Here is a 72089-nt window from a genome sequence, read left to right on the forward strand (position 1 = left end):
TAATTATTATTATCTTATGAGACTGAAGTATAATACAGTTGGTATTAGAACTGAGACTGAGCCCCCTCCCTCCTCTCCCCGCCTCCCCCTCCCTCCAGCCTTACCTCCTTCCCCTCCCCACTGCACCTGTAATGATAATAATAATAATAATAATAATAATAGCATTTATTAAGCGCTTACTGTGTGCCAAGCACTGTTCTAAGCGCTAGAGAGGTTACAAGGCGATCAGGTTGTCCCACAGGGGGCTCACAGTCTTAATCCCCATTTTACAGATGAGGGAACTGAGGCCCAGAGAAGTTAAGTGACTTGCCTAAAGTCACACAGCTGGCAATTGGCAGAGCCAGGATTTGAACCCATGACCTCTGACTCCAAAGTCTGTGCTCTGTCAACTGAGCCACGCTGCTTCTGTATATATGCTGTGCATATTTATATGTATATATATATACATATGTATACATGTATATACGTATACACATATATACGCTGTATATATGTTTGTACAGATTTATTACTCTATTTATTTTACCTGTACATCTTTACTATTCTATTTATTTTATTTTGTTAGTATATTTTGTTTTGTTGTCTGTCTCCCCCTTCTAGACTGTGAGCCCGCTGTTGGGTAGGGACCGTGTCTATATGTTGCCAACTTGTTCTTCCCAAGCGTTTAGTACAGTGCTTTGCACACAGTAAGCACTCAATAAATATGAATGAATGAATGAATGAATGAATGAAAGAACACAGTCCCGTGTTCTTTCCACTAAGCAACACTGCTTCTCTTGGAGGAGATGGGCCTCCAATATGGCTTCGAATGTGGGGAGAGTGATCACTAGTTGATTGATTCATTGATTGGACCCCCTCTCAGCCCCAGGGCATCTCATGGGGACATTTCTACTTCATTTTTATGTCTCATTTCCCTCTCTAATCTGTAAGCTCCGTGTGGGCAGGGATGTTCGCTCTGTTACGGCATGCTCTCCCAGTCATTTGGGAGCGAGCTCTCCACACACTAAGTACTCAATAATAATAATTATCATTGATTATTATTATTACACAAAACAGCGTGGCTCAATGGAAAGAACCCGGGCTTGGGAGTCAAAGGTCATGGGTTCAAATCCCGGCTCCGCCACTTGTCAGCTGTGTGACCTTGGGCAAGTCACTTAACTTCTCTGTGCCTCCATTACCTCATCTGGAAAATGGGGAATAATAATAATAATAATAATAATAATGGTATTTATTAAGCACTTACTATGTGCAAAACACTGTTCTAAGCTCTGGGGAGGTTACAAGGTGATCAGGTTGTCCCCCCTGGGGGGCTCACAGTCTTAATCCCCATTTTACAGAGGAGGGAACTGGGGCCCAGAGAAGTTAAGTGACTTGCCCAAAGTCACACAGCTGACAATTGGAGGAGCTGGGATTTGAACGCATGACCTCTGACTCCAAAGCCCGGGCTCTTTCCACTGAGTCAAGCTGCTTCTCCAAGACTAATCTTCTCAAGATTAAGACTGTGAGCCCCCCGAGGGACAACCTGATCACCTTGTATCCTCTCTAGCACTTAGAACAGTGCTTGGCACATAGTAAGCGCTCAACAAATGCCATCATTATTCTAATAATGATGGTATTTTTTAAGCACTTATCTATGTGCCAGGCACTGTACTAAGCGCAGGGGTGTATACGAACTGATCAGGTTATGATTGATTTATTGATTGATGCCATTGAAACAATGAAGTGAGCTAAACAAATTGGGAAGGACATCTTGCCAGAAAAAATAGATGGCTTCCTGAAAGTCTGAGGTCTGTTAGATGGAATTTGGAACTGTTTCCTAATGTGTTCTTAGATGAACACTCCAAGCAATTCTTACAATTGCTTAAATCATCATTAATATTTACAGCGCTGTGTGATCAAGCCAATATTGTTCATTCTCCCCCTCTAGACTATAAGCTCCTTGTGGGCAGGAAACATGACTGTTTATTGTTCTATTGTCCTCTCCCAAGCACTTAGTACAGTGCTCTGCACACAGGAAGCGCTCAGTCAATACAATTAAACGAAGGCATAGTGTTAGATTCATTCACTTTTCTCCCCCTTTTAGACTTTTAGACTGTGAGCCCACTGTTGGGTAGGGACTGTCTCTATATGTTGCCAACTTGTACTTCCCAAGCGCTTAGTACAGTGCTCTGCACACAGTAAGCGCTCAATAAATATGATTGATTGATTGATTCACTGTATTATTTGTCTCTTTTTCGAACAAATGACCCATCTCCTTCATCTGGGGAATGCATTTATGCACTTTATTTTCAGGGGAAAAGTAGACTTCAGTCAATCATCCTTATTGAGCACTTACTGTGTGCAGAGCACTGTGCTATGCAATTGAAAGAGTGCAAAGTGACAATATAACAGACACATTCCCTGCTAGACTGTGAGCCCGTTGTTGGGTAGGCCCTGGAGACCTCCCCAGAATTTTTATCTGCAAACAAACACGATGTTTTCAAACTCGCTCAGGTAAAATTTTTGCAATTTTTGCAGATCGTGTCAATGTCACGCTTCACCCTTTCCTGTTTTTAGAGGACTGTTGTCAATATTGGGCAGAATGAAAATTCCCTCCTCCCTGTAGTCCGATTCTAGATGCTCAGGGAAGGTTTTCTGACCATTGTTTGCATCCCTCTGCCTTGTGGAGGAGATGAGCAATGGGAAAGACGAGCCCGACAACAACTTCAATTAATTTAGACCCCCGTATCCAGTGGTGATTTTGTATTTGGGTTCAATTGAATGCCAAACAAAATCTTACCACGATAATTCATGGAAATTAATTAGCTATACATTAGCTGACTTTACTCTAGTTCTTCCTATTTGGAAAATTATCTGCCCTAAGGAAAAAATGTCATGAAAACAATCCAGCCTTTAATACCTATAAAGCTGTGTTCCCCCCCACTGCCAAAACCTACTCTCCAGATTATCTTAAACACTAAATAACGTCTTCAGTGTCAATTAATCTGCAGAAATTACAGTAGGAAAATCTTTCTTGGATAAAAAGTTATTGTTGCCTTTGTATTTTCATGTTCATTCTAGCCTGCAATTTTTTCTAGTATCCTATCATAACGGGAATAATGATAATGATAATTTTGGTATTTGAAAATACTAATAATCAAGCAGAGAAGCAGCATGGCTCAGTGGAAAGAGCATGGGCTTTGGAGTCAGAGGTCATGGGTTCAAATCCTGGCTCCTGCATATGTCTGCTGTGTGACTTTGGGCAAGCCACTTAACTTCTCTGGGCCTCAGGTGCCTCATCAAAAAAATGGAAATTAAGACTGCGAGCCCCCCATGGGAACAACCTGATCACCTTGTAACCTCCCCAGCCCTTAGAACAGTGCTTTGTACATAGTAAATGCTTAACAAGTGCAATCATTATCATTATTACTAATGATAATGATATTATTTCTGTTTCAAGCACTGTACTAAGTAGAGAGAATATTCAAGATAATTAGGTCCCTCATGTGGCTCACAGTCCATATAGGAGGGAAGATACAGAGTGAGCGCTCAATAAATATGATTAATTAATTGAGATCAAATTGCGGGAGAGTGGCATAGATGGGATTAGAACTCAGGTCCTCTGCGACTCTTTCCACTAGGTCCCATTGCTTTATAAGATACAATTTGTACCGGGCATTCTGACCTACATCCTTAATCACAGACCCTAACTGGTGGATAAGCCTTTCAATGTTGTTTCTACATGGCAAATTCACATTTATGTGGTTTCAGAGGGAAGGAGACGGACAGAGCGAGAGCAGAATTAATGATAAGAAAGCCCTCTAATTCCACTGGTGAAGACATGACAAAATTGACATTCTCCAAGTTGAGATGAGGTAAAGATGTATCAGGAGAAGTGCAGAGCATCACTAACCATGTTTACCTCAGAAATAATGATGTTTTGTGTTTTCTTTCAGCCAGTGGACAAAAATCTATTATTTAAGGGCTAACTGCAATGATTCCATTTCGGCTCAGATGTGGAAGGTTACTAAAGAGCTGTTTATTGATTCACAAAGCTTTCATAGCAGCTTTTAAGTTTATCAACCCGTAGGAAATCTACAAGATGATTGCAGGGGCCAGAACAGCAAGGCACATTGCCACCCAGATAGAAGAAGATGGATAGATAGGTAGATAGATAGATAGATAGATAGATAGATGATAGATAGATAGATAGATAGATTATAGATAGATAGATAGATAGATAGATTATAGATAGATAGATAGATAGATAGATAGATAGATAGATAGACAGATAGAAGTGACTCTCAGCAAAAGCTTTGCATGCAGAGAGGAAAGGAGGCACAAAAGTGTGGCTTAATAATAATAATAATAATAATAATAATGGTATTTGTTAAGCGCTTACTATGTGCCAAGCACTGTTCTAAGACTGACCTCCCTCTTTCCTCTCCCACTCCCTCCCCTCCATCCCCCCCCGCCTTACCTCCTTCCCCTCCCCACAGCACCTGTATATATGTATATATGTTTGTGTGTATTTATTACTCGATTGATTTTATTTGTACATATTTATTCTATTTATTTTATTTTGTTATTATGTTTTGTTTTGATCTCTGTCTCCCCCTTCTAGACTGTGAGCCCACTGTTGGGTAGGAACCATCTCTATATGTTGCCAACTTGTACTTCCCAAGCACTTAGTACAGTGTTCTGCACACAGTAAACACTTAATAAATACGATTGAATGAATGAATGAATGAAAGTGCTAGTAGATACAAGGTTATCAAGTTGTCCCACGTGGGGCTTGCAGTCTTAATCCCCATTTTACAGATGGGGTAACTAAGGCACAGAGAAGTGAAGTGAGAAACGGTGTGGCTTAGTGGAAACAGCCCTGGCATGGGCATCAGAATCAGTCAATCAATCAATCGTATTTATTGAGTGCTTACTGTGTGCAGAGCACTGTACTAAGCGCTTGGGAAGTACAAGTTGGCAATATATAGAGACTGTCCCTACCCAACAGTGGGCTCACAGTCTAAAAGGGGGAGACAGAGAACAAAACCAAACATACTAACAAAATAAAATAAATAGAATAGATATGTATAAGTAAAATAAATAAATAAGTAAAATAAATAAATAAATAAGTCATGGGTTAGACACGTCAGAAGTGGTGGGTTCTGATCCTGACTCCTCCCCTTGTCAGCTCTGTGATTTTGGGCAAGTCACTTAACTTCTATGTGCCTCAGTTCCCTCATCTGTAAAATGGGGATTAAGACTGTGAGCCCCACATGGGATAGCCTGATTACCTTGTATCTACCCCAGTGCTTAGAACAGTGCTTGGCACAGAGTAAGTGTTTAACAAATACTCTCATTATCATTATTATTATTAATAACTGCCAACTTGTACTTCCCAAGCGCTTAGTACAGTGCTCTGCACACAGTAAGCGCTCAATAAATACGATTGACTGATTAATAAAAGAAAATAGCACCAGGAGTTGGGAAGCAGCATGGCCCAGTGGAAAGAGCTCGGGCCCGAGAGTCAGAAGGACCTGAGTTCTAATCCCGGCTCTGCCATTTTTCTTGTGTGTGCCCTTGGGAGAGTTAATTCACTTCTCTGTGCCTCAGTTACCTCATCTGTAAAATGGGGATGAAAGCTGTGAGCCCCAGATGAGAGAGCCTGATTAGCTTATATCTCTCCCAGTACTGTATGGATACCCGTACCAGAATGACCTCACGGAAGATGGGGCGTTGTGGAGAAAATGTGTCCATAAAGTACATATTTATTACTCTATTTATTTATTTATTTATTTATTTTAATTGTACATTTCTATCCTATTTATTTTATTTTGTTGGTATGTTTGGTTCTGTTCTCTGTCTCCTCCCCCTTTTAGACTGTGAGCCCACTGTTGGGTAGGGACTGTCTCTATGTGTTGCCAATTTGTACTTCCCAAGCGCTTAGTACAGTGCTCTGCACATAGTAAGCGCTCAATAAATACGATTGATTGATTGATTGATTGATAAAGTCGCTACGAATCGGAAACAACTTGACGGCATTCAACGATGACCCCCATGGAATAGTGGGAAGTGGCATGGCCTAGTGGATAGAGCTTGGACCTGGGAATCAGAAGGTTAAGGGTTCTAATCCTGGCTCCACCGCTTGCTTGCTGTGTGACCCTGGGCAAGTCACTTTACTCCTCTGGGGCTCAGTCTCCTCATCTGTAAAATGGGGATTGAGAACATGTGCCCCACGTCAGGCAGGGGCTGTGTCCAACCCGATTTGCTTGTATCCACCCCAGCGCCTAGCACATAGTAAGCACTTAACAAATACCACAATTATTGCTATTAACATTAGTAAGCGCTAAAAAATATCATTTTTAAAAAAGTAACTGCACAATTGAACACAACAACACAACAAACGACAACCCATTTGTGTGCTCAGTGTGGCCTGGACTGTGAATCCTACATCAGCAACAGTGTGGCTCAGTGGAAAGAGCACGGGCTTTGGAGTCAGAGGTCATGGGTTCAAATCCTGGCTCCGCCAACTGTAAGTTGCGTGACTTTGGGAAAGTTGCTTAACTTCTCTGTGCCTCAGTTACCTCATCTGGAAAATGGGGATTAAGACTGTGAGCCCCCCGTGGGACAACCTGATCACCTTGTAACCTCCCCAGCACTTAGAAAAGTGCTTTGCACATAGTTAGTGCTTAATAAATGTCGTCATTATTATTATTATTATTATCAAACTTTTCGGCCATATACATGCTCATAAATGAACCTGTTCAGTCATTCATTCATTCAATCGTATTTATTGAGTGCTTACTGTTTGCAGAGCACTGTACTAAGCGCTTGGGAAGTACAATTTGGCAACATATAGAGACGGTCCCTACCCAACAGCGGGCTCACAGTCTAGAAGAACCTGTCTAGAAGAACCTGTCAGTAGCATCTCCTTCGAATCCGAAGGAGAAAGTGTTTTTCATCATATATCCATATATAATAAATATGTATGACTGCATTTGATGTTTTAAGCAACACATCTTGGTGCCATTTGTGTTCATACTGTCCCAATGCATTTTTTTTAATTTGTTTCTTCTATTTTGTGCCTCAGTTTCCTCATCTGTGATATGAGGATTCGAAACCTGTTCTCCCACCTTCTTAGACTGCGGTCCCCACGTGGGAGAGTGTATCTCTTCCACTGAGTTTAGTGCTTGGTAAGTAATATCTGCTTAACAAACATCACAATTATCATGTATTTGCCCACGTTCAGCAGCGTGGCTCAATGGAAAGAGCCCCGGCTTTGGAGTCAGAGGTCATGGGTTCAAATCCCGTCTCCTCCCATTGTCAGCTGTGTGACTTTGGGCAAGTCACTTAACTTCTCTGGGCCTCAGTTCCCTCATCTGTAAAAGGGGATTTAGACTGTGAGCCACCCGTGGGACAATCTGATCACCTTGTAACCTCCCCAGCACTTAGAACAGTGCTTTGCACATAGTAAGTGCTTAATAAATGCCACTATCATTATTATTATTATTATTATTATTATTATTATTACTAGAGTGAAGAACAATCACCATTATGACGATGGCATTTCTTAAGCCCTTACTATGTGCTAAGAACTGCGAAGGATATCAGATCGGACATCAGTCATCGTGCAGTATATGTAGAGAAGCAGCTTGGCTTAGTGGAAAGAGCATGGGCTTCGGAGTCAGAGGACGTGGGTTCAAATCCTTCCTTCCCCACTTGTCTGCTGTGTGACCTTGGGCAAGTGACTTAATTTCTCTGTGCCTCAGTTACCTCATCTGTAAAATGGTAATTAAAAGTGTGAGCCCCACGTGGGACAACCTGATTACCCTGTATCTCCCCAAGAGCTTAGAACAGTGCTTGGCACATAGTAAGCACTTAACAAATACCACAATGATTATATTAGGGAAAACAGTTGTTCAGTTCCCTTTTACAGATGAGGAAATGGAGGCACAGAGAAGTGAAGTGCCTGATCCTAGTACACACAGCAGGCAAGTGACAGGGCTGGGATTAGAACCCAAATCCTCTTATTCCCAGGCCCCGATCTTCCTACGAGATTTCCCATAGTGGTTTCTACCTGGAATAACCTACTTACAAATTTAAATATATTGGGTATTTTTTTGTGTTCATAGAAGTTCTAGGGCATCATCAATATGAACCTCCAAATATTGAATTTGTTTGAGAGTAGCAGGCTATAAAGCCGGTGTTTTCCTCCAGGCCAGTTGAAAATTTGACAGGATGTTTCTGTTTTAGATGATGTTTTGATCATTCAATTATTCTTACACTTCCTTCATTCTCCTGATTTGTTTAGCACTTGACACCAGATATCGTTGTTAAGTGCAGAATCCTATGTTAACTTTATTTGTTTTTTATGGTATTTATTAAACACTCACTATGTTTCAGGCACTGTTTCAAGAGCTGGGCTAGATACAAGCTGATCACACTGGACAAGGTCCCCGTCCCATGTGGGGCTCACCTCATTTAATCCCCATTTTACAGATGATGAAACTGAGGTCCGGGGAAGTGAAGTGACTTATTCAAGGTCACATAGCAGACAGCTGGCAGAGTGAGGATTAGAAACCAGGTCCTTCTGACTCCCAGGTATATACACATAAGCGATGTGGGGCTGGGAGGGAGGAGGAATAAAGGGAGCATGTCGGGGAGACGCAGAAGGGAGTGGGAGAGAAGGAAAAGAGGTCTTAGGGAAAGAAAGAAGTTTCTTGGAGGAGATGGGCCTTCAAAGTAGAAGAGAGTATTTGAAGGATTTGAGGAGGGAGGACATTCCATGTGAGAGGCAGTACGTGGGCATAGGTTGGTGGCAAGAGAGATGAGATGGAGGTACAGTGATTAGGTTGGCATTAGAGGCACGAAGTTTGAGCACTGGGTTAGAGGAGACATGTCCAAGACTGAACTCCTTTGTCTTCCCTCCCAAACCCTGCCCTTTCCCTGACTTTCCCATCTCTGTTGACGGCACTACCATCCTTCCCGTCTCACAAGCCTGCAACCTTTGTGTCATCCTCGACTCCGCTCTCTCATTCACCCCTCACATCCAAGCCGTCACCAAAACCTGCCGGTCTCAGCTCCGCAACATTGCCAAGATCCGCCCTTTCCTCTCCATCCATACCGCTACCCTGCACGTTCAAGCTGTCATCCTATCCTGTCTGGACTACTGCATCAGCCTTCTCTCTGATCTCCCATTCTCATGTCTCTCCCCTCTTCAATCCATACTTCATGCTGCTGCCCAGATTGTCTTTGTCCAGAAATGCTCTGGGCATGTTGCTCCCCTCCTCAAAAATCTCCGGTGGCTACCAATCAATCTGTGCATCAGGCAGAAACTCCTCACCCTGAGCTTCAAGGCTGTCCATCCATCCCCTCGCCCCCTCCTACCTCAGCTCCCTTCTGTCCTTCTCCAGCCCAGCCCGCACCCTCCGCTCTTCCGCCGCTAATCTCCTCACCGTACCTCGTTCTCGTCTGTTCCACCATCGACCCCCGGCCCACGTCCTCCCCCGGGCCCGGAATGACCCCAATCCCTCCGCCCATCCGCCAAGCTCGCTCTCTTCCTCCCTTCAAGGCCCTACTGACAGCTCACCTCCTCCAGGAGGCCTTCCCAGACTGAGCCCCTTCCTTCCTCTCCCCCTCGTCCCTTTCATCCCTCCATCTTGCCTCCTTCCCTTCCCCACAGTACCTGTATATATGTATATATGTTTGTACATATTTATTACTCTATTTATTTATTTATTTTACTTGTACATATCTATTCAATTTATTTTATTTTGTTAGTATGTTTGGTTTTGTTCTCTGTCTCCCCCTTTTAGACTGTGAGCCCACTGTTGGGTAGGGACTGTCTCTATATGTTGCCAACTTGTACTTCCCAAGCGCTTAGTACAGTGCTCTGCACACAGTAAGTGCTCAATAAATATGAATGATTGATTGATTGAGAAGAGTAGTGAGGTGAGGTAGGAGGGGGCAAGGCATTTGAGGGCTCCAAAGCCATTTACTCTTTGGGAAATAGCATTTCTATGGCATGGAACCTGCAGAAAGAAAAACGCATTTATGAAAATAATAATAATAATAATAATAATAATAATAATAATAATGGCATTTATTCAGCACTTACTATGTGCAAAGCACTGTTCTAAGCACTGGGGGGGGTAGAAGGTGATCAGGTCCCACGGGGGGCTCACAGGGTTCATCCCCATTTTACAGATGAGGGAACTGAGGCCCGGAGAAGTGAAGTGACTTGCCCAAAGTCACATAGCTGACAATTGGCAGAGCTGGGGTTTGAACCCATGACCTATGACTCCAAAGCCCATGCCCTTTCCACTGAACCACACTGCTTCTCTATAACTGGATAGTTATAGAGAAGCAGTATAGTATCTGTATGCAACTATAGATATATCTTTATAGATAATGTAATACTCTACTATTACTATAATATATATGTATAGCAAATATACTATATAGTATATTTATTGTACAATATGTAGAGTAATGATGGTATTTGTTAAGTGCTTACTATGCGCCAAACACTGTTGTAAACGCTGAAGTATATTTTATAGGGTAATATAATGTGATACAATGCAATATATTCATTCATTCATTCATTCATATTTATTGAGTGCTTACAGTGTGCAGATCACTATACAAAGTACTTGGGAAGTACAAATAGGCAACATATAGAGACGGTCCCTACCCAACAACGGGCTCCCACTCTAGAAGGGGGAGACAGACAACAAAACAAAACATGTAGACAGGTGTCAAAACCATCAGAATAAATAGAATTATAGCTATATACACAACCCCCTCTTTCCTCTCTCCCTCTTCCCCCTCCCCATCCCCCCGCCTTACCTTCTTCCCCTCCCCACAGCACCTGTATATATATTTGTATAGATTTATTACTCTATTTTACTTGTACATATTTACTATTCTATTTATTTTATTTTGTTAATATGTTTTGTTTTGTTGTCTGTCTCCCCCTTCTAGACTGTAAGCTCGCTGTTGGGTAAGGACCGTCTCTATATGTTGCCAACGTGGACTTCCCAAGCGCTTAGTACAGTGCTCTGCACACAGTAAGCGCTCAATAAATATGATTGAATGAATGAATGAATATTATATCTTTATTATCCTTGAGTAGCAGCATGGCCTAGTGAATATACCTGGGAGTCAGAAGGACCTGGTTTCTAATCCTGACTCGGCCAGTTGTCTGCTATGTGGCCTTGGGTAATTCACTTCACTTTTCCAGACCTCAGTTTCATCATCTGTAAAATGGGGATGAAGACTGGGAGCCCCACATGGGACAGGGACCATGTCCAGTCTGATCACCTTGTATCTAGCGCAGCGCTTAAAACAGTGCCTGGAACATAATGAGTGTATAACAAATACCAACAAAAAAAAAGAAAAAAAAAATGCCCGTGAGAACCAATTCTCTTGTATTGTTCCTATTTATTCTCATGCGCTTAGTATAGTTCACACAGTAGGCACTCAATAAATAGCATGGATTGGTTGATTGGTAGACTGTTGTCTGTCTCCCCCTTCTAGACTGTGAGCCCACTGTTGGGTAGGGACTGTCTCTATATCAATCAATCAATCAATCATATTTATTGAGCGCTTACTGTGTGCAGAGCACTGTACTAAGTGCTTGGGAAGTACAAGTTGGCAACATATAGAGACAGTCCCTACCCAACAGTGGGCTCACAGTCTAAAAGGGGGAGACAGAGAACAAGACCAAACATACTAACAAAATAAAATAAATAGAATAGATGTGTACAAGTAAAATAAATAAATAAATAGAGTAATAAATCTGTACAAACATCTATCCATATATACAGGTGCTGTGGGGAAGGGAAGGAGGTAAGACGGGGGGATGGAGACGGGGATGAGGGGGAGAGGAAGGAGGGGGCTCAGTCTGGGAAGGCCTTCTGGAGGCCTCTATATGTTGCCAATTTGTACTTCCCAAGCGCTTAGTACAGTACTCTGCAGACAGAAAGCGCTCAATAAATACGATTGAATGAATGAATGAATGAATGAATGGCAGACTAGACAGATTGGTTGACTAGAATCCTCTCTCTTGAGTCCCTTCCCACTAAAAAACTCTCCAGTTAATATAGGATTCTGCACTTAACAACAATATTTGGTGTCAGGTGCCAAACAAATCAGGAGAATGTTGGAAGTGCAAGTGTTACTGCTTACTCAGTTACACAAATAGCATCGCAACCCCCTTCCAACCTTTTCCACTGCTGAAAACTGTTCTATTGAGAGTTTTAAAAAGTATGTCAGTACATTTTTATCTGTTCATTTCTTGGAAAAAGCTCCTTAAAGGAGGGGAATGTGACTCCTAATTCTACTGTATTGTACTTGCCCAAGCACTTGGTAATAATAATGATGGCATTTGTTAAGTGCTTACTATATGCGAAGCACTGTTCTAAGCGCTGCAGTTCTGCACACACAGTATTCTATAACTTTCTTGACAGCAGGGTTCACACTTACTAATTCTATGCTATTCTGCCAAGAACTCAGCACAGTGCTCTGCACACAGTATGCACTCAATAAATACCAAGGAGGCATCATGGCCTAGTGGAAATAGCCCAGACTTGGGAGTGAGACATGAGAGGTGACGTGACTTGCCCAAGGTCACACAGCTGACAGTTGGTGGGGGCGGGCTTTGAACCCATGACCTCTGACTCCAAAGCCCGGGCTCTTTCCACTGAGCCATGCTGCTTCTCTTAATCCCAGCTCTGCCACTGTATATATGTACATATGCTTGTACATATTTATTACTCTATTTATTTTACTTGTACATATCTATTCTATTTATTTTATTTTGTTAATATGTTTGGTTTTGTTCTCTGTCTCCCCCTTCTAGACTGTGAGCCCACTGTTGGGTAGGGACCGTCTCTATATGTTGCCGACTTGTACTTCCCAAGCACTTAGAACAGTGCTCTGCACACAGTAAGCGCTCAATAAATATGATTGATTAATTGATTGATTGATTGAGTCAGAGGAGCCGGGTTCAAATTCTACTCCTCCACTTGCCTGTTCTGTGACCTATCTCTTAATAATGAGAATCATGGTATTTGGTATTTGATAGATACAAGGTCATCAGGTTGTCCCACGTGGGGCTCACAGTCTTAGCTCCCCCAACTGTCAGCTGTGTGACTTTGGGCAAGTCACTTAACTTCTCTGTGCCTCAGTTACCTCATCTGTAAAATGGGGATTAAAACTGTGAGCCCCCATGGGACAACCTGATCACCCTGTAACCTCTGCAGCGCTTAGAACACTGCTTTGCACATAGTAAGTGCTTAATACCATCATTATTATTATTATTATTATTATTATTATTATTATTATTATTATTATTATTAAACTGAGAAGCAGCATGACTTAGTGGAAAGAGCATGGGCTTTGGAGCCAGAGGTCATGGGTTCAAATTCCAGCTCTGCCACTTGTCAGCTGTGTGACTTTGGGCAAGTCACTCAACTTCCCTGTGCCTCAGTTACCTCATCTCTAAAATGGGAATTATGAGCCCCACGTGGGACAACCTGATAACCTTGTATCTACCCCAGCGCTTAGAACAGTGCTTTGCACATAGTAAGCACTTAACAAATATCATCATTATTATTATTATAAAACCCCATTTTGCAGATGAGGGAACTGAGGCCCAGAGAAAGGAAGTGACTTGCCCAAACTCACACAACCAGCAAGTGGCCAAGCTGGGATTCTAACCCAGGTTAACTTCTCTGTGCCTCAGTTTCCTCAACTGTAAAATGGGGATTTGGTGCCTGTTTTCCTTCCCACTTAAACTGTGAGCCCCATGTGAGACGGACTGTGGCAAACCTGATTAACTTTACTTCTACCACAGCACGTAGTTCAGGGCTTGAAACAGAATAAGTGCTCAGAAATATTGAAAAAATACTATGGATTGATTGATTGATTGACTGACTAAATGACCGGATAGAAGTAGCTTGGCCTTCTGAACACGAAACACAGGCCTGGGAGTACGAAGTACCTGGGTTCTAATCCCAGCTCTGCCACTTGTCTTCTGTGCAACCTTGGGCACGGCACTTAACTTCTCTGGGTCACAGCTACTTCAGCTGCCAAATGGGGATTAAGGCTGTGAGTCCCATGTGGAACAGGGGCTGTGTCCAACCTGATTAACTTGTATCCACCCCTCGACACATAATAAGCATTTAAGATGGAAGCATTCGGGGAGGGTTGATCATTTAAAAAAAAGAGATGGAAGTGCCCACTGTTGGGTAGGGACTGTCTCTATATGTTGCCAATTTGTACTTCCCAAGCGCTTAGTACAGTGCTCTGCACACAGTAAGCGCTCAATACATACGATTGATGATGATGGAAGTCAGAATCAGTGTGGGGTAGGGGTTTCAATACTGGAGAGGAGCTGCTTTGTCCTTTGAATACTCAGGGACCCCCAGGGAAGAAAGATGAGTGAGAGCTGTCTTCCCACAAGATTATCCAAAGCACAGGGCCTGGGTGACTTGAGGGAGGTTCAAAAGGTCTTGTTCATATGTGAAGCATCATTACGATAAATAAATGGCTATGAAAATCAATAGAATATTCTCCCCTGTCAGCCGGCTATCAGTCAAGCAGTCCGATCGATACTTCTCGGCCTGTCCCTCAAGGCCCACTTTCAAGAACGATAATTTCAGAAATGATTGAATTCAGGATGGCGCTAACCATCCGGTCTAAGGTGGCCCGGGTGGTGAACATACAAAACTCGGACAGTTAAAGGTTTCTGCAAACTTCAATCGTGAAAGAGGGTTGAACTTTTCCTATCAAATTCAGCCCTCCCTTAGCAGCAAACTGCATGCAACTGGTCACAGAACTTGGCTTTCACAAAGTGGATTGCTCCCAAGGAATGACATGGAGAATTATGCACTGAAATTCACATTTGTCCCAATTCTTCATCAGAGTTTTTGGAAATAAAGCCAAAGGATTAGCTAGATCTATGGATGTGTGATCCTAAAACAATTTAATTTTCTTTTTTTTTTTTTTTAGGAAGTCAGAGGCCCCGGGAATGGAGAGAAATGCCTTCTGTTGCTTCCATAAATATATCTTTGCAGCCACCCACTTCATCAGAAATCTTTCTTTGGGTTCACTGACGGTTTGGGACCTCATTGGACAATTCAGTGGTGGCCCTCCTTTGGGGAGATTAGCATACCTAGCCCTCTCATCTGATAATAATAATAATAATTATAATCATTGTGGTACTTCTTAGGCGCTTACTATGTACCAGGCACTGTACTAAGCTCTGGGGTAGATGCAAACAAATTGGGATGGACATGGTCCCCATCCCACATGGGACTCAGAGTCTTAATTAATAATAATAATAATAATAATAATAATAATAATAATAATAATGGTATTTGCTAAGCCCTTACTATGTGCAAAGCACTGTTCTAACCACTGGGGCGGATACAAAATGATCAGGTTGTCCCACGTGGGGCTCACAGTCTTCGTCCCCATTTTACAGATGAGGGAACTGAGGCACAGAGAAGTGAACTGACTTGCCCAAAGTCACACAGCTGATAAGAGAAGCAGCGTGGCTCAGTGGAAAGAGCACGGACTTTGGAGTCAGAGGTCATGGGTTCGGATCCCAGCTCCTCCAACTGCCAGCTGTGTGACTTTGGGCAAGTCACTTAACTTCTCTGGGCCTCGGTTACTTCATCTGTAAAATGGGGATAAAGACTGTGAGCCCCCCGTGGGGCAACCTGATCACCTTGTGACCTCCCCAGCGCTTAGAACAGTGCTATGCACATAGTAAGTGCTTAACAGATGCCATCATTATTATTATTATTATTAAGTGGTGGAGTCAGAATTGGAACCCATGACCCCTACCTCCCAAGCCCGGGGTCTTTCCACTGAGCCACGCTTAATTCTCATTTTACAGATGAGACAATGGAGGCACAGATAAGTGAAGTGACTTGCCCATGGTCACAAAACAGACAAGTGCTCCTTCCTGTAATTCATTTTACTGCCGGCCTCCCATGCTCTGTTATACACTCTGTGAGGGCAAGAATCATATAGACCATCTCTACTGTATTGTCCTCTCCCAAGCGCTTAGTACATTGCTTTGCACACTGTGAGTGCTCAATAAATACGACCGGTTAATTGACTGATTGTACTATGTCATTGAGCGATGCAGAAATGTATCCTAGGTTCTTGGGGAGAGCACAGAAAAAGTCAAATTATCACCGCTTTAGGGGAGCACAGATTTGCAAGGCTAATTTTGGTTTCAAAGAAAAAATACTTTAACACAAGCCAACTCTCTGAGTGCTGAAATATGTTCCCTTTCCTAACCTTATTGGAGGATCAAATACCACTTCTAGCATCCAGGGTGTCTAAGAAGGGACAACGCTAACATTTCAGAACAAGAAGTGGCCACCAAATCCTCTTAGAAGCATAAACACCGACCTGAGAAATGATCCCAAAAGCAATTTGATCTCAAAACGTGTAATTTTAAAATCTCTGGAAGCCTCAAAATCCTCCCGCTAATGACAGTGAACTGAGAGTGCTATGAGAAGATTTTACTGAGGGAAGCGGACGGTTGTTATTTGAGGAATTTATCGAGTCTCCACGATGGCACCATTTTCTGGAGAAGGAGGGGAAATAATTTTCCGGTTTCAGGAATCCAGCCCTCCACAGAGAAATCAGACCATTTACAGTGTGTCCCAAAAGCGCACTGATACCAGGTGACCGTCACAGCAACCTTACCAATCCACTACACTTCGAGCATGCTGACTTTCCTGCTCCCACGAACACAGAAGAAACAGAGTGGCCTAGTGGACAGAGCCCGGGCCCGAGAGTCAGAAGCGCTTAGTACAGTGCTAAATGCTTAATACAGTGCTCTGCAACAGTAAGCCAAGCTAGCTCTCTTCCTCCCTTCAAAGCCCTACTGAGAGCTCACCTCCTCCAGGAGGCCTTCCCGAACTGAGCCCCCTCCTTCCTCTCCCCCTTGCCCCCCTCCCCATCCCCGCTGCCTGACCTCTTTCCCCTCCCCACAGCACCTGGATATATGTTTGAACGTATTTATTACTCTATTTTATTTGTACATATTTATTCTATTTATTATATTGCGTTAATATGTTTGGTTTTGTTCTCTGTCTCCCCCTTCTAGACTGTGAGCCCACTGTTGGGTAGGGACCGTCTCTATACGTTGCCAACTTGTACTTCTCAAGCGTTTAGTACAGTGCTCTGCACACAGTAAGCGCTAAATAAATACGATTGAATGAATGAAAGAATGAAAGTAAGCGCTCAGTAAATATGATTGAATGAATCTCGGGGTCTAATCCCGGCTCTGCTACTTATCCTGGGGAAGCAGCATGGCTCAGTGGAAAGAGCACGTGCTTCTGATGTGCATTGAGCTTCAATTCTATTTCTTCTGATGATTTTGACACCTGCTTCCATGTTTTGTTTTGTTGTCTGTCTCCCCCTTCTAGACTGTGAGCCCGTTGTTGGGCAGGGACCGTCTCTATATGTCGCCGACTTGTACTTCCCAAGCGCTTAGTACAGTGCTCTGCACACAGTAAGCGCTCAATAAATACGATTGAATGAATGAACGAATGAACATGGTGCCTCCTCTCCTATGGTTGACAATTGTCAGTCGTCTGATGCACATCTTCCGTGGATCACGTCCCCTCTTCCTCTTAGCCCGGGACCAGGGCAGACATGATGGGGGATTGGGCCACTGTGGACTTTGGGTGGATGCTAGGGTGTGGGACCCCATTTATTCAATTCATTCAATTGTATTTATTCAGTGCTTTCTGTGTGCTGATTCATTCATTCATTCATATTTATTGAGCGCTTACTGTGTGCAGAGCACTGTACTAAGCGCTTGGGAAGTCCAAGTCGGCAACATATAGAGACGGTCCCTACCCAACAGCGGGCTCACAGTCTAGAAGGGGGAGACAGACAACAAAACAAAACATATTAACAAAATAAAATCAATAGAATGAATATGTACAAACAAAATGAATAAATAAATAGAGTAATAAATACATACAAACATATATACAGGTGCTGTGGGGAGGGGAAGGAGGTGAGGCGGGGGGAGGGGGAGGAGGGGATGGCTGTACTAAGCGCTTGGGAGAAGATAATATAACAACAAACAGAAACATTCCTTGCCCACAAGGAATACGGAGTACGGAGAGGCAGCGTGGCTCAGCGGAAAGAGCCTGGGCTTGGGAGTCAGAGGTCATGGGTTCTAATCCTGGTTCTGCTACTTGTCAGCTGTGTGACTTTGGGCAAGTACACTTCACTTCTCTGAGCCTCAGTTCCCTCATCTGTAAAATGGGGATTAAGACTGTGAGCCCCCCGTGGGACATTCTGATCACCTTGTAACCTCCCCAGCGCTTAGAACAGTGCTTTGCACATAATCAGTGCTTAATAAATGCCATCACTATTATTATTATTACTAAGCACGTGGGAGAAGATAAAATAACAACAGACACATTCCTTGCCCACAAAGAGCTTACTTTCTATAGGGTAAGGAGAAGCAGTGTGGCTCAGTGGAAAGAGACTGGGCTTGGAAGTCAGAGGTCATGGGTTCAAATCCCAGCTCTGCCAATTGTCAGCTGTGTGACTTTGGGCAAGTCACTTCACTTCTCTGAGCCTCAGTTACCTCACCTGTAAAATGGGGATTAAGACTGTGAGCCCCACGTGAGACAACCTGATCACCTCGTATACCCCCAGCACTAAGAACAGTGCTTTGCACATAGTAAGTGCTTAAAAAATGCCATTATTATTATTATTATTATTAGAACCCATGTCCTCTGACGCCCAGGCCCGAGCTCCTTTGACTAGGCCACACTGTTTCCCTTTAAAATTTGCTATCGCTCTCAAAAATAAGATAAACCCTTTTAAAAGCATTTCAAGTGGTGAACACCTGTGACTGTCAGTTTTAAAGTTATTTTGGGGCTTCTAGCTGTTCCTCGTCTAAATGCAGCCCCTTCTTTCATTCACTAGCCCCCGATCTATAAATGATTCATTTAACTCTCAGAATATAAAAAATTCCTTCTCAAATAAATTCTCCCAACGATACAGATTTTCACTAAAAATGGGTTGTTGAAAATTCACACATTAACTTGGCCTAATTCTCCCTTTTCATCCAATTTCTTGTTGCTTGCTACTGGAATTTTCTCACTTTTAAGGGAATAGTGTGTTAATAGTAATTATGACTGTGGTATTTGTTAACCGCTTACTATGTGCCAAGCATTATACTAAGCTTTATGGTAGGTACAAGATAATCAGATAATAATAATAATTGTTATTATTATTATGGGCGACTGTTCTAAGCTGGGGGGGATACAAGGTGATCAGGTTGTCCCACGTGGGGCTCACAGTCTTCATCCCCATTTTTCAGATGAGGGAACTGAGGCCCAGAGAAGTGAAGCGACTTGCCCAAAGTCACACAGCTGACAAGGGGCAGAGTCGGGATTAGAACCCACGACCTCTGACTCCCAAACCTGGGCTCTTTCCACTGAGCCATGCTGGTTCTCAGATCAGACAGAGTCCCTTACTTACATGGTTTCCCAGTATAGGGAAGCAGCGTGGCTCAGTGGAAAGAGCTGGGGCTCGGGAGTCAGAGGTTGTGGGTTCTAATCCCGGCTCTGCCACTTGTCTGCTGTGTGACCTTGGGCAAGTCACTTAACTTCCCTGTGCCTCAGTTCCCTCATCTGTAAAATGGGGATTAAGACTGTGAGTCCCACATGGGACAACCTGATTACTTTGCATCTACCCCAGCACTTAGAACAGTGCTTGGCACATAGTAAGTGCTTAACAAATGCCATTATTATTATAGGGGGAAGGAAGAGCAGATGACATGATCCCCATTTAACAGAGGAGGAAATTAAGGCACAGAGAAGTTATATAACTTTCCTGCCTCTGGCCAGGAATACCCTCCCGTGGAAAGAGCACGGGCTTTGGAGTCAGAGGTCATGGGTTCAAATCCCAGCTCCGCCAATTGTCAGCTGTGTGACTTTGGGCAAGTCACTTAACTTCTCTGGACCTCAGTTCCCTCATCTGTAAAATGGGGATTAAGACTGTGAGCCCTCCGTGGGACAATCTGATCACCTTGTAACCTCCCTTGCGCTTAGAACAGTGCTTTGCACATAGTAGGTGCTTAATAAATGCCATCATTATTATTATGGGAAGCAGCGTGGCTCAGTGGAAAGAGCCCGGGCTTTGGAGTCAGAGGCCGTGGGTTCAAATCCCGTCTACGCCACTTGTCAGCTGTGTGACTTTGGGCAAGTCACTTCACTTCTCTGGGCCTCAGTTCCCTCATCTGTAAAATGGGGATGAAGACTGAGCCCCTCATGGGACAACCTGATTACCTTGTATCTACCTTGTAGATCTTGTAGATACCTTGTATCTACCCCAACGCTCAACAGTGCTTTGCAAATAGTAAGCACTTAATAAACACCAAAATTATTATTATTATTATCACTCTCCCCACCTTTAAAACCTTGTTAAAAGCGTACCTCCTCCAACAGGCCTTCCCTGACTAAACCCTCATTTCCTGTTCTCCCACTCCCTTCTGCAACAGTCTTGCAGTTGGATTTTCCCCCTTCCTTCCCTTGCCGCATCCCTCAGCCCCAAAACACTTATTTCCATATCCCTAATTTAGTGGTCATACTGTCCAATCTCCCCGTCTAGACTGTAAACTTGTTGCAAGCAGGGAACCAATCCTATTATATTACACTCTCCTAAGCTCTCAATTCAATGCTCTGCCCACAATTAAGCATTCAATAAATACAAGTGATTGATGGACTGATGGATTGGCCTTCCCAATTAGCCAGGAGGCCTTCCCAGACTGAGCCCCCTCCTTTCTCTCCCCCTCCTCATCCCCCCACCTTACCTCCTTCCCCTCCCCACAGCACCTGTATATATGGATATGTTTGTATGAATTTATTACTCTATTTATTTTATTTGTGCATATTTATTCTATTTATTTTATTTTGTTAACATGTTTTGTTTTGTTCTCTGTCTCCCCTTTCTAGACTGTGAGCCCACTGTTGGGTAGGGACCGTCTCTATATGTTGCCAACTTGTATTTCCCAAGCGTTTAGTACAGTGCTCTGCAAACAGTAAGCGCTCAATAAATACGATTGAATGAATGAATGAATTGATTGATGGTTTTCTCAAAGTCGCATAACAGGTAAGCAGCAGGGTCACAAGTAGGATCCAGGTCCTCGAACTTCCAGACCTCTTCTCTTTCCATTAGGCCACACTCCTTACCAAATCAATCAGTCAATCAATCAATAGTAGAGCCCGGTCTTGGGAGTCAGAGGTCATGGGTTCTAATCCTGACTCCGCCACTTGTCAACTGTGGGACTTTTGGCAAGTCACTTCACTTCTCTGTGCTTCAGTTTCCTCATCTGTAAAATGGGGATGAAGACTGTGAGCCCCACGTGGGACAACCCTGATTACCTTGTATCCTCCCCAGCGCTTAGAACGGTGCTTTGCACATAGTAAGCGCTTAACAAATACCAACATTATTATTATTATTATTATTATTATTATTATTAATAGTATCTATTGAGTGCTTACTATGTGCAGAGCACAGTACAATAGAGTGGGTAGACCAAACTATGAATTTCTCTGACTGCCACTTTCCTAATCAGAGTGGAGAACATGCCTATGAATAATATGCAATCTCAACCTCACATTAAACTTCAAGCACTTCATACGGTGCTCTGCACATAGTCAGCACTCAACGAATACCCCCGATTTATCTATTTATTTTACTTGTACATATCTATTCTATTTATTTTATTTTGTTAATATGTTTTGTTTTGTTCTCTGTCTCCCCCTTCTAGACTGTGAGCCCATGGTTGGGTAGGGACTGTCTCTATATGTTGCCAAATTGTACTTCCCAAGCGCTTAGTACAGTGCTCTGCACACAGTAAGCGCTCAATAAATACAATTGATGATGATGATGATGATTCTCTAACCTCCCTCCTCCAAGAAGACTTCCCTTCCTCTCCTCCTCACCCACTCCCTTCTGCGTGGTTCTGACTTGCTCCTTCATTCATCCTCCCTCCCATTCCCACAGCACATATGTATGGATCTGGATAGATCTGTCATTTATTGGTTTATTTATTTAAATATTCATATTAATGTCTGCCTTCCCTTCTAGACTGTGAGCTCATTGTGTGTCTGTTTGTTGCTATATTGCATAATCTCTAGTGCTTGGTACAGTGCTTTGCACACAGTAAGTGCTCAATAAATATGATTAAATGAATTAATCTTACACAAACAATTATTCTAGCACAGGGTGGTGGACATATTCCTGTTGCTTCTTCTTCCTCCCTTTATTTCTTCTTTTCCCACTCCTTTCTGCATCACCCAGCCCCACAGCAGTATGTCCATTCCAAAATTTATTATTCTATATTAATGTCTATCTTCCCCTCTAGACTATAAGCTCATTGTAGGCAGGGAATATATCCCCCCCACAAGCACTTAGTACAGTGCCCTGCACACAGTAAGCACTCTATAAATATGATTGATGGATTAAATAACATTATTTCAGTGTCTACCTTCCCTTCAAGATGGAAAGCTCCTTCAGTCTAGATATCTTGCCTAATTATTCCATCATGCCCTCCCAATCATTTACTATAAGATTTTGTCCATAGTTGACTTTCAATAAATGTGATTGATTAATTGATTTATTATCGCCAGCATGATAGAACACCCCCCTGAAAACTTTCACCACATCAATCGATCAATTGTATTTATTGGGCACTTGCCATGTCCAAAGCACCATACGGGCTTGGGAGAGAGTTTGATACAATAATCAATTATTCAATTACAGGTATTGATTGGGCTCTCACTATACGCTGAGTACTGCTTGCATGGCTTAGTGAGAACCCGGGCTTGGGAGTCACAGGTCATGGGTTCGAATTCCGGCTCCGCCACTTATCAGCTGTGTGATTTGGGGCAGGTCACTTAACTTCTCTGCGTCTCAGTTACCTCATCAGTAAAATAGGCACTAAGACTGTGAGCCCCCCGTGGGACAACCTGATTACCTTATATCTCCCCCAGCACTTAGAACAGTGCTCAGCATATAGTGAGAGCTTAACAAATCATCCTCATCATTATTACTGAACTAAGGGCTTGGGAGAGTACAATACAATAAAGTTGGTGGACTCGATCCTTGCCAACCAGGAGTTTACAATCTAGAAGGGGAGACAGTCATGAAAGTAAATTTTTGATTTGTACAAATTGACAGGATATGGATACGGAACCTGGACAGTGAAAAAGCAGGATAAAAAGAACATTGATTCTTTTAAAATGTGGTGTTGGAGAAGGCTTTGGCGAATAGCATGGACTGCCCGAAAAACAAACAAATGGATTTTAGAGCAAATTAAACCAAAGTGCTCTTTGGAAGGCCAAATGACTCCACTTAGATCAGCATATTTTGGATATATCATCAGGAGTACTAATTCTCTGGAGAAGACACTAATGTCAGGAAAAGTCCAGGGAAAATGCGGAAGAGGCAGACGGGCAGCTAGATGGATAGAGATTGTAACAACAATAATGGAAAAAACATTAGAAAGGTTGTGGATTATGGCAGAGGACAGGACGTTTATCCATGGAGTCGCTATGAATTGGAAATGACTCGAAGGCACTTAATAATAACAATCAATCAATCGTATTTATTGAGCACTTACTGTGTGCAGAGCACTGTACTAAGCGCTTGGGAAGTACAAGTTGGCAACATATAGAGACGGTCCCTACCCAGCAGTGGGCTCACACAAGGGCTGTGGGGTGGGGTGAATAACAAGTTCTTAAGGGGTACTAGTGGAAAAACAGCACAGAGGGAGTAGGGGAAATAATAATAATAATAATGGCATTTATTAAGCGCTTACTATGTGCAAAGCAATGTTCTAAGTGCTGGGGAGGTTACAAGGTGATCAGGTTGTCCCATGGGGGGCTCACAGTCTTAATCCCCATTTTACAAATGAGGTAACTGAGGCACAGAGTAGTGAAGTGACTTGCCCAAAGTCACACAGCTGACAAGAGGCGGAGCCGGGATTTGAACCCATGACCTCTGACTCCAAAGCCCGGGCTCTTTCCACGGAACCGTGCTGCTTCTCTAATGAAATGAAAGCTTAGTCTTGGAGGAGATGTCAATCAATCAATCAATCAATCGTATTTACTGAGCGCTTACTGTGTGCAGAGCACTGTACTAAGTGCTTGGGAAGTACAAGTTGGCAACATATAGAGACAGTCCCTACCCAACAGTGGGTTCACAGCCTAAAATTAATCAATTAATTAATTAATTCATTCATTCATTCATTCACAAGCGCTTAGTACTGTGTTCTGCACACTAAGCGCTCAAATACAATTGAATGAATGAATGAATTCATATTTATTGAGTGTTTTCTGTGTGCAAATCACTGTAATAAGCTCTTTGCAGAGTACAATATAACAACAGACACAGTCCTGCCCCAACTGAGCTCACAGTCTAAAGGGGGAGACAGGTGTTAATATAAATCAATAAATAGATGCATAAATAAATAAATGACAGATATATACAGAAATATACATATGTGCCGTGGGGATGGGAGGGAGGATGAATGAAGGAGCAAATAAGAGCGGCGCAGAAGGAAGTGGGAGAAGAGGAGAGGAGGCACAGTCAGGGAAGGTTTCTTGAAAGGTTTTTAAAGAGGGGACAGTGATCGTCTGTCGGATATGAAGAGAGAGTAAATTCAGACCAGAGGTGGAAAGTGGGTGAGAGGTTGGCGGCAAGATAGGCAAGCTTGAGGTGGCATTAGAGGAGAATCGGTAGGCATCATCCCTCCCCTAAAGGAGTTTACAATCTGGTGGAGGAAGACATACTATTACAAAGGTTTTTTTGTCTTTATTTTTCTAGTAAATCAATCAATCGATCAATGAATCATATTTATTGAGTGCTTACTGTGTGCAGAGCACTGTACTAAGTGCTTGGGAAGTACAAGTTGGCAACATATAGAGACGGTCCCTACCCAACAGTGGGCTCACAGTCTAGAAGGGAGAGACAGAGACTAAAACCAAACATATTAACAAAATAAAATAGAATAGATATGTACAAGTAAAATAAATAAATAAATAAATAAATAGAGTAATAAATATGTACAAACATATATCCATATATACAGGTGCTGTGGGGAAGGGAAGGAGGTAAGATGGGGGGATGGAGAGGGGGACGAGGGGAAGAGGAAGGAGGGAGCTCAGTCTGGGAAGGCCTCCTGGAGGAGGTTAGCTCTCAGTAGGGCCTTGAATAAATAAATAAATAAAAACTAGTAGTAGGTTCCAACCCAGTATGAAAATCTATAATGTCTTTCAGTTTGCCAACATCATCTGGTCTTCTTTCACTTGAGATCTACATTAAGACTTCAACGTCTTGGCTGGAGAAAACGTATTTTATTTCAAGTTAAATGTTATTTCATAGTTGATTTAGGTATTAAAATGTACTAAATAAATTGGACTTGTAGTCAAATGACTCTGAAGTATTTTTTCAAGGGTGTAATTGAAACATTCAAATGAGCACTAATCGCACTCTTGAAGATAAAGCTGCAGTGCCTTAAGAAATTCCTCCCTCTTGCCTTCGAGTACACCTGCCAGCTCTCTGATTTCCCTTTAAAGTCCTTCAGGATAAAATGTCTTTTACTGTGTATTGCTATAACTCAGGAATCTGAGTTACTGTACTATTGTAATGTCTGGCTTCCCCTCTAGACTGTAAGCTTGTTGTGAGCAGGGAATGTGTCTACCAACTCCGTTATAATCAATCAATCAATCAATCATATTTATTGAGCGCTTACTGTGTGCAGAGCACTGTACTAAGCGCTCAAAATAATAATATAATATAATATAATTATATAATATATATTATATATGCATATATATAATGTAATATATATAATATAATAGCTTATAATAATAATGATGGCATTTGTTAAGCACTTACTAGGTGTGAAGCACTGTTCTGAGCATTGGGGGGGATACAAGGTGATCAGGTTGTCCCACGTGGGGCTCACAGTCTTAATCCCCATTTGACAGATGAGGCAACTGAGGCGCAGAAAAGTTGAGTGACTTGCCCAAAGTCACACAGCTGACAAGGCTGAGCCAGGATTAGAACCCCGACCTTTGACTCCCAAGCCCGGGCTCTTTCCACTGAGCCACACTGCTTCTCTTCCCCACAGCACCTGTATATATGTATATGTTTGTACATATTTATTACTCTATTTATTTATTTGTTTATTTATTTTACTTGTACATATCTATTCTATTTATTTGATTTTGTTCATATGTTTGGTTTTGTTCTCTGTTTTCCCCTTCTAAACTGTGAACCCACTGTTGGGTAGGGACTGTCTCTAGATGTTGCCAACTTGTACTTCCCAAGCGCTCAGTACAGTGCTCTGCACACAGTTAGCACTCAATAAATACAATTGATTGACTGATTGATTCTCTGCTACATTTAGTACAGAGCTCGACACTCAGTATTCATTCTTCCATTCATTCATTCAGTCAAGTTTACTGAGCACTTACTGCGTGCAGAGAATGTACTAAGCACTCGGCAGGGTACAATATAACAATAAACAGGCACATTCCCTGCCCATAATGAGCTTAGAATCTAGAGGGAGAGACAGACATTAATAGAAATTAAAAAATGATAGATATCAATACATAAGTGGTGTGGCGCTGGGAAGGGGTGTGATTTAATGGAGAAAATCAAGGTGACGCAGAAGGGAGTGGGAGAAGAGGAAAGGAGAGTCACGTCAAGGAAGGCCTCTGGGAGGATTACTACACATCTTATAAGTATTGGATGTAGGGTACATCAATCAATTAATGATATTCATTGAGCATTTACTGAGGGCAGAGCACTGTACTAAGCATTTGAAAGACGATAATACAAAATTTGGTAGGCACATTCCCTGCCCACAAGGAGTTTGCAGTCTGAAAGGGGGGACACAGATACAAAATTACAATTTGGTCAAATTAGAGTACGTGCTGAAATGGGAAGCACTCATTAACTTTATTGGACGTGGCCCTGTTATTCATTGTTATTATTCATTCATTATTCATTATATATGCCATCATCATCATCATCATCATTGTCATATTTGTGGAGCGCTTATTGTGTGCAGAGAACGGTACTAAGCGCTTGGGAGAGTACAATAATAAACGGACACAATCCCTTCCCCCAACGGAGAGGAGGGGTCTCTCTCAAGTAAATATTCAAAATATTCAGTGGCAATGTAAGAACTTAGAGATGTGTTTATCCAGAGCTTAGAACAGTGCTTTGCACATAGTAAGCGCTTAATAAATGTTATTATTATTATTATTATTATTATTATTATTATTATTATTGTCATAAGTGCAGTGGCTACCAAAATCCCATTTTCAATAATCATTTTTGTGCATTTAGCTTCTGATCAAAATAGATTTTTTTTTTAGCATTGTATAGCAAAAATAATTCCCTTTTGTTTGCACACTTTTTTTTTCCAACCGGTTGAACGACTCAACACACATCTTAAGCGCTTAGTACAGTGCTCTGCACACAGCAAGCACTCAATAAATACGATTGCATGAATGAATGCATCTTTTTAAATTTTGGAAACATTCCGGGAGAGACAGGGTTGGGGCAGGAGTGAGATTCACGTTCCATGTTTAAGCATTCAGTACACTGCTCTGCACACGGTAAGCTCTCAATAAATAGGATTGAATGAAGGTGACCAGAAAGAAGAGGCAGTGATTTCCCATGGCTTCCACGTGGTCAGGCTCAGAATGTGGGTTAAATATTTTCTCACCAACTTTCCTTGTTGTGCTGCTGCTAAAACGTCTGTTCTTAGAATAATGGTGCCATTTTCTAAGCACTTACTATGTACCAAGCACTTTACTAAGCATCATACTGAATAGGAGATAATCAGACCTTTAAAGCAGCTTCCCCCTTTTAATTCATTCCTTCAATTGCATTTATTGAGCGCTTACTGTGTGCAGAGCACTGTACTAAGCGCTTGGCAAGTCCAAGTTGGCAACATATAGAGACGGTCCCTACCCAACAGCGGGCTCACAGTCTAGAAGGGGGAGACAGAAAACAAAACAAAACATATTAACAAAATAAAATGAATAGAATAGTAAATATGTACAAGATATACAAAGATGTACAAATGTACAACAGATATACAAGATGTACAAATATGTATGCCTTCCTTCCTCACCTTCTTGATTTCCTACTAATGATAATAATGATAGTATTTCTTAAGCGCTCACTACGTGCCAGTCACTGTACTAAGCACACTGGGGTGGCTACAAGCAAATCGGGTTGGACACAGTCCCTGTCCCACAAAGGGCTCAGGGTCTCAATCCCCATTTAACAGATGAGGCACCGGGAAGCGAAGTGACTTGCCCAAGGTCACACAGCAGACAAGTGGTGGAGCCGGGATTAGAACCCATGATCTTCGGACTCCCGAGCCCTTGCTTTCATTCATTCATTCAATCAATCAATCAATCAATTGTACTTATTGAGCGCTTACTGTGTGCAGAGCACTGTACTAAGAGCTTGGGAAGTAGGGGAAGCAGCGTGGCTCAGTGGAAAGAGTGAAGGCTTGGGAGTCAGAGGTCATGGGTTCGAATCCAGATCCACCGCTTGTCAGCTGTGTGACCTTGGGCAAGCCACTTAACTTCCCTCGGTTCCCTCATCTGTAAAATGGGGATTAAGACCGTGAGCCCCAAGTGGGACAACCTGATCACCTTGGAGCCCCTCCCAGAGCTTAGAACAGTGCTTTGCACATAGTAAGCGCTTAACAAATACCACCGTTATTGTTATTATTACAAGCTTGCAACATATAGAGATGGTCCCTACCCAACAGCGGGGCTCACAGTCTTTTTCCATCCACTCTGCCATTCTGCTTCACTAACCTACAATATTCCAACCGAGCCCACAAACTTTGCTCCTCTCCTTCCAACCTACTCTCTGTGTCTCCTTCTCATCTATCTCGCCATCGATGTCTTGCCCACATCCACCTCTGGCCTGGAACGCCCTCCGTCCTCCTATCCGACAGACAATGACTCTCCCCACCTTCCAAACCTTATTGAAGACACAACTCCTCCAAGAGGCCTTCCCCATTTACTCTTTCCTGATTCCCTTCTGCGTCACATTAATTTGCTCCCTTATTTATCCCCCCTCAGCCCCTCAGCACTTATGTCCATATCTATAATTCATTTTCATGTCTGCTTCCCCCTCTAGACTCTAAGCTCCTTGTAGGCAGGGAACATTTCTACTACCTCTTGTACTGCAATCAACCAGGGCTTACTATAGTATAGTAATCGCTCAATAATAATAATGATGATGGCATTGTTAAGCGCTTACTATGTGCAGAGCACTGTTCTAAGTGCTGGGGAGGTTACAAGGTGATCAGGTTGTCCCACGGGGGGCTCACAGCCTTAATCCCCATTTTAGAGATGAGGCAACTGAGGCCCAGAGAAGTTAAGTGACTTGCCTGAAGTCACACAGCTGACAAGTGGTGGAGCCAAGATTTGAACCCATGACCTCTGACTCCAAAGCCCGTGCTCTTTCCACTGAGCCATGCTGTTTCTCTAAGAGATTAACCTCTCATCCCCCTACCCTGTCTGTGAGCCCACTGTTGGGTAGGGACCATCTCTATATGTTGCCAACTTGTACTTCCCAAGCGCTTAGTACAGTGCTCTGCACACAGTAGGCGCTCAATAAATACGATTGAATGAATGAATGAATATTCAGAAGAAGCATTATGGCTCAGTGGCTCAGCTTCTCCCAGGAGAAGCAGCGTGGCTCAATGGAAAGAGCATGGGCTTTGGAGTCAGAGGTCATGGGTTCAATTCCCAGCTCTGCCACTTGTCAGCTCTGTGACTTTGGGCAAGTCACTTCACTTCTCTGGGCCTCATTTCCCTCATCTGTAAAATGGGGATGAAGACTGTGAGCCCCCTGTGGGACAACCTGATCACCTTGTATCTCCCCCAGCACTTAGAACAGTGCTTTGCCCATAGTAAGTGCTTAATAAATGCCATCATTATTATTATTATTACCTCCCCTCAGCCCCACAGCACTTATGTCCATATCTATAATTCGTTTGAATGTCTGTTTCCCCCTCTAAACTCTAAGCTCCTGTAGGCAGGGAACATTTCTACTAACTGTTTTGTACTGTAATCAACCAGGGCTTACTATCGTATAGTAATCGCTCAATAAAGTCCCTTCTAGACTGTGAGCCCATTGTTGGGTAGGGACCATCTCTATGTGTTGCCAACTTGTACTTCCCAAGCGCTTAGTACAGTGCTCTGCACACAGTAAGCGCTAAATAAATATGACTGAATGAATGAATAAATACTTTCAGTTGATTGATTGCCAAGGCATTAACCTCTCATCCCGCTACCCTGTATTCCTTCCCTCTGTGTCACTTCTGCACTTGGGGCATTTTGAAACTTATGTAGCGTGGCTAAGTGGAAAGAGCCAGGGCTCTGGAGTCAGAGGTCATGGGTTCAAATCCCAGCTCCGCCAATTGTCAGCTGGATGACTTTGAGCAAGTCACTTCACTTCTCTGTGTCTCAGTTCCCTCATCTATAAAATGGGGATGAAGACTGTGAGCCCCCCGTGGGACAACGCTGTACTAAGCGCTTAGTACAGTGCTCTGCACATAGTAAGCGCTCAATAAATACGATTGATGATGATGATGACAACCTGATCACCTTGTAACCTTCCCAGCACTTAGAACAGTGCTTTGCACATAGTAAGCACTTAATAAATATCATCATTATTATTGTCATTATTATCTCATCCCCCCCTTACCACTGGCTTTTAAAGCAATCACATTGTCCCTTCCTACTTCATCTTGCCGCTCTCCTCCTCCAACCCAACCACTTCGCTCCTCTAATGCCGGCCTTCTCACTGGGCCCTCACCGCTGACCTCTCGCCCTCATCCCACCCCGTCCAGGAACACCTTCCTTCCTCATATCTCAAGGACAATAATAATAATAATAATAATAATAATAACAATAATAATAATAATGATAATAGCATTTATTAAGCGCTTACTATGTGCAAAGCACTGTTCTATGCGCTGGGGAGTTTACAAGGTGATCAGGTTGTCCCTCAGGGGGCTCACAGTCTTAATCCCCATTTTACAGATGAGGGAACTGAGGCACAGAGAAGTTAAGTGACTCGCCCAAAGTCACACAGCTGACAATTGGCGGATCCTGGATTTGAACCCATGACCTCGGACTCCAAAGTCTGTGCTATAACAACTCTCCCCCCCTTCAAAGCCTCACTGAAGGCCCATCTCCTCCAAGAGGCCTTCCCTGACTAAGCCCCACCTTTCCTCTTCTTCCCCTCCCTTCTGCCTCGCCCTGATTTGGTCCCTTTGCTCTTCTTCTTCACTAGCCCCACAGCACTGATGTGCGTAACTGTCATTTTTAAATTTAAATTAATGTCTGTCTCCCTGTTTAGACAGTCAACTCGTTGTTGGCAGGGGGTATGTCTGTTAAATAGTTATATTGTCCTCTATCAAGTGTTCTGTGCACAGTAATAATAATAATAAAAAATAATTATTACTATTATTATTAATGCTAATAATAAATGTCATTATTATTATTATTATTATTAATGACATTTGTTAAGCGCTTACTAGGTGCCAAGCACTGTTCTAAGAGCTGGGGTAGAGACAAGGTAAGCAGGTTGTCCCAAATGGGGCTCACACTCTTAATCCCTATTTTACAGATAAGGTAACTGAGGCACAGAGAAGTGACTTGCTCAAAGTCACACAGCTGATAAGTGGTGGAGCCGGGATTAGAACCCATGTCCTCTGACTCCCAAGCCCGGGCTCTTTCCACTAAGCCATGCTGCTTTTCAATCGTATTTATTGAGCACTTACTGTGTGCAGAACACTGTACTATGCGCTTGGGAAGTATAAGTGGGCAACATATAGAGACAGTCCCTAACCAACAGTGGGCAGTCTAGAAGGGGGAGAAGGGGGTGCTTCTCACTAAGCCATGCTGCTTCTCAGTAATACTAATAAAAAAGAAATAATGATGGCATTTATTAAGCGCTTACTATGTGCAAAGCACTGTTCTAAGCACTGGGAAGGTTACAAGGTGATCAGGTTATCCCACGGGGGGCTCACAGTCTTAATCCCCATTTTACAGATGGGATCACTGAGGCACAGAAAAGTGAAGTGCCTTGCCCAAAGTCACACAGCTGGCAATTGGCAGAGCCAGGATTTGAACCCATGACCTCTGACTCCAAAGCCCGGGCTCTTTCCACTGAGGACTCCCAACCACACAGCATTCATTCATTCATTCATTCAATCATAATTACTGAGTGCTTACTGTCTGCAAAGCACTGTCCTAAGCACTTGGGAAAGTACAATACAACAATAAAAGGTGACATTCACTGCGTACAATGAGTTTACAGTCTAGAGGCAGAGAGGGCGACATAAATACAAATAATAACAATAATAATAATGATGGCATTTGTTAAGCACTTACCATGTGGAAAGCACTGTTCTATGCGCTGAAGAGGTTACAAGGTGATCAGGTTGTCCCACAGCGGGCTCACAGTTTTAATTCCCATTTTCCAGATGAGGTAACTGAGGCACAGATAAGTTAAGTCATCATCATCATCATCAATCGTATTTATTGAGTGCTTACTGTGTGCAGAGCACTGTACTAAGCACTTGGGAAGTACAAGTTGGCAACATATAGAGACAGTCCCTACCCAACAGTGGGCTCACAGTCTAAAAGGGGGAGACAGAGAACAGAACCAAACATACCAACAAAATAAAATAAATAGGATAGAAATGTACAAGTAAAATAAATAAATAAATAAATAAATAGAGTAATAAATATGTACAACCATATATACATATATACATGTGCTGTGGGGAAGGGAAGGAGGTAAGATGGGGGGATGGAGAGGGGGACGAGGGGGAGAGGAAGGAAGGGGCTCAGTCTGGGAAGGCCTCCTGGAGGAGGTGAGCTCTCAGCAGGGCCTTGAAGGGAGGAAGAGAGCTAGCTTGGCGGATGGGCAGAGGGATTGGGGGCATTACGGGCCAGGGGGATGACGGGGGCCGGGGGTCGATGGCGGGACAGGCGAGAACGAGGTTCGGTGAGGAGATTAGCGGTGGAGGAGCGGAGGGTGCGGGCTGGGCTGGACAAGGAGAGAAGGGAAGTGAGGTAGGAGGGGGCGAGGGGATGGATGGATGGATGGACAGCCTGGAAGCCCAGGGTGAGGAGTTTCTGCCTGATGCGCAGATTGATTGGTAGCCACTGGAGATTTCTGAGGAGGGGAGTGACATGCCCAGAGCATTTCTGAACAAAGACAGTCCAGGCAGCAGCGTGAAGTATGGATTGAAGTGGGGAGAGACACGAGGATGGGAGATCAGAGAGAAGGCTGATGCATTAGTTCAGACGGGATAGGATGAGAGCTTGAACGAGCAGGGTAGCGGTGTGGTTGGAGAGGAAAGGGCGGGTCTTGGCAATGTTGCGGAGCTGAGACCGGCAGGTTTTGGTGACGGCTTGGATGTGAGGGGTGACTTGCCCAAAGTACACAGCTGACAGTTGGCGGAGCTGTGATTTGAACCCATGACCTCTGACTCCAAAGCCCATACTCTTTCCACTGAGCCATGCAGCAGACAGATGCGGACATACGTGGTGTGGGGCTGGGCTGGAGGAAGAGCAAAGGGAGCCGGTCAGAGAGACGCAGAAGGGACTGGGAGAAGAGGAAAGCGGCGGCTTAGTCAGAGAAGCCCTCTTGGAGGAGGTGGGCCTTCAATAAGGATTTGGAGGAGGGGAAAGTCATTGTCTGGCAGATTTGAGGCGGAACGTGGGCCAGGGATCGGCGGGGAGTCAGACGAGATTGAGAACTAGAGGTTCCAATTAAAGGTTGGAACACGTTGAGAAGCAGTGTGGCTCAGTGGAAAGAGCTCGGGCTTTGGAGTCAGAGGTCATGGGTTCAAATCCCGGCTTTACCACTAGTCAGCTGTGTGACTCTGGGCAAGTCACTTCACTTCTCTGTGCCTCAGTTACCTCATCTGTAAAATGGGGACTAAGACTGTGAGCCCCACGTGGGACAACCTGATCACCTTGTAACCTCCCCAGCTCTTAGAACAATGCTTTGCACATAGTAAGCGCTTAATAAATGCCATTATTATTATTATGTAGACTGGGTTGGAGAAGGAGACAAGCAACGACATAAGGTAGGAGGAGGCCAGGAAGGGGATGGACGCGTTTGTAGCCCACAGTGAGGAGTTGGTTTTCTTTATTTGGAGGTGAATGGGCAACCATCATCATCATCATCAATCATATTTTTTGAGCGCTTACTATGTGCAGAGCACTGTACTAACCACCAGATTTAAACTCTGTAACATCCTCTATCTGCCATTTATTCTAATGTCTGACCATCCTGCTAGATCACAGACTCCTTGAGAACAGGAATCATACCTATCAACTCTTTTTCCTATTGCGCTCACCTAGGGACTTAGTACAGTGCTCTGCACACGGTAGATTGTAAACTCCTACAGAGCAGGGACTGTGGGTTGACTACTATACTCTCCCAAGCACTTATTACAATGCTCTCCCCAAATAATGTTAATAACTGTGGTATTTGTTAAGCACTCACTATGTGCCAGGCACTGCACTAAGTGTGGGAGTGGCTACCATAAACTCCTTGAGGGCAGGGGTTAAAACTACCAAATCTATCGTAGACTTAAATCTACCAAATTAAGAGAAGCAGCGTGGCTCAGTGGAAAGAGCAGGGGCTTGGAAGCCAGAGGTCATGGGTTCTAATCCTGACTCTGCTGCTTGTCAGCTGTGGGACTTTGGGCAAGTCACTTCACTTCTCTGTGCCTGAGTTACCACTTCTCTCTCCTAATCCTCCTCTACCTCTCAGCTGTCTTCGACACTGTGAACCACCCCCTTCTCCTCAACACGCTATCTGACCTTGGCTTCACAGACTCCGTCCTCTCCTGGTTCTCCTCTTATCTCTCTGGTCGTTCTTTCTCAGTCTCTTTTGCAGGCTCCTCCTCCCTCTCCCATCCCCTTACTGTGGGGGTTCCCCAAGATTCAGTGCTTGGTCCCCTTCTGTTCTCAATGTACACGCACTCCCTTGGTGACCTCATTCACTCCCACGGCTTCAACTATCATATCTACACTGATGACACCCAGATCTCCATCTCTGCCCCTGCTCTCTCCCCCTCCCTCCAGGCTCGCGTCTCCTCCTGCCTTCAGGACATCTCCACCTGGATGTCTGCCCGCCACCTAAAGCTCAACATGTCGAAGACTGAACTCCTTGTCTTCCCTCCCAAACCCTGCCCTCTCCCTGACTTTCCCATCTCTGTTGACGGCACTACCATCCTTCCCGTCTCACGAGCCCGCAAACTTGGTGTCACCCTCGACTCCGCTCTCTCGTTCACTCCTCACATCCAAGCCATCACCAAAACCTGCCGGTCTCAGCTCCACAACATTGCCAAGCTCCACCCGTTCCTCTCCATCCAAACCGCTACCCTGCTCGTTCAAGCTGTCATCCTATCCTTTCTGTACTACTGCATCAGTCTTCTCTCTGATGTCCCATCCTCGTGTCTCTCCCCACTTCAATCCATACTTCACGCTGCTGCCCAGATTGTCTTTGTCCAGAAACGCTCTGGGCATATTACTCCCCTCCTCAAAAACCTCCAATGGCTACCAATCAATCTGCACATCAGGCAGAAACTCCTCACCCTGGGCTTCAAGGCTGTCCATCCCCTGGCCCCCTCCTACCTCACCTCCCTTCTCTCCTTCTCCAGCCCAGCCCGCACCCTCCGCTCCTCCACCGCTGATCTCCTCCCCGTACCTCGCTCTCACCTGTCCCGCCATCGACCCCCGGCCCACGTCCTCCCCCAGGCCTGGAATGCCGCACCTCCCCACATCCGCCAAGCTCGCTCTCTTCCTCCCTTCAAGGCCCTACTGAGAGCTCACTTCCTCCAGGAGGCCTTCCCACACTCAGCCCCTTCCTTCCTCTCCCCCTCGTTCCCCTCTCCATCCCCCATCTTACCTCCTTCCCTTCCACACAGCACCTGTATATATGTATATGTTTGTACATATTTATTACTCTATTTATTTTTTATTTATTTTACATTTATTTTACCTGTACATATCTATTCTATTTATTTCATTTTGTTAGTATGTTTGGTTTTGTTCTCTGTCTCCCTCTTTTAGACTGTGAGCCCACTGTTGGGTAGGGACTGTCTCTATATGTTGCCGACTTGTACTTCCCAAGCGCTTAGTACAGTGCTCTGCACACAGTAAGCACTCAATAAATACAATTGATTGATTGATTGATTGATTGATTGATTAAAATGGGGATGAAGACTGTGAGCTCCAAGTGGGACAATCTGAACACCTTATATCCACCCCAGTGCTTAGAACATCCATCATTATTAGCCAGCGCTTAGAACAAATGCCACTATCATTATTATTATTATTATTATTATTATTATTATTATTATTATTATCATCATCATCATCATCATACTTTCACAAACATTTAGCGGCATGGCTCAGTGGAAAGAGCAGGGGTTTTGGAGTCAGAGGTCATGGGTTCAAATCCCAACTCCACCACATAACTGCTGTGTGACCTTGGGCAAGTCCTGATCACCTTGTAACCTCCCCAGTGCTTAGAACAGTGCTTTGCACATAGTAAGCGCTTAACAAATGCCAATTATTATTATTATTATTCTTTGAGCCTCAGTTACCTCATCTGTAAGATGGGGATTAAGATTGTGAGCCCCACATGGGGCAACGTGATCACCTTGTATCCCCCCCAGCGCTTAGAACAGTGCTCTGCAAATAGTAAGCACTTAACAGATTCCCTACCCACAACAAGCTTGGTTGGCCGATATTTATTCCTTCGTTTTTATAGTAACAACTCTCTCCTTTATTTTTTCTTTGAAGAACCATTCTTATTATTATTATTATTATTATTATTTAGCTCTGTGCTTCACATATTCATTCATTTATTCATTCAATTGTATTTATTGGGTGCTTACTGTGTGCAGAGCACTGTACTAAGCACTTGGGAAGTATAAGCCAGTCCAGATGGTCCCTACCCAACAACGGGCTCACAGTCATCATCATCAATCGTATTTATTGAGCACTTACTGTGTGCAGAGCACTGTACTAAGCACTTGGGAAGTACAAATTGGCAACATATAGAGACAGTCCCTACCCAACAGTGGGCTCACAGTCTGAAAGGGGGAGACAGACAACAAAACAAATACTGTTAGTGCTCAATAAATCCCACTGCTGGATCTATTGATTGATCAACTGGATTACGCTCTGGGAAGTTTCAGCAGGCATGTTTCAGGATGCGCTGACAGCTATTCCTCACTCACCGAGCTGAAAGTTTCATTCTAACTCCTGAGTCAGTCATTCGGGAACTATTGGATGGTGACAACCGGCCCCTGGCCAACCATGAAAATGGACACGTGCCCAATTATGAATCACGATGCGCAGTCAGCAGCGATAGACGTGGTGGAAGACAAGGTCAGAGACGGTCAGCCCAGCAGAAATCTTCCTCACAAACTCTCTCCGAGTGCTGGCATCAGCAGAGGGGAGTCCTACCCACTGTCTCCGTTAAAGCTTCCGAAATAGTCGGCATCATCATAATAATAATAATAATGGCATTTATTAAGCACGTACTATGTGCAAAGCACTGTTCTAAGCGCTGGGGAGGTTACAAGGTGATCAGGTTGTCCCACAGGGAGCTCACAGTCTAAATCTCCATTTTACGGACGAGGGAACTGAGGCCCAGAGAAGTGAAGTGACTTGCCCAAAGTCACACAGCTGACAATTGGTGGAGCCGGGATTTGAACCCATGACCTCTGACTCCAAAGCCCGGGCTCTTTCCACTGAGCCACGCTGCTTCTCCGAATCACTATGCGCACTCAGCAGCGCATAGTGCAAAGCACTATGTGCAAAGCACTGTTCTAAGCGCTGGGGAGGTTACAAGGCGATCAGGTTGTCCCACGGGGGGCTCACAGTCTTCATCCCCATTTTACAGATGAGGGAACTGAGGCCCAGAGAAGTGAAGTGACTTGCCCAAAGTCACACAGCTGACAATTGGCGGAGCCGGGATTTGAACCCATGACCTCTGACTCCAAAGCCCAGGCTCTTTCCTACTGAGCCACGCTGCATCCTCGCATATCTCCCTGGTCTTCCTAGTTTTTCCACTGAACGGCTGCAGGTTATTCAATCGATCACATTTATTGAGGGCTCGCTGTGTGCAGGGCACTGTACTAAGCGCTTGGGAGAGTACAATGAAAGACACATTCCCTACCCACAACAAGCTTGGTTGGCTGATATTTATTCCTTCGTTTTTATAGTAACAACTCTCTCCTTTATTTTTTCTTTGAAGAACCATTCCTAGAAGTGTCCATTTGTCCATCTGGGTCAAATGGGCAGAACCTGGAGATCAATCGATCAATCAATCGTATTTATTGAGTGCTTACTGTGTACAGAGCACTGTACTAAGCACTTGGGAAGTCCAAGTTGGCAACATATAGGGACGGTCCCTACCCAACAGTGGGCTCACAGTCTAAAAGGGAGAGACAGTCTAGGAGATAAATGATTCCCCAGAAATCTTGGTTCTGCTGTCTCCAAGTGAGCCCTTGGATGAAGGCAGGGAAAGATGGGGTCATTAATCAATCAATTCATTCATTCAGTCAGTCAGTCGTATTTATTGAGCGCTTACTGTGTGCAGAGCACTGTACTAAATACTTGGAAAGTACAATTCGGCAACAGATAGAGACAATCCCTACCCAGCAACGGGCTCACAGTCTAGAAGGGCGAGACAGACAACAAAACAAAGCACGTAGATGGGTGTCGGTACCATAAAAACAGATAAATAGAATTATAGATATGTACACATTAATCCATCAATCCCGGCTCTGCCACTTTTCTGCTGTGTGACTTTGGACAAGTCACTTCTCTGTGACTCAATTACCTCATCCATAATATTGAGATTAAGACTGTGAGCCCCGTGTGGGACAAATTCATTACCTTGTATTTACCCGAGCTCTTAAAACAGTGCTAGGCACATAGTAAGCGCTTAACAAATACCATCATTATCATTATCGGATGCTATTTGTTCAATCAATCAATCAATCAATCGTATTTATTGAGCGCTTACTGTGTGCAGAGCACTGTACTAAGCGCTTGGGAAGTACAAGTTGGCAACACATAGAGACAGTCCCTACCCAACAGTGGGCTCACAGTCTAAAAGGGGGAGACAGAGAACAAAACCAAACATACTAACAAAATAAAATAAATAGAATAGATATGTACAAGTAAAATAAATAAATAGAGTAATAAATATGTACAGACATATATACATATATACAGGTGCTGTGGGGAAGGGAGCACTTATTGAGCACTTAGTAAATGCAGAGTACTGTACTAAGGTGACATCTTCTTCTCTTTTTCTTTCCCTACCCTAAATGTATCCTACAGCGCAGTGTGGTGACTACAGGACAGGCCTCGGTGTCAAAAGGTCATGGGTTCTAATTCCAACTTCGCCACTTGTCTGCTGTGTGACCTTGGGTATGTCATTTCACTTCTCTGTGCCTCAGTTTCCTCATCTGCAAAATGGGGATTGAGACCATGAGCCCCACATGGGGCAGGGACTGGGTCCAAACACATTAGCTTGAATCATCTACCTCAGCCATAAGTGCAGTGCCTGGCACACAGTAAGCGCCTAACAAATCCTATTATTATTATTATTGTTATTATTATCATTATTATTATTATTATTATTATTATTAATTATTATCATCCTCATCTCCTGCTGATGAGGGGTGAGGCAGTATTGCCTGGTGGAAAGATCACAGTCCTGGGAATCGAGAGAATTGGGTTCTACTCGCCACTCTTCTGTTGGCTTGCTGTGTGACCTTGGGCGAGTCACTTCACTGCTCTGTGCTGCAATTTTCTTATCTTTAAAATGGAAAAATGATAATAATAATGATGATGATGGTATTTGTTAAGCACTTACTACGTGCAAAGCACTGTTCTAAACGCTGGGGAGGTTACAAGGTGATCAGTTTGTCCCATGGGGGGCTCACAGTTTTAATCCTCATTTTACAGATGAGGTAACTGAGGCACAGAGAAGTTAAGTGACTTGCCCAAAGTCATGCAGCTGACAGTTGGCAGAGCGGGGATTTGAACCCATGACCTCTTACTCCCAAGCCAGTGCTCTTTCCGAAGCAGCATGGCTCAACAGAAAGGTTTGGGAGTCAGAGGACCTTGCTTCTAATCCCGGCTCTGCCACTTGTCTGCTGGGTGACCTTGAGTAAGTCACTTCACTTCTCTGTGCCTCAGTGACTTACCTCATCTGTAAAATGGGGATTAAGACTGTGAGCCCCATGTGGGACAACCTGATTACCCTGTATCTACTTCAGTGCTTAGAACAGTGCTTGGCACATAGTAGCTGCTTACCAAATGTCATCATTGTTATATTACTATTACTATTATTATTATTATTATTGTTGTTATTGTTATTATTATTATTATTATTATTACCTGCTTATAATATTGCTGCTTATATTATTATAATAATATATTATTATTGCTATTATTAATAATAATATTATTTATAATAATAACATTGGTAATATAATTAATATTATAATATTATTGCCTGCTTATGGGTGGGACAGAACCTCCCAATTGATTAGATTGTTTTAGTCAATCCCGGCACTTCTTACAATGTGGGACAGAGATGGTGTTCAAACTGAATATCTTGTATCTCCCCCAGCGCTTAGTACAGTGCTTAGCACTTAGCAAACACTTAAAAAATCATGTTAATCTTGAGAATCAATCAATCAATCAATCAATCGTATTTATTGAGCGCTTACTATGTGCAGAGCACTGTACTAAGCACTTGGGAAGTACAAATTGGCATCACATAGAGACAGTCCCTACCCAACAGTGGGCTCACAGTCTAAAAGGGGGAGACAGAGAACAGAACCAAACATACCAACAAAATAAAATAAGTAGGATAGAAATGTACAAGTAAAATAAATAAATAAATAAATAAATAGAGTAATAAATATGTACAACCATATATACATATATACAGGTGCTGTGGGGAAGGGAAGGAGGTAAGACGGGGGGATGGAGAGGGGGACGAGGGGGAGAGGAAAGAAGGGGCTCAGTCTGGGAAGGCCTCCTGGAGGAGGTGAGCTCTCAGCAGGGCCTTGAAGGGAGGAAGAGAGCTAGCTTGGCGGATGGGCAGAGGGATTGGGGGCATTCCAGGCCCGGGGGATGACGTGGGCTGGGGGTCGATGGCGGGACAGGCGAGAGCGAGGTACAGCGAGGAGATTAGTGGTGGAGGAGCGGAGGGTGCGGGCTGGGCTGGAGAAGGAGAGAAGGGAGGTGAGGGAGGAGGGGGTGAGGTGATGGACAGCCTTGAAGCCCAGGGTGAGGAGTTTCTGCCTGATGCGCAGATTGATCGGTAGCCATTGGAGGTTTTTGAGGAGGGGAGTAATATGTCCAGAGCGTTTCTGGACAAAGATAATCCGGGCAGCAGCATGAAGTATGGATTGAAGTGGAGAGAGACACGAGGATGGGAGATCAGAGAGAAGGCTGGTGCAGTAGTCCAGACGGGATAGGAGGAGAGCTTGAATGAGCAGGGTAGCGGTTGGGATGGAGAGGAAAGGGCGGATCTTGGCAATGTTGCGGAGCTGAGACCGGCAGGTTTTGGTGACGGCTTGGATGTGAGGGGTGAATGAGAGAGCGGAGTCGAGGATGACACCAAGGTTGCGGGCTTGTGAGACGGGAAGGATGGTAATGCCGTCAACAGAGATGGGAAAGTCAGGGAGAGGACAAGGTTTGGGAGGGAAGACAAGGAGCTCAGTCTTCGACATGTTGAGCTTTAGGTGGCGGGCGGACATCCAGATGGAGATGTCCTGAAGGCAGGAGGAGATGCGAGCCTGGAGGGAGGGGGAGAGAGCAGGGGCAGAGGTGTAGATCTGGGTGTCATCAGCGTAGAGATGATAGTTGAAGCCATGGGAGCGAATGAGGTCACCAAGGGAGTGAGTGTAGATTGAGAACAGAAGGGGACCAAGCACTGAACCTTGGGGAACCCCCACAGTAAGAGGATGGGAGGGGGAGGAGGAGCCTGCAAAAGAGACTGAGAAAGAACGACCGGAGAGATAAGAGGAGAACCAGGAGAGGACGGAGTCTGTGAAGCCAAGGTCAGATAACGTGTTGAGGAGAAGGGGGTGGTCCACAGTGTCGAAGGCAGCTGAGAGGTCGAGGAGGATTAGGACAGAATATGAGCCGTTGGATTTGGCAAGCAGGAGGTCATTGGTGACCTTTGAGAAGCAGCATGGCTCAGTGGAAAGAGCCCGGGCTTTGGAGTCAGAGGTCATGGGTTCAAATCCCGGCTCCGCCAATTGTCAGCTGTGTGACTTTGGGCAAGTCACTTCACTTCTCTGGGCCTCAGTTTCCTTATCTGTAAAATGGGTATTTAGACTGTGAGCCCCATGAGGGATAGGGACTGTGTCAACACGATTTGCTCCTAGGCACCCCAGCGCTTAGTACAGTGCCTGGCACACAGTAAGGGCCTAACGAAAATCACAATTTTTACTCTCTGTCCTGTGACCTTCACTTCGCTTCACTTCCCTGTTCCTCAGTTCCCTCATCTGTAAAATGGGGATTGAGACCGTGAGCCTCGTGTGGGATGGGGACTTTGTCCAACCCGATTTGCTTTTATCCACCGCAGCGCTTAGTACAGTGCTTGGCATATAGAAATCGCTTAACAAATACCAAATACAGTTATTATTACACCCTCAGATTAATATTATTTGGAAAATTTAAAACAAATAATTATTATCATGATTATTAATAATGGTATGTGTTAAGCAGTTACTATGTGCCAAGCCCTGTACTAAGCCCTGGGGGCAATAGAAGATAGGTTAGACACAGAGCCTGTCCCATGAGGGGCTCACAATCTAAGAAGGAGGGAGAACAGTTATTTAGTGAATCCCCATTTTACAGATGAGGAAACTGAGGCACAGAGAAGTTGAGTGACTTGACCAAAGCCACAGAGCACATGGATAGTGCAGCCAGAATTCGAACCCAGATTCTCTGATTCCCAGGCCTATGCTCTCTCTGCCTAGAACATATAATAATGTTAATAATGGCATTTATTAAGCACTTACTATATGCAAAGCACTTTTCTAAGCACTGGGGAGGTTACAAATAAATAATAAATAAATAATAATGGCATTTATTAAGCGCTTACTAAGTTCAAAGCAATGTTCTGAGCGCTGGGGAGGTTACAAGGTGATCAGGTTGTCCCAAGGGGCTCACAGTATTAATCCCCATTTTACAGGTGAGGTAACTGAGGCCCAGAGAAGTTGAGTGACTTGCCCAAAGTCACACAGCTGACAAGTGGCGGGTCCGGGATTTGAACCCAAGGTGATCAGGTTGCCCCAGGTGGGGCTCACAGTCTTAATCCCCATTTTACAGATGAGGTAACTGAGGCCCAGAGAGGTGAAGTGACTTGCCCAAGGTCACACAGCTGACAACTGGCAGAGCCGGGATTTGAACCCATGACCTCTGACTCCAAAACCCGGCTCTTTCCACTGAGCCATGGTGCTTCCCAACACATTGCTCCTTACCCAGAGGAGAATGATTTCCTCACCTTTCACCCTCAGAAAGAATTCTGCTCAAATGTCACAAGAGCAAGGTGGCCCATCAAGTTTCTTTTCCTTTCTCCAGTCAGTGAAAGGAAATTCTATTTTTGGATGCTTCCATCATCAATCGTATTTATTGAGCGCCTACTATGTGCAGAGCACTGGACTAAGTGCTTCCAGTGAGCAATAAACAGGAAATCTCCTAAAGCACAAAGCTGCATTACAAAGTCAAGAGGACATACTTACTTGGGAATGTGTAGCTTAGTAAGATGATTTATAATGCGATAAAATAATGCAGCCTGGTGCTTAAGAAAGCATTTTGTAAAATGATGAATCTGAATTCATTCATTCATTCATTCGGTCGTATTTATTGAGCGCTTACTGTGTGCAGAGCACTGTACTAAGTGCTTCGGAAGTACAACTTGGTAACATATAGAGACGGTCCCTACCCAGCAGCGGGCTCACAGCCTAGAAGAGGGAGAAAGGGGGAATAAAATGAGACCTCCAGAAGGTAAATCTCTACTGTGGTCTTGTTGTAAGACCACAACAGATATTATCTGTTGGGATAATTATCTATTATTTATTAATATTATTATGATCACTATTAATGTAATATAATATAATATAACATAATATAATACAATATAATATAACATAATATAATACAATACAATATAATATAACATAATATAATATAACATAACATAACATAATATAATATTCCATAATATAATACAATACAATATAATATAATATGATGTGATATGATATAATATGATATAATGTAATATAATATAATATAATATAATGTGAAACAATATAATTATATTATATAGTATATATTACATAATATTATAGTACATTATATTATATTATATCATATTATATCATATCATATTATATCATATCACATCATATTATATTATATTGTATTGTATTATATTATGGAATATTATATTATGTTATGTTATGTTATATTATAGTATGTTATATTATATATTACATATGTATGTATATATTACATATAACATATGATATATATTATATAACTGTACACAATATTATGTAATTACAATTATAATATATAATATGGTATAATATATTATATTATTATTATTATTACTATTATCTGTTATCTATTATGGAGCAGATTTATCCACCGGCTCCCTGTGAAAAGGTAAAATTGGCTCAAATGACAGAGAAGCGGTGTGGCTTAGTGGCTAGAGCATTGGCCTGGGAATCAGAAGGACTTGGGCTCTAGTCCCAGCTCTGCTACTTGCCTGCCGTATGACCTTGGGTAAGTCACTTCACTTCTCTGGCCTCAACCACCTCATCTGGAATACCGAGATTACGACTGAGATGTGAACAAGTGAAGCAGCATGGCTCAGTGGAAAGAGCCCGGGCTTGGGAGTCAGAGGTCATGGGTTCTAATTCTGGCCCTGCCAATTGTCAGCTGTGTGACTTTGGGCAAGTCACTTCACTTCTCTGGGCCTCAGTGACCTCATCTGGAAAATGGGGATTCATTCATTCATTCATTCAATCGTATTTATTGAGCGCTTACTGTGCGCAGAGCACTGTACTAAGCGCTTGGGAAGTACAAGATTAAGATTAAGACTGTGAGCCCCACGTGGGACAACCTGATGACCTTGTGTCCCCCCAGCGCTTTGAACAGTGCTTGCCACAAAATAAGCGTTTAACAAATACCATCATTATTATTATTATTATTGAAAGCCCTATGTGGGCAGGAACTGCATTCAATCAATCAATCAATCAATCGCATTTATTGAGCGCTTACTGTGTGCAGAGCACTGTACTAAGCATTCCACCTGATTAGCCTGTATGGACCCCAGCGCTCAGTCCAGTGCCTGGCATATAGTAAGTGCTTAACAAGTACCATAAGAACAAAGAAATAAACAAAGAAAAAAAATGTATGGAGTTAGGGATGCAATCAGGTGGGATATATCTCATTCTGCAATCAAATTTTGAATTATTATGATTTGGCCATTCCATAAATGCTTTGTTGCCTGTCTTTCTCTTTAGAGCGGAATAGGTAACGGTGACACTGGGCCTCAGTGACCTCATCTGTAAAATGGGGATTCATTCATTCATTCATTCAATCGTATTTATTGAGCACTTACTGTGTGCAGAGCACTGTACTAAGCGCTTGGGAAGTACAAGATTAAGATGACAATGTGACAAGATTAAGATGACAACGGTGACAGTGTGTCACTTGTTCATTCTGTCCTTCCTAAGCAATTAGTACAGTTCATTTCATCCTGGGGACGATCAGTAATTACTACAGGGCCGTTTAATACTATTCCTGGTTGGAATAGACAGTCACGGAGTGTGTATTCTCTGGTCCTTAGGGAAATAAAAAGCATCTTTCAGTCAAAAGATGCTATAGGAGAGCAAATGTGACCTTGAGAAACAATGTGGCCTATTGGATAGAGCCCAGGCCTCGGACTTAGAAGGATCTGGGTTCTAATCCCTGTTCCGCCACTTGTCTGCCGTGTCACTTTGGGCAAGTCGCTTCACTTCTCTGTGGCTCAGTTCCCTCATCTGTAAAATGGGGATTAAGACTTGAGCCCCACATGGAATAAGGACTGTATCTAACCTGATTAGTTTATATCTACCTCAGTGCTCTGGAAATTTGATATTCGCCCCACCCCGTAATCCCATAGCACATATGTACATATCATTTAATCATGTATTTTTAATAAGTGACTAAATAAATCACTTGTTCATTCATTTAATGCCTGTCTCTCGTCACTGCTCCCCCCAACTTTGCAAACGTAAACTCTTTAGGGGCAGCGAATGTGACTGTTAATTCTGTTGTACTGTACTCTCCCATGAGTCTAGTACAGTGTTCTGCACATAGTAGGTGTTCAATTATCCCATGAGTCTAGTACAGTGTTCTGCACATAGTAGGTGTTCAATTAATACCAGTGATTGATTGAGTGCTTAGTAAAGTACATTCATTGAATGAATGAATAAAGGAATATTTGTTAGGCACTTATTGTGCGCCACGCACTGCACTAAGCGCTGAGGTGGATACAAGCAAATCGGGTTGGACGCAGTCCCTGTCCCACATAGGGCTCCTAGTCTCAACCCCCATTTTACAGATGAGGGAACTGAGGCACAGAGAAGCTAAGTGACTTGTCCATGCTCATATGGCAGACAAGTGTTTAGTACAGTGCTCTGCACACAGTAAGAGCTCAATAAATACGATTGAATGAAGTGGCACACTCAGGATTAGAACCCACAACCTTCTGACTCCTAGGCCTGGGCTCTACAAGGTGGCTAAAATCCACCCATTCCTCTCCATCCAAACTGCTACCATGTTAGCAGAAACATTGCTCAATCTGTAATTTATTTGTTTATAGCATTCATTCATTCAATCATTTATTGAGCGCTTACTGTGTGCAGAGCATTGTACTAAGCTCCTGGGAGAGCCCAGTACAACAAGCGACAGACACATTCCCTGCCCACAATAAGCTTACATATCAGTGTCAGTCTTTCTAGACTGTGAGCCCACTGTTGGGTAGGGACTGTCTCTATATGTTGCCAACTTGTACTTCCCAAGAGCTTAATACAGTGCTCTGCACACAGTAAGCGCTCAATAAATATGATTGATTGATTGATTTAAACTGAAACCTTGTTGTGGGTAGGGAACACATGTTCCAATTCTGCTTTGCACATAGTAAGCGCTTAATAAATGCCATTTAAAAAAAATTCAGTTGCATTGAACTCTCCCAAATGCTTAGAATAGTTCTCTGTCCACAGCAAGTGCTCAATGAATAACATTAATGGGCTGATTGATTAGAGTATATAGTCAACCCAATCAAGTCTTTTTTGAGGCAGCTGTGTTCATAATAATGATAATAATGATGGTATTTGTTAAGCACTTACTAGGTGCCAAGAACTGCTCTAGAGAAGCAGCGTGGCTCAGTGGAAAAGAGCCTGGGCTTTGGAGTCAGAGGTCATGGGTTCAAATCCCAGCTCCGCCAGTGGTCGGCTGTGTGACTTTGGGCAAGTCACTTCACTTCTCTGTGCCTCAGTGATCCCAACTGTAAAATGGGGATTAAGACTGTGAGCCCCCTGTAGGACAACCTGATCACCTTGTAACCTCCCCAGCGCTTAGAACAGTGCTTTGCACATAGTAAGTGCTTAATAAATGCGATTATTATTATTAAGCACTGGGGGAGATACAAGGTTATTAGGTTGTCCCAGGTGGGGCTCACAGTCTTAATTTCCATTTCCCAGATGAGGTAACTGAGGCCCAGATAAATTGAAACGCCCTCAAATCACACAGCTGACAAGTGGCAGAGCCAGGATTAGAACCCACAGCCTCTGACTCCCAAGCCCGGGATCTTTCCGCTAAATCAAGCTATTTCATCAAATTCATCCTGGCCAAATGTTTATCCTAAAAAGTTTCTTACTGAATTGGGGTAGGGGGGGATTAGCTAATCCACCAAAATCACAGATCAAATCAGAGAAGATGAAGAGAGAAGAGTGGGGAGGAAGAGGAGGGTCGAAATGGAGGGAAGAGAACGGTGTCAGGCATATCACTCTCTGTGTAATCACCGGGATCACATACATTTAAGTGCTTAGTACAGTGTAAGCGCTCAATAAATGCAACTGATTGAATACATTTCTCATCCTCCTGGTACTAACGTTTTGGCCAAGAAGAGGGGCAGAGATTACCAGCTCCAAACATCATTCAGTTTCCATGCATTCATTCCATTCCATTTTAATAAAATCGAATGACCAGTCCATAATTCATAGCTGGAAGCCTTCGTGTTTAACTTTGCTTGGTAACCGGCCATGGGGAAAGCTCATAAATATGAATAAAATGTTCTGCAATGTTCCATTTATTGTCCATGGAGAGCGGCGAGTGGTAGTAAAAAGCAGTTAATTGAAAATAAGCTTTAAAACTTCTGTAATGAAGGCATACTTCACTGGAACTTTGCATGTAACAGTTTCATTTTGTGTTATTCTTTTTCATCAGCAATAGAGCCACATGATAAGGGGGAATAATTTGTTGATCTGAAGATCTGAAGATGGGAGATCAATAATATAATTAACATAGGGAGGCAGCGTGGCTTAATGGAAAGAGAACAGGCCTGTGGGTCAGAGGAGCTGGATTCTAATCCCACCTCCGCCAGTTTTCCGCTGTGTGACCTTGAGCAAGAAGCGGCACTTCTCTGTGCCTCAGTTCCCTCATCTGCATAATAATGATTAAGTGCTTGGTACAGTGCTCTGCACCCAGTAAGCGCTCAATAAATACAATTAAATGAGTGATACTTCTCCTACTTAGGTTGTAAACCCCATGAGAGACCTTATTATCATTCATTCATTCAATCGTATTTAATGAGCGCTTACTGGGTGCAGAGCACTGTACTAAGCGCTTGGGAAGTACAAGTTGGAAACATTCATTCATTCATTCATTCAATCATATTTAATGAGAGCTTACTGGGTGTAGAGCACTGTACTAAGCGGTTGGGAGGTACAAGTTGGCAACATATAGAGACAGTCCCTACCCAACAGTGGGCTCACAGTCTAGAAGGGGGAGACAGAGAACAAAACAAAACATATTAACAAAATAAAATAAATAGAATACATATGTACAAATAAAACAAACAAATAAATAAATAAATAGATAAATAAATAAATAGAGTAATAAATGCATGCAAACATATATACATATAGAGATGGTCCCTACCCAACAGTGGGCTCACAGTCTAGAAGGGGGAGACAGAGAACAAAACAAAATATATTAACAAAATAAAATAAATAGAATACATATGTACAAATAAATAAATAAATAAATAAATAAATAAATAAATAAATAGAGTAATAAATACATGCAAACATATATACATATAGAGATGGTCCCTACCCAACAGCGGGTTCACAGTCTAGAAAGGGGAGACAGACAACAAAACAAAACATATTAACAAAAGAAAATAAATAGAATAGTATATAAATAGATAAATAAATAGAATAGTAAATATGCACATTTAAAATAAACTTGAGTAATCAATCTGTACAAACATATATACAGGTGCTGTGGAGAGGGGAAGGAGGTAAGGCGGGGGGATGGAGAGAGGAAAGATATTATCCTGTATCTACCCCACAGACTAACACTGATTAGCACTGCACTAATCACTTGGAAAGTACAATTTGGCAACAAATAGAGACACTCCTTATCCAACAACGGGCTCGCAGTCTAGAATCTACCTCAGTGCTTAATACAATGCTTCGTACATAGTACATTATTAAGACCACAATATGATGATTTGTTCTCTGTCTCCCCCTTTTAAACTGTGAGCCCACTGTTGGGTAGGGACTGTCTCTTTATGTTGCCAACCTGTACTTCCCAAGCGCTTAGTACAGTGCTCTGCACACAGTAAGCGCTCAATAAATACGATTGATTGATTGATTGATTGATGATGAGAATTATCTCTTTGAGGGCATGGAATGTGTATACTAGACTGGAAGCTTATTATGGGCAGGGAACCTGTCTAACCACTCTGTTATATTGTACTCATCCAACTCTCAGTATGGTGCTCTGCATACTGTAAGCGCTCAATAAATATGATTGATTGATTGACTGACGATGAGAATTATCTCCTTGAGGGCATGGAATGTGTATACTAGACAGGAAGCTCATTATGGGCAGGGAACCTGTCTAACCACTCTGTTATATTGTACTCATCCCACTCTCAGTATGGTGCTCTGCATACAGTAAGCGCTCAATAAATATGATTGATTGATTGATTGATGATGAGAATTATCTCCTTGAGGGCATGGAATGTGTATACTAGACTGGAAGCTCATTATGGGGAGAGAACCTGTCTAACCACTCTGTTATATTGTACTCATCCAACTCTCAGTATGGTGCTCTGCATATGGTAAGGGCTCAATAAATACGATTGAACGATAACTTGAAAATACTCTCCCAAGAGCAGTGATCTGCACAGATTAGACTGAAAGTTCTTTAAGAACAGAGATGATGTGTATTAACTATACTGTACTCCCACAAGTCTTGACTGCAGGGCTCGAGACATGAGAGGTGCTAACGCTTAGTACAGTGCTCTGCTCAAAGTAAGCGCTCAATAAATATGATTGAATGAATTTTTTTAATTAACCAGGGCTCGGAAAGTGTTTCACTGCACCACACCCTATTTCCTGTGCAACTAAATTCACCTAAAACCAATTATCACAATGTCTGGGCATCTTAGAGATAATTTTGAACAATTACTATTCTAAGCTCTTATATAATAATAATAATGATAATAATGGCATTTGTTAAGCATTTACTATGTGCTGTTCTAAGCGCTGGGGTGGGGGGATACAAGGTGATCAGGTTGTCCCATTTGGGGGGCTCACAGTCTTAATCCCCATTTTACAGATGAGGTAACTGAGGCCCAGAGAAGTTAAGTGACTTGCCCAAAGTCACACAGCTGACAAGTGGCGGGGGAGGGATTTGAATCCATGACCTCTGGCCCTGAAGCCCATGCTCTTTCCACTAAGACTGAAGAACTGGCAGAGATATTTCCATTTCAAATATCTTACAAAGGCGCTTATTTTGGGGCGTGAGGTAATGTGGTCTAGTGGTAAGAACATGAAACCCGAAATCATGTAACCAGAAATCAGTCAATGAATCAATAAATTCCTGGCCTGGTTCGTGACCTCCGACGAATCACCCAACTTATTTTTCTGGGCCTTACTGTCATCATCTGTAAAATGGGAATTTGATATGCATTCTCCCTCCTATTCCCCCTCTAGACTGTGAGCCCACTGTTGGGTAGGGACCGTCTCTAGATGTTGCCAACTTGTATTTCTCAAGTGCTTAGTCCAGTGCTCTGCACACAGTAAGCGCTCAATAAATACGATTGTATGAATGGATAGGTGGAACAATCTTTGGTTGTCAGCCTGCGAGACGCAGTGAGAGGAAGAGCTTGGGAGAGTACAACAACAGAAACATTCCTGCCCACAATGAGCTTCTAGACTTCTAGACTTCTAGACTGTGATCCCACTGTTGGGTAAGGACCGTCTCTATATGTTGCCAACTTGTACTTCCCAAGCGCTTAGTACAGTGCTCTGCACACAGTAAGCGCACAATAAATAGGATTGAATGAATGAATGAATGAATGAATGAGCTCACAATCTAGAGGAATGTTAAAATGATAATAATACGAAACATAGCAGTAGGTAAATTCTTAAACGTGTCACATTTTCATAGACAACTGTGAAAGTCTAAATCTCTTTCCTTGTGTTGTTCTTAAAAGTGTCACATTTTCATAGACAACTGTGATAGTCTAAATATCTTTCCCTGTGTTGCTCACAGTGATACCAGGAACAAATATAAATTATCTATGATTTGTGTACCAGAATAAGCCATCATTATTCCCCTTTCATGATTGTCACTTCAAAAAAAAGACCATCAAATTTATCTTAGTGAAAGGCGCAGGCTGTTATGCTCATTAAGAGCTCTTAATTAATTTGCTTTTCTTCAGGTGGAGTCCTTGAACACTGATTTAGGACGTTGAATTAATGGCAAAGACCTCCTCCAAAGGCCGCCAAGGTTATTTATTCCGCACGTGGCATAATCTGATGGCAATCTGAGTCCATTTGATTGGATGAATCACTTGAAAAACTCAATTTATGACTGGACTATCCTTAGAACCAGCTATGGAGGTGACTTTATCTCAGTATTTTATGGAGCGGAGAAAGGGGTGGTGACGGGATTTGGGGGAGACCTGCCCATCTCCTCCAAATTTCAAACGCCCATCGGGTTCTCCCAAGCGAGGTTGTTACTTAGTCATTTTTTTTTTGAGAGGGAGGCTGAATTCCCTCCCCTTTTAGAACTCATTTTTACAGATGCTGATGTCAGCCATGTCCTTAATCACCGATGGAACGCTTTTGGCCGTTATTTATATCTGCCTCATCTTAATAGTTTATTGAACTAAAGTGCCTCCCATAAAACACAGGAAGGAGAAGAAAACCCGGGTAATTAGATGATAATTAGGGATAATTCTAGTTTATGGGGCCATAGTTATCCTGAATAGACAGATTCTCAACCACAGGGGTGGTGTTTTATTAGTTACCGATGGGGTGGATTGCAAGTGGCCGGGGCATCTCTATGAATCTGGGAGACTGATAGTCTTGGTTTGATACTAGACACTGACCTGGCTAAATTGGAGGTGACAGAGTCCTAATAATGACCAGCTTTCTGAAGGATTGTGAGCCCGGTAGGATCAGAGACACCATGTCCAATTTGTTGTACCCCTTCCTTTTTTTATATAATAATAATGACGGCATTTATTAAGCACCTACTATGTGCAAAGCACTGTTCTTAGCACTGGGGAGGTTACAAGGTGATCAGGTTGTCCCACGGGGGGCTCCCAGTCTTAATCCCCATTTTACAGATGAGGTAACTGAGGCACAGAGAATCAATCAATCAATCAATCGTATTTATTGAGCACTTACTGTGTGCAGAGCACTGTACTAAGTGCTTGGGAAGTACAACTTGGCAAAGTTAAATGACTTGCCCAAAGTCACACAGCTGAAAACTGGCGGAGCCGGGATTTGAACCCATGACCTCTGACCCCAAAGCCCGTGCTCTTTCCACTGAGCCACGCTTTCTCTGTGCCAACGACAGTACTATTTATTCTATTTATCTTATTTTGTATTTATTCTATTTATTTTATTTTGTTGATATGTTTTGTTGTCTGCCTCCCCCTTCTAGACTGTGAGCCCACTGTTGGATAGGGACTGTATCTATATGTTTCCAACTTGTACTTCCCAAGCGCTTAGTACAGTGCTCCGCACACAGTAAGTGCTCAATAAATGCGATTGAATGAATGAATGAATAAGTGCTTGGGTAAATAGATACAAGCTAATCAGTTTGGAACCGATCCTTTTCCCACACGAGGCTCACACTCTAAGTACTAGGAAGGTGTATTTAATCCCCATTTCGCAGATGAGATAACTGAGGCCCAGAGAAGTGAAGTGACTTGTCCAAAGTCACACAGCAGACACTGGGCAGAGCTAAAATTAGAATGCAGGTTCTCTGAGTCCTAGACCCGGGCTTTTTTCCATCAGGCTTTGCTGTTTCATTATAATAGTATAATAATAATAATAATAATAATAATAATAATAATAATAATAATAATAATAATAATGATAATAATAATAATAATAATAATGGTATTTGTTAAGTGCTTACTATGTACCAAGCACTGTTCTAAGTACTGGGGTAGATACAAGGTAATCAGGTTGTCCCATACAGGGCTCACAGTCTTCATCCCCATTTTACAGATGAGGGAGCTGAGGCACAGAGAATTTAAGTGACCTGCCCAAAGTCACACAGCTGATAAGTAGTGGAGCAGGGGTCAGAACCCAAGACCTTTGACTCCCAAGCCCGGGCTCTTTCCACTAAGCCATGCTGCTTCCCCAATAATAGTGGTACTTGTTAAACACTTACAAGATACCAAGTACTGGTGTAGATGCAAGATAATCTGGTCCTATAAGGGGCTCACAGTTAACTAGGAGGAAAAACGACTATTGAACCCCCATTTTATAAGTGGAGGAACTGAGGCACAGAGAAATGAAGTGACTTAACCAAGGTCACACAGCAGGAATGTAGGGGACCGGGAATCCTGTTGTATTCATTCATTCATTCAATCGTATTTATTGAGCACTTACTATGTGCAGAGGACTGTACTAAGCACTTGGGAAGTACAAGTTGGCAACATATAGAGACGGTCCCTACCCAACAATGGGCTAACAGTATTAATAATAATAATAATAATGTTGGTATTTGTTAAGTGCTTACTATGTGCAAAGCACTGTTCTAAGCGCTGGGGGGAACACAAGGATATGAGGTTGTCCCATGTGGGGCTCACAGTCTTAATCCCCATTTTACAGATGAGGGAACTGAGGCACAGAGAAGTGAAGTGACTTGCCCAAGGTCACACAGCAGACATGTGGGGGAGGCGGGACTCGAACCCATGACCTCTGACTCCCAAGCCCGCGCTCTTTCCACTGAGCCACGTTGCTTCTCTACTCTCCCAAGCGCTTAGTACAGTTCTCTGCACACAATAAACACTCAATAATAATAACCATACTGATGTTGGCATTTGTTAAGCGTTTACTGTGTGCTAAGCACTGTTCTAAGTGCTGGGATAGATACAAGGTTATTAGGTTGTCCCACTGGGGCTCACAGTCTTGATCCCCATTTTACAGATGAGGTCACTGAGGCCCAGAGAAGTTAAGTGACTTGCCCAAAGTCACACAGCTGACGATCAATCAATCAATCGTATTGATTGAGCGCTTACTGTGTGCAGAGCACTGTACTAAGCGCTTGGGAAGCACAAGTGGCAACACATAGAGACGGTCCCTACCCAACAGTGGGCTCACAGTCTAGAAGGGGGAGACAGAGAACAAAACCAAACATATTAACAAAATAAAATAAATAGAATAGTTATGTACCAGTAAAATAAATAAATAAGTGGCAGAGCCGGGATCAGAACCCACGACCTCTGACTCCCAAGCCTGGGCTCTTTCCACTAAGCCACTCAGTGCTTAGAACAGTGCTTTGCACTTAGTAAGCGCTCAATAAATGCCATTATTATTATTTAGCCATGCTGCTTCCCATACAAGTGAATAAATACGAGTGAATGAATCATCATCATCATCAATCGTATTTATTGAGCGCTTACTATGTGCAGAGCACTGTACTAAGCGCTTGGGAAGTACAAATTGGCAACATATAGAGACAGTCCCTACCCAACAGTGGGCTCACAGTCTAAAAGGGGGAGACAGAGAACAAAACCAAACATACTAACAAAATAAAATAAACAGAATAGATATGTACAAATAAAATAAATAAATAAATCATCATCATCATCAATCGTATTTATTGAGCAATTACTATGCGCAGAGCACTGTACTAAGCGCTTGGGAAGTACAAATTGGCAACATATAGAGACAGTCCCTGCCCAACAGTGGGCTCACAGTCTAAATAAATAGAGTAATAAATATGTACAAACATATATACATATATACAGGTGCTGTGGGGAAGGGAAGGAGGTAAGACGCGGGGGGGATGGAGAGGGGGAAGAGGGGGAAAGGAAGGAAGGGGCTCAGTCTGGGAAGGCCTCCTGGAGGAGGTGAGCTCTCAGCAGGGCCTTGAAGGGAGGAAGAGAGCGAGCTTGGCGGATGGGCAGAGGGAGGCCATTCCAGGCCCGGGGGAGGACGTGGGCCGCCCTGGCTCTTTCCACTGGGCCACACTGCTTCTCGAGTCAAGCATAAAAGGATGGGGTCCTGGAAAGTGACCCCCACATTGCCACAGGGGTCTGAGTGGGAGAGAGGAGATGAACCTGGACTTCACACTTGGATTCGAACCCTTTTTTCCTCCCTCCCTCAGCCCCACAGCCCATATTTCCATAACCATAATTCTTTTATTTCTATCAATGCCTGTCTCCCCCTCTAGATTGTGAGCTCATTGTGGGCAGGGAACATGTCTACCCACTGTGTTTTATTGTATTCTCCCAAGCACTTAGTTCAGTGCTCTGCACACGGGAAGCGCTCAAAAAATACGATGGATTGATTGATTGAACAAAGGACAGACAGCAGGATGAGAGATGAGAAGCAGCCTGGCCTAGAGGCAAGAGCTCGCCTTGGGAGTCAGAAGACATGGGTTCTAATCCTGGCTCTGCCACTTGTCTGCTGTGTGACCTTGGGCGAGGTACTTTATTTCTCCGTGCCTCAACTACATCATCTGCAAAATGGGGATTAAAACTGTGAGCCCCATGTGGGGCAGGAAATCAATCAATCAATCAATCAATCAATCAGTCGTATTTATTGAGCGCTTACTGTGTGCAGAGCACTGTACTAAGCACTTGGGAAGTACAAGTTGGCAACATATAGAGACAGTCCCTACCCAACAGTGGGCTTACAGTCTAGAAGGGGGAGACAGAGAACAAAACCAAACATACTAACAAAATAAAATAAATAGAAGTCAAAATAAATAAATAAGTCAAACCTGATTAGCTTGTATTTAACTCAGGTCTTAGAACGTTCATTCATTCTATCATATTTATTGAGCGCTTACTGTGGGCAGAGCACTGTACTAAGTGGTTGGGATGTACAAGTTGGCAACATATAGAGACGGTCCCTACCCAACAGCGGGCTCACAGTCTAGAAGGGGGAGACAGACAACAAAACATATTAACAAAATAAAATAAATGGAATAAATATGTACAAATAAAATAAAGAAATAAATAGAGTAATAAGCACATACAAACATATATACAGGTGCTGTGGGGAGGGGAAGGAGGTAAGGCAGGGGGGATGGAGGGGGGAAGAGGGAAAGGAAGGAGGCGGCTCAGTCTGGAAAGGCCTCCTGGAGGAGGTGAGCTCTCAGTAGGGCCTTATCAAGAACAGTGCTTGGTACCTAGCAAGCACCTAATAAATACCATAATTATGATTGTTATAACCCAACACCTGCTGTATGGGTTATAACCCATATTATGTTATGGGTATACCCATATTAACCCAACCCATGTTGGGTTATTATAACCCAACAGTGCTCTATGGAAAAGGATGGATGGGAGAAGACCTTTGCAGATAAAAACAACTGTAGTATTTGTTAAGCACTTACTAAGCGCCAGGCACCGTTCTAAGCGCTGGGTTGAATACAAGTATGGACTTGGGAGACAGAAGGCCCTGAGTTCTAATCCCAGATCCGCCACTTATCTGATGCATGACCTTGGGCAAGTCACCTCACTTCTCTGGACCTCAGTCACCTCATCAGTAAAATGAGAATTGATATTGTGAGCCCCTCATGGGACAGGGACCGCGTCCAAACCAATTTGCTTGTCTCCACCTCATCGCTTAGTACGGTGCCTGGTACATAGTAAATGCTTAACAAGACTGTGAGCCCATTGTTGGGTAGAGACCATCTCTATATGCTGCCAACTTGTACTTCCCAAGTGCTTAGTACAGTGCTCTGCACACAGTAAGCTCTCAATAAATACGATTGAATGAATGAATGAATGAAATACCAGAATTATTATTATTACAGATGAGGTTACCGAGGCCCAGAAAGGTGAAGTGACTTGCCCGAGATCACACAGGGATGTGTGATGGAGCTGGGATTAGAATCCAGGACATTCTGACTCTGATGCCCTGGGCTCTATACACTAGACCTCACTGCTTTGTGTCCTGTTGCAATAAAATAATAATGGTGGCATTTGTTAAGCGCTTACTATGTGCAAAGCACTGTTCTAAGCGCTGGGGGGGATACAGTGTGATCAAGTTGTCCCACGTGGGGCTCAGAGTCTTAATCCCCATTTTTACAGATGAGGTAACTGAGGCTCAGAGAAGTTAAGTGACTTGCCCAAGGTCACACAGCAGACTTGTGGTGGAGCCGGGATGCGAACCCATGACCTCTGACTCCAAAGCCCGGGCTCTTTCCACTGAGCCACGCTGCTTCTCTATAAAATAAAAGAGACGTCAACAAGTGTTTGTGGTTAAGGACTGGAGGGAGACAGTAGTAGACGTCATGACCCGCTGCCCCCAGAAGTGACACAGGAAAACTCACTGAGAAGACTTTTCCTCAAGGAGATGGTCACACAAAGTTGCGCAAACCGAAAGAGGTCACGCACCCATGGGAAAACAAAACCCACGTGAACATCACGCAGAGGGACAATATGCTCCTCGTGGGCAGGTACTGATATCATGGGCTGATAAATCAGCTCTATTGTATTGTTCTTTCATCCATTCAATCCTATTTAATGAGCGCTTCCTGTGGGCAAAGCACTGTACTAAGCGGTTCGAATGTACAAGTTGGCAACATATAGAGACGGTCCCTACCCAACAGTGGGCTCACAGTCTAGAAGGGGGAGACAGAGAACAAAACAAAACATATTAACAAAATAAAATGGCTCAGTGGAAAGAGCCCGGGCTTGGGAGCCAGAGTCACGGGTTCTAATCCCAGATCTGCCACTTGTCAGCTGTGTGACTTTGGGCAAGTCACTTCACTTCTCTGCGACTCAGTTCCTGCACCTCTGTTGCCAACTTGTACTGCCCAAGCGCTCAGTACAGTGCTCTGCACACAGTAAGTGCTCAATAAATATGATTGATGATGATGATTGAATGAATGAAAGTTCCTGCATCTGTAAAACGGGGATTAAGATTGCAAGCCCCACGTGGGACAACCTGATCACCTTGCATCCCCCCCACAGTGCTTAGAACAGTGCTTCACACATAATAAGTGCTTAACAAATGCCATCATTACTATTATTATTATTATATAACAATAAACAGACACATTTCCTGCCCACAGTGAGTTTACACTACAGTGGGGGAGACTGACATTAATATTCCTACCCAAGGGCTTAGTATTGTGCTCTGTATATAGTGAGTGCTCAACAAGCATCACTGATTGATTGATTAATTAAATGGTCAGCCGTTGGTTTTCTCAGTCGCATTCACACTGATAAGTATTTCATCATCATCAATCATATTTATTGAGCATTTACTGTGTGCAGAGCACTGTACTAAGCGCTTAATAATGTTGGTATTTGTTAAGTGCTTACTATATGCCAAGCACTGTTCTAAGCGCTAGGGTAGATACAAGGTAATAAGATTGTCCCACGTGGGGGTCACAGTCTTCATCTCTATTTTACAGATGAGGGAACTGAGGCCCAGAGAAGTTAAGTGATTTGCCCAAGGTCACACAGCTGACAAGTGGAGGGGCCAGGATTTAAACCCACAACCTCTGACTCCAAAGCCCGTGCTCTTTCCACTGAGCCACACTGCTTCCCCGACATGACTATTTCAGTGGTAGTTGTCAACTTCTAACCTGGATATATATTTTTGCCTATTGATAGGAAGAGGGGTTGAAGGGAGAGAGTGGGAGGAAAGAGGAGAGAATGGAGAGGAATGTGATGTGAGAGGAGAGAAGCAGCGTGGCTCAATGGAAAGAGCACGGGCTCTGGGGTCTGGTGGTCATGGGTTCAAATCCTGGCTCCACCAATTGCCGGCTGTGTGACCTTGGGCAAGTCACTTAACTTCTCTGTGCCTCAGTTACCTCATCTGTAAAATGGGGATTGATTGTGAGCCCCCCGTGGGGCAACCTGATCACTTTGTATCCTCCCAGCACTTATAACAGCACTCTGCACATAGTAAGCACTTAATAAATGCCATTATTATTATTATTATTATGTGATGGAAAGAGGATAGGCAGAGGAGTGAGAGGAAGTGGGTTTGAATCCCCTCTCTCCCACTAATTTTTTTTTTGTTTTATAATTAATGTTATTTGTCAAGGGCTTTGTGCCTGGCACTTTACTAAGCATTGGGGTAGATACAAGCTAGTTGGGTTGGACACAGTCCCTGTCCTACATGGGGCTCAGCAGTCTTAATCCCCATTTGACAGATGAGGAAGCTGAGGCACAGAGTAGTTAATTAACTTGCCCGAAGTCACACAGAAGATGAATGATGGAGCAGGGATTTGCGTGACCTAGGGGAGGTCATTTCACTTCACTGTACCTCAGTTTCCTCATCTGTAAAAATGGGGAACTGAGGCCCAGAGAAGTGAAGTGTCTTGCCCAAAGTCACACAGCTGAAAAGTGGTCAAGCCGGGATTAGAACCCATGACCTCTGACTCCCAATCCCGGGCTCTTTCCACTGAGCCACGCTGCTTTGACACCTGTCTACTTGTTCTGTTTGGCTGTCTGTTTCCCCACTTCCAGACTGTGAGCCCGTTTTTGGTGGGTAGGGATTTTCTCTACATGTTGCCAACTTGTACTTCCCAAGCGCTTAGTACAGTGCTCTGCACACAGTATGCGCTCAATAAATATGATTGAATGAATGAATGACCTTTTGTCCTCTCCTCCTACTTAAATGATGAGTTCCATATAGGCTAGGGACTGTGTCTAAGCTGTTTAAACCCAATTCATTCATTCATTCATTCAATCGTATTTATTGAGCCCTTACTGTGAGCACAACACTGTACTAAGCGCTTGGAAAGTACAATCTGGGACAAATAGAGACAATCTCTACCCAACAAAATCGTACCCACCCACCCGTCACAGTGTCTGGGGAATAATAATTGCTTAACAAATACCATATTTATTATTATCATCATCTTCATCACCATCATTGCTATTGTTACTATTAGAGCAGGACAGGAAATCTGAGGGATCCTTCTTTTAATCAATCAATCAATCAATCGTATTTATTGGGCGCTTACTGTGTGCAGAGCACTGTACTAAGTGCTTGGGAAGTACAAGTTGGCAACATAGAGAGTCAGTCCCTACCCAACAGTGGGCTCACAGTCTAAAAGGGGGAGACAGAGAACAAAACCAAACATACTAACAAAATAAAATAAATAGAATAGATATGTACAAGTAAAATAAATTAATAAATAAATAAATAGAGTAATAAATATGTACAAACATATATATGTATATACAGGTGCTGTGGGCAATGAAAAAGCTAAGGAATGTTCCATGCAGTTTGCAAACCCCCAGACTGACATTTTCTTCCAGTGACAGAGAACAGGAAGAGCTAATAAAATCCACATCGTATTTTTAAAAGAGATTATCGGCTAATGCTGAGATGTTAAATCCCTTTATTTGAAGGTCAGGCTGACAGAGAAAATGACTCACTAATCCTAAATCTTTCCATTTCTACACACTCCATGCTGTATGCTATATATCAATCAATCGGTGGTATTTTTTTGAGCACTTATTGGGGTCAGAGTACCGGACTAAGTCCTTGGGAGAGTACAATACAGCAGAATTAGCAGGCATGTTCTCTATTCATAACGAGGCCTTCAAGAGGCCTTCTCAAAGTCCTACTTTTCCTCATCTCCCACTCCCTTCTGTGTCACCATGACTTTTTCCCATTTCTCTTCCCCCCGCCCCAGCCCCACATTCGTTCAATCGTCTTTATTGAGCGCTTATTGTGTGAAGAGCACTGTACTGAGTGCTTGGAAAGTACAATTCAGCAACAGATAGAGACAATCTCTACTCAACAACGGGCTCACAGTCTAGAAGGGGAGAGACAGACAACAAAACAAATACACATCAATAGTCTCAAAATAGATAAATGGAATTATAGATACATACACATCATTAATAAAGTAAATAGCGCAATAAATATGTACAAGTATACACAAGTGCTGTAGGGCAGGGAAAGGAGCAGAGCAGAGGGAGGGAACAGGGGTGATGGGGAGGGGAGGAGGAGCGGAGGAAATGAGGGTGCTCAGTCACAGCATTTATGTCCATATCTGTGATTTTATTTATTCGTATTAATGTCTGTCTCCCTAACTCTAGACTGTCAGCTCATTGTGGGCCAGGAATGTCACTGTTTTTGTTGTATTGTACTCTCCCAAGTGCTTAGTACAGTGCTCTGCACACAGTAAGTGCTCAATAAATATGACTGACTGAATGAACAAGTGTACAGCCTAGAGGGGGAGACAGGCAGAAGTTAGTATGAACAAATAAGTAATTTATAATATGTAATTTAATGATATGTACACAGACAGGTACCATGAGGTAGGGGTGAATATCAAGTGTCCAGAAGTCACAGATCAAGTGTATAGATGATGGATAAGCAGCGTGGCTCAGTGGAAAGAGCACGGGCTTTGGAGTCAGAGGCCATGGGTTCAAATCTTGGTTCCGCCAACTGTCAGCTGTGTGACTTTGGGCAAGTCACTTAACTTCTCTGTGCCTCAGTTACTTCCTTTGTAAAATGGGGATTAAAACTGTGAGCCCCCCGTGGGGCAAACTGATCACCTTGTAATGTCCCCAGTGCTTTGAACAGTGTTTTGCACATAGTAAGCGCTTAGCAAATACCATTATTATTATTATATGTAGATGGGAAAATGAAGCAGAAAACAAGGGCTTAATCAGGGAGACCTTTTGGAGAAACTGCGACTCTAATGATGCTCTGAAGGTGGAAGAGGGGTGGTCTGGCAGATATAGAGGGAGAGGGAATTCCAGGCTAAGGGGAGGATCATCAATCGTATTTATTGAGCGCTTACTATGTGCAGAGCACTGAGGATGTGGGAAAGGGGACGGTGATGAGGTAGATAAGATTGTGGCCCAGTGAGTAAGTTTGCCTACAAGAACAGAGTGTGTGGGCTGGGTTGGAGGAGGAGATTAGTAAAGTGAGATAGGAGGAGGGCCAGCTGATTGACCGCTTTAAAACCGAAGGTAAGGAATTCCTGTTTGATGAAGTGGTGGACAATCAATCAATCAATCAATTGTATTTATTGAGCGCTTACTGTGTGCAGAGCACTGTACTGAGCACTTGGGAAGTACAAGTTGGCAACATACAGAGACAGTCCCTACCCAACAGTGGGCTCACAGTCTAGAAGGGAGAGACAGAGAACAAAACCAAACATACTAACAAAATGAAATAAATAGAATAGATATGTACAAGTAAAATAAATAAATAAATAAATAGAGTAATAAATATGTACAAACATCTATCCATCTATACAGGTGCTGTGGGGAAGGGAAGGAGGTAAGATGGGGGGATGGAGGGGGGATGAGGGGGAGAGGAAGGAAGGGGCTGAGTGTGGGAAGGCCTCCTGGAGGAGGTGAGCTCTCAGTAGGGCCTTGAAGGGAGGAAGAGAGCTAACTTGGCGGATGGGCAGAGGGAGGGCATTCCGGGCCCAGGGGATGATGTGGGCTGGGACAAGTGGGGAGACATGGCTTGAATGGTGGACAAAAGATCTGCGCAGCAGAGTGAAGTGGGGATTGGAAGTGGGGAAAGACGGGAGGCCGGGCAGTCAGCGAGGAGGCAGATGCAATCATCAAGATGGGATAGGATGAGAGCCTGGATCAGCCTGGTAGTAGTTTGGATGGAGAGGAAAGGGCCCATTTTAGCTACTGGGAGATGGTAGAAGCTACAGGATTTTGTGACAGACTATGTGGATCAAATGAGAGAGTTAAATCAAGGATAACGCCAAGGTTATGAGCTTGTTAGACAGGAAGGATAGTGGTGTGGTCTACAGTGATGGGAAAGAAAGGGAGATAAAAGGGTTTAGGTGGGAAGATAAGCAGTTCAATTTTGAACATGCTTAATATCTATCGATCAATCGTATTAAGTACTTACTGTGTGCAGAGTACTGTACTAAGTGCATTTACGATATATCATTTATCTATTAATAATAATAATAATAATAGAATTTATTAAGCGCTTATTATGTGCAAAGCACTGTTCTAAGCGCTGGGGGAAACAAGGTGATCAGGTTGTCCCACGGGGGGCTCACAGTCTTAATCCCCATTTTACAGAAGAGGGAACTGAGGCCCAGAGAAGTGAAGTGACTTGCCCAAAGTCACACTCGTCCATTCATTTAATGGTAATTATTGAGCAATTACTGTGTGCAGAGCACTGGACTAAGCGCTTGGGAAATACAAGTTGGCAACATATAGAGACGGGCCCTACCCAACATTGGGCTCACAGTCTAGAAGGGGGAGACTGACAACAACCAAATCAAACATGTGGACAGGTGTCAAGTCAAGCGCTTAGAACAGTGCTTGGTACATAGGAAGGACTTAACAAGTACCATGATGGTGGTGATGATGATGATGATGATGATGATGATGATAATGATGATGATTATTAGTGGAAAGAGCATGGGCTTGGGACTTGGAGGACAAATGGTGGAGCCGAGATTTCAACCCATGACCTCTGACTCCAAAGCCCGTGCTCTTTCCACTGAGCCACACTGCTTCTCTATTACATATGTGTGCATATGTTTGTGTACACACGTATGCACACACGTCTGTTATTATTTTCCATACTTCTTTTGTGTTATTTGTTAAGCACTTGCTCTGTGCCAGAAACTGTACTAACTGCTGTGTTATCACTGTTGGGAAGTGACCGTCTCTATATGTTGCCAACTTGTAGTTCTCAAGCGCTTAGTACAGTGCTCTGCACACAGTAAGCACTCAATAAATACGATTGAATGAATGAATTACAGGATAATCAGGTTGGACACAGTCACTGTTCCACATAAGGCCCACAGTCTTAATCCACATTTTACAGATGAGGGAACTGAGGCACAGAGAATAATAATAATAATAATAATGATAATAATAATAATAATAATAGCATTTATTAAGCGCTTACTGTGTGCAAAGCACTGTTCTAAGCGCTGGGGAATTTACAAGGTGATCAGGTTGTCCCACGTGGGGCTCACAGTCTTAATCCCCATTGTACAGAGGAGGTAACTGAGGCCCAGAGAAGTGAAGTGACTTCCCCAAAGTCACACAGCTGACAAGTGGCAGAGCCGGGATTTGAACCAATGACTTCTGACTTCAAAGCCCGGGCTCTTTCTGCTGAGCCACGCTGCTTCCCTACTTCCCAAGCGCTTAGTACAGTGCTCTGCCCACAGTAAGCACTCCATAAATACGACGGAATGAATGAAGCACTGTTCTAATCACTGGGGGGTTACAAGGTGATCAGGTTGCCCCCCGCGGGGCTCACAGTCTTCATCCCCATTTTACAGCTGGAACTGAGGCCCAGAGTAGTGAAGTAACTTGCCCGAGGTCACACAGCTGACCAGCGGTGGAGTCGGGATTTGAACCCCTACCCTCTGACTCCAAAGCCCGGGCTCTTGCCACAGAACCACACTGCTTCTCTATACTGTATTAGACTATACAGTAATATACTATATATTATCCTATTCCCAAGTGCTTAGTAATAATAATAATACTAATAATAATGACATTTATTAAGCGCTTACTATGTGCCAAGCACTGTTCTAAGCACTGGGATGGTTACAAGGTGATCAGGTTGTCCCATGGGGGGCTCACAATCTCAATCCCCATTTCACAGATGAGGTAACTGAGGCCCAGAGAAGTGAAGTGACTTGCCCAAAGTCACCCAGCTGACAGTTGGTGGAGCTGGGATTTGAACCCGTGACCTCTGACTCCAAAGCCCGGGCTCTTTCCACTGAGCCACGGCTGCTTCTCTAGTACGGTGCTCTACACACTGTAAGCGCTCAATAAATACGATTGAATGAATGAACGAATGAATGAATGTCAAATGACTTGCCCTAGGTCACAAAAGCAGACAAATGGTAGAGCTGGGATTAGAACTCAGGTCCTCTGATCCCAGACAGTGCTTTTTCTCCTAGGACACGCTGTTTTTCCCCTCTCAGGGTGGCATCTGGTGAGTTTCCAGTCCTCTGCCAGTCTCGGCTACTGGAGGGAGAGTCAAGCAGAGGCTTAGCCATTGCATTCCTAGCTTGGCCAGTGGCTAGCGAGTGGCAGGCCGTCTACTACAAGTCCAAACTCACCCATGCTGGGCAACAGGGGCACGGGAGAGAATCCGAGGCGGAGACTCAAGTTGCCCACGCGGAAGACGGCGATGGTAAACCACTGCCCGATTTTTCCCCAGAAAACTGTGGCTCCACAACCAAAGCGATTGCAGATGGACAGTGAGGCCTTCTGAGAGAGATGCGTCCACGGCATCGCTATGGTTTGGAAACGACTCGACCGCATAAGACAAGACCCTGCCTCTGAATCATTATTATTACTCTATTTTATTTGTACATATTTATTCTATTTATTTTATTTTGTTGATATGCTTCGTTTTGTTGTCCGTCTCCACCTTCTAGACTGTGAGCCCTCTGTTGGGTAGGGACCGTCTCTAGATGTTGCCAACTTGTACTTTAGTACAGTGCTCTGAACACAGTAAGCGCTCAATAAATACGATTGAATATATCTGTATATATGTATATATGTTTGTACATTTTTTTTTACTTTATTTATTTATTTATTTATTTTATTTGTACATATCTATTCTATTAATTTTATTTTGTTAGTAGGTTTGGTTTTGTTCTCTGTCTCCCCCTTTTAGACTGTGAGCCCTCTGTTGGGTAGGGACCGTCTCTAGATGTTGCCAACTTGTACTTTAGTACAGTGCTCTGAACACAGTAAGCGCTCAATAAATACGATTGAATATATACCTGTATATATGTATATATGTTTGTACATATTTTTTTACTTTATTTATTTATTTATTTTATTTGTACATATCTATTCTATTTATTTTATTTTGTTAGTATGTTTGGTTTTGTTCTCTGTCTCCCCCTTTTAGACTGTGAGCCCACTGTTGGGTAGGGACTGTCTCTATATGTTGCCAGTTTGTACTTCCCAAGCGCTTAGTACAGTGCTCTGCACATAGTAAGCGCTCAATAAATACGATTGATGATGATGATGATGATGATGAATGAATACAGTGCTCTGCACACAGTAAGTGCTCAATAAATACGACTGAATGAATGAATGAATGAAAATCAAACTCAATTTACAGATTTGTTATTTTGCTGTCAACTCAAAGTTTCAGACAAAAGGGAGAGGAGGAAGAGAGAGCAGTTTTGTTTTTTACCTTTGCAATATGAATCTTTGAACTTTGGGGTTGCAATACCAAATTTGAGTTTTGATGGGAGAAGAATTAGGGTGCCTCTGAATACTCTAATTCTCCTAACATTTTTTCCTGACACTATCTCTTTGAGTGATACCGCCAGAACCCGTCAGAGCTATATTGTGTGCCATGCCTGTTATGATTTCTTGGAAAGAAAACTGGCCCTTTGGAAAAGTAGGGAGGCCATTGATAACTGCTTCTCCCCAGCCCATTTTATTTCCCCCTGAATAATGTTTGGCTCCAGTGAAAATCGATTTTTAAAGAGATCTTTTCCTGAGAGTGAGATAGAGAGGGACAGGGAGAGAGAGATCTAAAAATTCTACGGGGAGGTGGTCAATAGTGTAATAAAATAGCAGATAAAAAAAATCGTGAATTGATCTGAATTCAAAAACATGGAAATTCGTTCATTCATTTGTATTTACTGAGTGCTTACTGTGTATATAGAGCAATGTACTAAATGCTTGGGAGTGTACAATACAACAATAAATGGACACATTCCCTGCCCACAACAAGCTTGCAGTCTGGAGAAGCAGCATGGCTCAGTGGAAAGAGCCCGGGCTTGGGAGCCAGAGGTCATGGGTTCAAATCCCGGCTCTGCCACTTGTCAGCTGTGTGACTTTGGGCAAGTCACTTAACTTCTCTGGGCCTCAGTTACCTCATCTGTAAAATGGGGGTTAAGACAGTGAGCCCCCCGTGGGACAACCTGATCACCTTGTATCCCCCCCCCCCAGCTCTTAGAACAGTGCTTTGCACATAGTAAGCGCTTAACAAATGCCATCATTATTATTATTAGAGGTGGGGAAAACAGACATTAATATAAAGAAATAAATAACAGACATGGACAGAAGTGCTTTGGGGCTGGGAGGTGCCGAGAACAAAGGGAAAAAGTCAGGGAAAAGCAGAAGGGAGTGGGTGAAGAGGAAAGGGAGGCTTAGTCAGGGAAGGCTTCCTGGAAGAGATGGGCCTTCAGTAAGACTTTGAAGGGGGGGCGAGTCATTGTCTGTGGGATTAGAGGAGGGAGGACTTCCCTAGAGAAGCAACGTGGCTCAATGGAAAGAGCCCGGGCTTTGGAGTCAGAGGTCATGGGTTTGAATCCTGACTCCCCCACATATCTGCTGTGTGACCTTGGGCAAGTCACTTAACTTCTCTGAGCCTCAGTGACCTCATCTGGAAAATGGGGATTAAGACTGTGAGCCCCACGTGGGACAAACTGATCACCTTGTATCTCCAGTGCTTAGAACAGTGCTTTGCACATAGTAAGCGCTTAACAAATGCCATTATTATTATTATTATTATTATTATTATTATTCCCAGGCCAGAGGCAAGATATTGACCAGTCTTTCTAAACCAAAAATTAATTCGTAAAGCGAGTTTCTTTTCAGGGTTTTCAAATGTGTCTGGATGCGTACTCCCAAAAGGAAATATACACATACATCTGTGGGTACACATAGATACATTTATGCATATCCACCCTTTGAATATGCCCACATGCTCACCCAAGCGTACATTTTGGACCTCCCTATCACTTTCAATACAAAGGGCAAATATACGCAGGTCCTTACACAAAGGTAGTGCTAATTCTTTACCAGAATTTCAAGTAGTTTGTCTGCCCTTCGGCATTAGACGAGGCCCCTTTGAGAAGGAATGAACCAAGTTTGTTGGGCGGGAAAGGTGAAGACAATAAACAGTCGATGGAGAGTTGAAATTGGAAAAGTGAAAAGCAGGAGGACAGAGGAAGTGTTCTGAGGCACTGTGAAAGAAACTATGAGAAAATGCCCCAATCCAGCCAAAAACTGAGAGTCACCCTAAGCGGTCAGTGCTATGTACTGAGCACTTCCTGTGTGCAGAGCACTCTACTAAGTGCTTGGGAGCGTTCAATACTACAGTCGCAGACATGAAAAATTCTGACAAGGAATTTACAGCCTTTATCAGGAAAGTCCGCATAGAGAAGCAGCACGGCCTAGGGGCTGGAGCCCGGGCTTGGGAATCAGAAGGTCATGGGTTCTAATCCCCGCTCTGCCACTTGTCTGCTGTGTGACCTTGGGTAAGACACTTCACTTCTCTGTGCATGAGTGACCTCATCTGTAAAATGGGGATTGAGGCTGTGAGCCCCACTTGGGCCAGGGACTGTGTCCAACCCAATTTGCTTCTATCACCTGAGCATCTAGTACATTGCCTTTTAGACTATGAGGCCACTCTTTTAGACTGTAAGCCCACTGTTGGGTAGGGACCATCTCTATATGTTGCCAACTTGTACTTCCCAAGCGCTTAGTACAGTGCTCTGCACACAGTAATCACTCAATAAATATGATTGTTTGATTGATTGATTGATTGCCTGGCACCCGGTAAGCACTTAACAAATACCACCATCATTATTATTATTATTGAGCCGTCATTGAGAAAGGAGCACTTCTATGTGAGGAAAATGTTCTGTGTCTTCTTTGTACTAGGTTTTTTGGACTTTGGTCATTTGATTTTTACCCCACCCTCACCCCATATGATAATAATAATAATAATAATAATAATAATAATAATAATAATAATAATAATAATAATATTTGTTCAGTGCTTAGTATGTGCCAAGCACTTTCTAAGCACTGGGGTAGATATAAGGTAATCAGGCTGTCCCACGTGGGGCTCACAGTCTTCATCCCCATTTTATAGATGAGGAAACTGAGGCACAGAGAAGTGAAGTGACTTGCCCAAGGCCACACAGTAGACAGGTGGTGGAGCAGGGATTAGAACCCATGTCCTCTGACTCCCAAGCCCGTGCCTTTGACATGAAGACAAGCTGTTACCTATCTATAAATCATGGATGATAGATGTTTTACTAATATTAATGTCTGTCCCCCCCATAAGCTCATTGTGGGCAGCGAATACATCTACAAATTCTGTTGGATTGTCTTTGCCCAAGCGCTTAATACAGTGCTCTGAACCCAGTAAGCATTCATTCATTCAACCGTATTTATTGAGCACTTACTGTGTGCAGAGCACTGTACTAAGTGCTTGGGAAGTACAAGTCGGCAACCTATAGAGACAGTCCCTACCCAACAACGGGCTCACAGTCTAGAAGGGGGAGACAGACAACAAAACAAAATATGTAGACAGGTGACAAAATCATCAGAATCAATAGAATTATAGCTATATGTACACCGTTAACAAAATAAATAGAATAGTAAATATGTACAAGTAAAATGAATAGAGTAAGAAATCTGTACAAATATATACAAGTGCTGTGGGGAGGAGAAGGAGGTAGGGCGGGGGGATGGGGAGGAGGAGAAGAAAAAGGGGGCTCAATCTGGGAAGGCCTCCTGGAGGAGGTGAGCTCTCAGTAGGGCTTTGAAGGGAGGAATAATAATAATAATAATGGCATTTATTAAGCACTTACTATGTGCAAAGTGACTATGTACTATGTACTATGTGACTTTGGGCAGGTCACTTCACTTCTCTGGGCCTCAGTTACCTCATCTGTAAAATGGGGATTAAGACTGTGAACCCCAGGTGGGACAACCTGATCACCTTGTATCCCCCCCAAGCTTAGAACAGTGCTTTGCATATAGTAAGTGCTTCACAAATACCATCATCATTATTATTATTATTATTATTGTTATTATCATTAAAGTGCTCCTCGTAGACTATCACCTCTTTAGGGCAGGGATCATGCCCTAGTGCTCAGCATAGTGCTTAGTACACCGTAGACCTAAATCTCTCTGAAGGAGAAATGGTGTCTGCTAACTCTATCGTACTTTCCCCAGGGCTTATTACAGCGCTTTGCATACCGTGGGTGCTCCAAAATACGAACATTAATGGATTGATTTTTTTGACATTCAACGAGGCTCTTAAAGGCTTGGATGCAAGCTGGAATTGAAGTCGAGGCTATTTTTAACATCAATTCGCTCTGTGAAATTACATCCCCCAACACCCAAGTGAGGCTTCAAGAACTTCAACTGTAACACACAAAAATGAGTTCAGTGAAACAGTCGGGAATCTGCTTCTCTCCCCCATAGATTTTGAGCTCCATGCGGAACAGGGGTTGTGTTTGATCTGATTAGCTTGTCTCTACCCAGTGTGGTTTAGTGGAAAGAGCCCGGGATTGGGAGGCAGAGGGAGTGGGTTCTAATCCCGGCTCTGCCACTTGTCAGCTGTGTGACCTTGGGCAGGTCACTGAACTTCTCTGTGCCTCAGTTACCTCATCTGTTAAATGGGATATGAAGACTGTGAGCCCCACCTGGTTACCCTGTATCTACCCCAATGCTTAGAACAGTGCTTGGCCCAGAGCGCTTAACAAATACCAACATCATAATTATCACTATTATTATTACCCTCCTACTTAGTTCAGTGCTATGCACATAGTGCTTAACAAATATCATCCTCATTATTATCAATACTATTAGAAGTGATTTTTGACAAAACTCACTGAAAAATGCCAAGTTCTCGAATCATCATCATCATCGTCATCATCAATCGTATTTATTGAGCGCTTACTGTGTGCAGAGCACTGTACTAAGCACTTGGGAAGTACAAGTTGGCAACACATAGAGACAGTCCCTACTCAACAGTGGGCTCACAGTCTAAAAGGGGGAGACAGAGAACAGAGAGAGTGGGAAAGTACAATAGAGTTAGCAGACACCATTTCTCCTTCAGAGAGATTTAGGTCTACAGTGTACTAAGCACTGTGCTGAGCACTAGGGCATGATCCCTGCCCTAAAGAGGTGATAGTCTATGAGGAGCACTTTAATAATAATAATAATAATAATAATAATAATAATAATAATAGTATTCGTTAAGCTTACTATATGCAAAGCACGGTTCTAAGCGTGAGGGGGATACAAGGTGATCAGGTTGTCAACCCAATCAACCCAAACCACGTAGCATTTTAGCAAGGGGTTTATGCTCTGCCCACAGTAAGATCTCAATAAATATGATCACCTGACGGCCTTTCTATTCT

The sequence above is a fragment of the Tachyglossus aculeatus genome, chromosome 5 (genome assembly GCF_015852505.1).
Source record: "Tachyglossus aculeatus isolate mTacAcu1 chromosome 5, mTacAcu1.pri, whole genome shotgun sequence".
Classification (NCBI taxonomy): domain Eukaryota; kingdom Metazoa; phylum Chordata; class Mammalia; order Monotremata; family Tachyglossidae; genus Tachyglossus; species Tachyglossus aculeatus.